General features: G+C 42.2%; 1 protein-coding gene across 1 annotated transcript; it reads left to right on the top strand.

Moving 5' to 3' along the window:
* Positions 1–12,662: 12,662 nt before the first annotated feature.
* sall3a (spalt-like transcription factor 3a) lies at positions 12,663–23,675 on the top strand. The gene is made up of 4 exons (XM_061820297.1): positions 12,663–12,744; positions 19,321–22,452; positions 22,685–23,025; positions 23,244–23,675. The coding sequence occupies exons 1-4, from the start codon at positions 12,663–12,665 to the stop codon at positions 23,673–23,675; spliced, it is 3,987 nt and encodes a 1,328-aa protein (XP_061676281.1).
* Positions 23,676–72,089: the final 48,414 nt, after the last annotated feature.

Below are 72,089 nucleotides of genomic sequence, written 5' to 3'. Positions count from 1 at the left end.
ATAAACTTAAGGCAAGTTTCACCACCGCACCCACCCTCATTATCCCGGATCCGGAGCGCCAGTTCATGGTGGAGGTGGACGCGTACGACTCGGGAATTGGAGCCACCTTGTCGCAGCGGAGTCCCAAAGACGGAAGGATCCACCCGTGTGTGTTCCTGTCTAGGAAGCTAACCCCAGCAGAGAGAAACTACAACGTTGGGGATCACGAACTGCTGGCGGTCAAGACGGCTATGGAGGAGTGGCGGCACTGGCTGGAGGGCTCACAAGTACCGTTCGTGGTCCTCACTGACCACAAAAATCTAGAGTACCTGAGGACCGCGAAGCTGTTGAATGCCCGCCAGGCCAGGTGGGCTCTCTTCTTCACCCGCTTCCGCTTCACTCTGTCCTTCCACTCAGGTTCCAAGAACGGCAAGCCGGACGCCCTCTCACAGATCCATGAGGGGGAGCGCACGGAGTCAGTAGCAACTCCTATCCTGCCAGAGGCGGGCTTTGTGTCCGGCTTCACCTGGGCGGTCGAGTCACGGGTGAAGGAGGCCTTGGAAGAGACGCCGCCGCCCGCAGATTATCCATCTGATAGCCTGTTCGTCGTTCCATCACTTCGGGGAGATGTCGTCAACTGGGCCTATTCGAACAAGACGGTCTGCCACCCGGGTATGGCAAAAACTTGTTCTGTGGTCCAACAGAGATTCTGGTGGCCCAACCTCAGCAATGACGTGAAGGAATTCGTCAATGCCTGCCCGGTGTGTGAGGCTAATAAGACGTCCCGTTCACGACAATGGGTGAGTTGCGGCCTCTGTCCATCCCTTTTCGCCCGTGGTCGCACATCGCATTGGACTTCATCACCGGCCTTCCGCCCTCTCAGGGAAACACAGTTGTGCTGTCTGTAGTGGACCTATTCTCCAAGATGGTTCACTTCGTGCCACTTCCCGTCGGCTAAGCAGACAGCCCAGCTGGTGTTGGACGAGGTTGTCCGCTACCACAGGTTACCCCGGGACAACGTCTCGGACAGAGGTCTGCAATTCAGCGCCCGCTTCTGGAAGCAATTCTGCACCCTCATCGGCGCTTCGGCTAGTCTAATTTCGGGCCATCATCCGGAGTCTAACGGCCAAACAGAGAGGGTGAATCAGGAATTAGAGACAGGACTTCGATGCTTAGCTACTAGGGACCAGAGCACCTGGAGCCAGAACCTCAAATGGGTTGAGTATGCCCACAACTCCCTACCCTCCACCTCAACAGGTATGGCTCCACTCCACGTTGTGCACAGCTATCCTCCCTCTCTGTTTCCCTCCTTGGTCACAGACTCCGCGGTGCCGTCAACTCTGGCAGTGGTATGGCGCTGCAAATGGACCTGGGAGGCAGCCCGGAGGACACTGCTGCACATGGGCAACATCTACAAGTCCGCAGCGGACCGCAAGAGGAGAGCCGCACCACAACTCAGGGTGGGGCAGCGAGTGTGGCTCTACACCAAGGATCTCCCGCTGCGGATGGAATCCCGCAAACTTGCTCCCAGGTTCGTTGGTCCGTTCCCAATCACCAAAATCATTAACCCGGTCGCCGTATCACTCAGATCACTCAGACTGCCCAGGTCCATGAGGGTGCACCCTACTTTCCATGTCAGCAGACTACGCCCGGATCGTCCTTCGCCCCCCCCCCCCCCCGCATGGTGAATGGCGGGCCGGTGTACACAGTGGTCCAGTTGCGAACTTCCCGCCGCAGATGAAGGGGGTTCCAGTACCTGGTGGATTGGGAGGGATACGGACCGGAGGAGCACTCTTGGATCCCCTCGCGCTTCATTCAGGACCCCTCACTCATCAAGGACTTCTACGCGGCCCATCCAGATGCTCCTGGGTCGTCGGGAGCCAGCCGTTGAAAGGGGGGGGGTACTGTCATGCTCCTGGCATCCTCCCCAGGCTGGGTGTGCTCAGCCAATTAGTCGACACACACCTGCACCCTGTTTCGGCTGATTACACCCAATACTTAAAGGACATGGGGGACAAATAGTCCTCCACCAGATCGTTGATTCCCATGCCTCGTTCCCGCAATCCCGTATACCTGACCTACCGTGTACCGACCATCGCCTGTTCCCTGACCATCCTAGTAACCCTGCCTCTTCTTATACTGCTGCTTTTCCTGACTGACTCACTGATCATTGACCACGGACCGAAAAAAGGCTTTCTGTACACTACCTGCTTGCCGCTGGAGTCGTGCATTTGGGTCCGCCCTCGAGCCTCGTTCGTGACAATTCTTTCTATTGTGTTTCACTGAAAATAAAGAGAGTTCTCGTGACTAAATCCACAAATATTTAAAGAGTTCCTAGCACAACATGAGAATTTTATTTTGGGCACAATGTAGTTGTGACATGCACGAAAAATGCAAACATTTGGCCTTAAAAATCAATGTAATTTTAATTCATTTTAATCCATTGTAATTCATACAGACTGACATCTCTCCATTTTGACTGTTTGACACATTTAAAGGAAATGAAAGGAGCCGCTTTGATTGCCAGAAAATGAACCGTCTATGAAATTACCAGCACTGGTCTAACCCAACCCCTCGGGTGCAGTTGTGCTGCCTGCTACTTTGGATTTTTGGTCACGTAACTAAGACCCTAATTATTATGTTGAACCAAGATCTTAGCCTTTGTGAGGCTTACCTTCATATAGTTTCCGTAAGAGTTCATGTCATTCTAACGGAAAAGTTAGAAATGGTTAATTTTAGTACCTCAAAATCTCATACACGTTTGCATGCAGCAAAATGATACAATGATACAAATATAAAGTGGAATACATTTTTTACTGACTCTCATTAGATTCTACAGGATTTTATTGTTCAAAAAGGGGAGTTGAGATCAAACCCCAAATATTTAGCTATGTGAATACAGTACATGTGAAGCATCTTTACAAATTAAGTTATTCAGTATCATCATGGCCCCCAAATCCATCACATCACACTCGTGCAAACATGCATCTTGCAAGCAACTGCTCATACTCTTACACAAATACGACAGGCTATGCAATAATAGCAACTGATTAAATATTACATTTCCAAGATGCATCGTACAGATCATACATATATTGCATCCCTGACATTCTCACAATTACAGAAATAGAGTTCAACACTGTCACTGAGCTCTGCACTTACTGGGATTAAGAAAGGAAAAGAGTGCCAAAAACAATGACAGTATAGAGTAACTGATGCTGTTTAAAAATGCAAAGGCTTCTATTGAGCAGACAGTGTGGTACACATATGAGAGGGCCACAGAACCCAGCAGTCCACTGTTGTCACTGGTTTCAAGAGCATGCACAAAGCACATGGACGCTAGTATGTATGTATACATTTTGTATGAACGCAAAGTTTCATCTGTGGTGTTTTTGCTACACACACATACAGTACAGTAGATTAACCCCATCATGTAATTGCCAGTAGACAGGTACAGTAGGAACTCCTCCCCTGACACACACAATTAGCGACACACACGTAGTCACTGTCTAGTGGCGAATACAGTATCTTTCCAAGGTCAAAACTGACAAGGAATTCTAATGAGATTGAGTGTCATCAGTGCGGCTTTAGTCTTTTTCTTCTCATTGCTCTTGGAAATGGCATTAAAAGTGCAGACGACCAAGACTTTGGAGTAGTAAAATACTTTCCTTTCCTGTACGGGTCAGGTTGCAAAAATTATTAATGCACAACATCCAATTCACACGTCAAACTTGAATCAAAAGCACATTTGTTCTATTCAATTAGAAAACAAAATGTGCTAATGATCAATTGAAGATATGGGTCATTTCTGTATAATTCAATCAATAACAGTATAAATACCTGATTCGCTGAATAAGATTTTGAAATGGAATTAATTTTCAAAATCTGTTTATTCTCAGCTGTCCGAATGAAGTTTCATCATTTGCAACAATGTTTTCTGAAGATGCGAATCAAATTTTGGGATAGATGGGATTTTTCTCCTTTTGCTTATTATGCATTTTCCATTAAAACCAAGACAAATGGAGCGTAGAGTCTTCAGTTCTTTTTTTTTTTTTTGGTTGGGGGGGTCTAAGATGTGGTTACGACTGGATAAAGGAAAAAGTGTGATGGGTTTAATGAATATTTATGCAACTGTACTCGCAGAGTTTTCGAGGAATGGGCAACTTAGACAGTTTCTATTTTCAAGCAGATAGTTATTTGTCCAAACGTTTAAAGAATATCCAGTGACAACAAAATTATTCAAAGCGCTGTTTGTTTTTACCATTAGCCACTTTTGTCTTTCGCTGAAAAAAGAAGCGTATTCAAATGAGCCAGCACCATTCGCTCTATCAATAAAAATTGCCATTACTACAGATGCCTGCATTTTTAAATCACAAGATTTTGACAGCAGGACTTAAATGAGGCTGTTATCAGCATGGGAGACAGTTACTCATATAAAACAAAAGTAATGTATGAGTATGTATGTATGTATGTGTTTATTTATTTATTTATTACAAGTGTCTTTAACATTACTGATGACAATATATGAAAATGACCAAATTCTTTTAATTTATTTTTTTAAGTATTGTAACTCTATAACTTTTACGGGGTCAGCCCACTGGTTGAGTCTCTGACTATTTCCTCTCAGTTTCTTTTTAATATTAAGATTAGCCTGTTCATTGAGAACTTCCTACGGAGGACTTTTTTGCCACTAAGTATAAACAAAAAGATACATGTTCCTTTGAGATGGCAATGCCTGAAGCTGACAGCTTATATCGCCATCATTACAGTATTTGAGATGCTATTTCAGTCCAGATGATCACAGTATTGCTAAGTACTAGGCTTGTCAGTGTGTCAGGCAGCATTTTGGTCCATTGTATTTCACACTAAATCTGACACTTGGGCCTTTGGTGGCAACAATGAGGATTTTGCCATCGCCTCTCAAGTGCCAACTCGATGTCCAATTACACTTCAGCTTCTGATTTAATTACAGTAGGAGAAGAAATAGGTTGATTCAATTCATTTCAATTAGTTCTGATTGGACCAGTCAGATCAAATTTTGCTCATCTCAAGGTGGACGCAATCTGTCACTTTTTATTTCCACTGAAATAATTAATGTGTCCGAAATCTTGTTGTTCACAACGGACACACAAGCAGATGATATTACACCTACACATTGTTCAACCGTCTTTTGCATCTTTAAAGACCGGAACCCAGTGGACATTCTCACAGGCAATGGGCACAACTCTTTAAGTAGCACTAATTCATCGTGTAATTATAGTAATGTCTGTGCTTTCTGTTGCTATGTGCCACAAAACAAACGGTCCGCCACAATTTTTATAAAGACAAGAACCCCAAGGTCTTGTCTATTCTGCTGGTGGAAAAGGTTGGACACCAACCATTGAAAAACGGTAGATTACATAAGTAGGAAAACTACAGAAAACTGTTATACTGTCTAATATGCTTGTTTCCAATTTCTCCACTGCATTGCTACAGGTCCCATCCATCCATCCATTTTCTTAGCCGCTTATCCTCACGAAGGGGAGTGCTGGAGCCTATCCCAGCTGTCAATGGGCAGAAGGCGGGGTACACCCTGAACTCGTTGTCAGCCAATCACAGGGCACATTGAGACAAACAGCCGCACTCATAATCACACACAGGGGCAATTTAGAGTTTCCAATCACTGTTGTATATTTTTGGGTTGTGGGAGGAAACCGGAGTGCGCGGAGAAAACCCACGCCGGCACGGGGAGAACATGCAAACACAACACAGGTGGGTCCTGGATTGCACCCAGGACCTCAGAACTGTGAGACCAACGCTTTCTAGCTGCTCCACCGTGCCGCCTCAATATATTTAACAAACTAATAATTTTACTCCTGTTAATAATTCCAGATAACTTTTTACACAAATATTGTGAATGCTCTTCCCTATAGTTTCTTGTGAACTGTATTCTTTTGTATTTTTCTGTATGCTTTCCAGCTGAGCCACCATGGTGCTGCTATAAATCCCACATGTGCGATTATTATGATTATTATTATTATCCATTTTCTATACTTCTACCTTGGACTTGTCACCAGCCAATCACAGACCATTCATTTAACTTCATACATTCAAATGTATTCCATTTATATTTAATATGTTTACAATCCTTAAGATGTTAAAAAAAAATACAGAACAAATAAGCTAGTAGCAATATTGATATAGAATAACAGAACTGTACTTTGTTGAGTTCATGAAGCTCAGTCTTTATTGCCCCTCTGACCAATTGAAGCCAAATTTAGCCAGCTTTTTGAACGGCAAACAGTGCTGTGCAAAGATATTACTCTTAAACAACACCTAAAGGACAATGAAACATGTTTACCTAATTGCACAGTTTTCTAATGAAATCACTCTCTTGTATTAAATATAAAGGATGGAAAGAAGTGAAAAATGGTGTTATCTGGTGGGGCACTGCTCACCCTGCCCACACAGCAGTAGATGGCTGTAACAAACTAAATCATTTTTGCCATATTCACTATGACTTGACAATAGAACATGATAAAGATGATCTCCATCCGGGAGAAAATCTTGTGCTCTAATTTGATATACAAAAAAAACCACAGGGCCCGAGGAAAAACATCCAATCAGAGACAGAAGATGTGACTTATAAGCTTCAGGGCACACTACCGCAACCTTGCATAAAATAAAATGTCAAACTGATTACAAATAGCATTACAGAAACACTTTATTAAAAAATATGGTGCTTTTGTGGGGTAGCAAGGGAACAGATCAGCACAAGGCCATAGGGCTGCGTCCCCAATCTGTATGTTCAACAGATAATCAACACCTCATAAGTGAAGCCTTTTGTCCCTGGTTGAGTTGGGTTGTTTTTTGTCAGTAACAAGATGAGGCCAGAGATTAATTTTATTTTAGATTTAGATTCTTTGTCAAAGATCATATTTATCATCGTCAAAGGGGTTTTGGAGGACAAGTACAAAAATTTGATCTTTCCCTTGCGCGGACGAGGTCATCCCTCTGGAGCCAGGCCTGGAAGTGGGGGTCAAAGGTGAGCGCCTGGTGGCCGGGCCTGCACCCGTGGGGCTCGGCTGGGCACAGCCCGAAAGGGTAACATGGGTCCCCCTTCCCATGGGCTTACCACCTGTGAGAGGGGACATCGAGGTCTGGTGCGATGTGAGGTGGGAGATAGCCAAAGGCGGGGACCTTGGCGATCAGATCCCCACCTACAGAAAGTAGCTCTAGGGTCATGGAATGTCACCTCTTTGGCAGGAAAAGAGCCCGAGTTGGTGTGTGAAGTTGAGAAGTTCTGACTAGATATAGTCAGACTCCCCTCTATGCACCATTTGGGCTCTGGCACCACTCCTCTTGAGAGGGTTGGACTGGTCTGGAGTTGCCCACGGTGAGAGACATCAAGCAGGTGTGGGTATACTTATTGCCCTCTGGCTCAGGGCCTGTACGTTGGGGTTTACCCCAGTGGATGAGAGGGTTGTCACCCTCTGCCTTCAGGTAGGGGGACAGGTCCTGACTGCTGTTTGTGATTATGCACCAAAAAGCAGTTCAGAGTACCCACCCTTTTTGAAGTCTTTAGAGGGAGTGCTGGAGAGCACCCTCTCTGGGGACTCCATCATTGTGCTGGGGGACTTCAATGCCCATGTGGGCAATGACAGTGAGACCTGAAAGGGCGTGATTGGGAAGAATGCACCCCCTGATCAAAACACGAGTGGTGTTCTGTTACTCGACTTCTCTGCTCATCACGGATTGTCCATAACGAACACGTTGGTGGACATCAACAGTGAGGGATGCTGTCAAGCTGAAGAAGGAGTCCTATCAGGCATTTTTGGCCTGTCGGAATCCCGAGGCAGCTCATAGGTACCAGCTGGCCAAGCAGAATGCAGCTTTGGTGGTCACTGAGGCAAAAAAAAACGAGTGCGGGAGGAGTACGGTGAGGTCATGCAGAGCGCCTTAAAGATGGCGTTGAGGAAATTCTGGTCCACCGTCCGATGTCTCAGGAGGGGGACATAGTGCACCATCAACACTGTGTATAATGGGGATGGGGCACTGCAATGCTGTTTTTGTCCTGGCCATGGAACAGTGGACCAGCTCTACATCCTCAACAGGATCCTTGAGGGTGCATGGGAGTTTGCCCAACCAGTCTAAATGTGTTTTGTGGACTTGGAGAAGGTGTTCAACCCTGTCCCTCGGGAACTCCTGTGGGAGGGTCTTCGGGAGTATAAGGTACCGAACCCTGTGATATGAGCTGTTAGGTCCCTGTACAACTTGTCAGAGTTTGGTCTGCATTGCCGGCAATAATTTAGACTCGTTTCCAGTGAGAGTTGGACACCGCCAAGGCTGCACTTTGTCACCGATTTTGTTCATAACTTTTATGGACAGAATTTCTAGGCGCAGCCGAGGCATAGAGGGTGTCCGGTTTGGTGGCCTCAGCATTGCATCTCTGCTCTTTGCAGATGATGTGGTTCTGTCGGCTTCATCAAGATGTGATCTTCAACTCTCAATGGAGCGGTTCACAGCCGAATCTGAAGCAACTGGGATTAGAATCAGCACCTCCAAATCTGAGACCATGGTCCTCAGTCAGAAAAGGGTGTCTTGCCCTCTCCGGGTTGGGGATGACATCCTGCCCCAAGTGGAGGAGTTCAAATATCTTGGGGTCTTGTTCACGAGTGAGGGAAGAATGGAGCAGGAGATCGACAGATGGATCGGTGCAGCGTCTGCAGTGATGTGGACAATGTATCGGTCCGTTGCGGTAAAGAGGAAGCGAAGTCGAAAGGCGAAGCTCTCAATTCACCAGTTGATCTACAGTCCTACCCTCACCTTTGGGCACGAGCTGTGGGTTGTGACCAAAAGAACAAGATCCCGGATACAAGCAGCCAAAATGCGTTTCCTCTGCAGGGGTCCGGGCTCTCGCTGAGAGATAGGATGTGAAGCTTGGTCATCCTGTTGGGGCTCAGTGTCGAGCCGCTGCTCCTCCGCATTGAGAGGAACCAGATGAGGTGGCTGGGGCATCTGATTTGGATGCCTCCTGGACGCCTCCCTGGTGGGGTGTTCCGGGCTTGACTCACCAGAAAGATGATGAAGGACACACTAGAGAGACAATGTCTCTCGGCTGGCTTGGGAATGCCTCGAGATCCCTTCGGAAGAGCTGGAAGAAGTAGCTGGGGAAAGGGAAGTCTGGGTATCCTTGCTGAAGCTACTTCACCCGTGACCCGACCCGGAAAAGCTATAGAAAACGGATGGATGGATGGATGGATGGATGGATATTTATCATTTTCTTTGCTGTCAAGTCATAATGTTTTAGTAAAACGAGGTATTTTTAATGCAGTTACCACTGGATGGATATACAATACACCAGTGAGACCCAGATTATTGCATAAATTGTATTTTCATTTTTAGTAAAATGTGATCCTAATGTTTTACAATTCAACTAATGATTTTTAAAAAGGGATTATGTAACGGAGCATATATATGTGTGTCCAAACTTTGAAATAATATCCAGTGACAACACAAATTATTCAAAGCTCTGTGATGATCATGCCAAAAATCTCTCCTCTCTGATTGGTGAGAATTGACGTAGTACAATCTGGAGCTGCCATAGCCTGATGCAGCTGCTGTACGCATGCGTCATGGCATTGGTTGGGCAAATGACTCTCATATCCCTCCATGTAGTCATCAAACGTTTATGTTCACTGCCTCACCATTGTCTGACAATGGTATTAAAAAAAGACAATCTATGATTTACCTTTGGTGTCTTCTTCACTGTCCTGGCCTCCCACCTCGGGATATATCCTCAGTGGAGGAGAGACAAGCTGACGCAAGCTGCTGCATCGGTCAGAGAGAGAGAGAAAGGGGGGGGGGGGAAGAGAGAGAGATAAAGAGAGAGAGAGAGAGAGAGAGAGAGAGAGAGAGACAGAGAGAGAGAGAGAACGCAAGTAACAAAAGTCCGCCGGTCCATGCTGGGGTGCAGATAGAAGATCTGTACAACCAAAGTAGACCGTTTCACCAACCACTATGCTTCAAAGATGGTGAAAATGGGTAAAATGTTTGTTTGGGTGAATACACGTCTTCCTCTGCTCTCTCTCTCTCTCTTTTTTTAAACTCCTCCACTCCTACTTTCTCACCCGCACCTCACCGGAGTGCAACCTCGGTGATGGGGCTCCGATTATGCTGCATGCAGTCTGCTTAAATGTTTGGAGTTGGAATGCAAAAGATCCGTTTTGTGTGTGTTTTTTTTTTTGGGGGGGGGGGTGTTTATTTTCTTCCAACACAACATGCACGCATACATTTTATATCTATGATTATGCCAAATAAAATCACTTATATCCAGCAGTGTGTCTGCACTCATACATTGTGTCCAAAATGGTGTGCATCCCACGTACACCCTGCCCTGCAGACCTCCTCTCACGCTCCTTCTACACGCGTCCACGTGTGGGTGAGCGTTGGCCACCCCGAAATTAAACGGCTCCTCGTCTTGAATGGCAACGTAGATGTTTCCCCTCTCCTCGATTAGGGCCGCGAAGAAGATTGTAAAAGGCGTAAGAAAAAGGGGAAAAAAGAGAGGAAAAGGATCTTCATTCCTCCCGCCTTTGTGATGATATTGATGATGATGATGGCCAAGTGGACAGTTTGATTTTTGTGTGGCGAGCTAGTTATAAAGAATCAATATTATATCAAGGGGGTAACTTTGGTGATAAAGGACTTCAGCCACTGCGGCTATTCATCATAAGTCTGTAGCAAGCTGATAGGTCAAAAGAAATTATATTGCTCTAAAGAGTGTGTCTCCTTATCTCTCGGTAGCAGGGGAGAAGAGGACAAGCCGATCGATACAGTAGCCGCCGTGGACTCTTTGCAATTATCAATAGCTGATTTTGTCTTCCTGGGGCTGCATCTATTAATACCAGATAATAACGGGCTTTTGGAAATAACTTCCACCGGAATGATCGAACGAGTGGGCGAGGAAAAGTTTGCGGACGACCTTGTTGCCAACAGATTTGTCTCTCTATGAGGTGGAGAAAGACAGAGGAAGTCAGAAAAAAGCAAGGGGATGCAACTGAGCACCTCCAAATGAAAACGCTCGTTGTTTAAGATTTTTTAGAAGTGCTATAATATGCTTCAGCGTTTAATACCAATGATAATAATATCAGTATGATTATGGTAACAGTATATTCAATTAAAATTAATTTTAGCAATGATAAATACTTTAAAATAGCACGTATTTACTGTTAATTACATGAATGTTGGCCTTTGAATGATATTATACGTGCAGTCATTTACATTTCATAATTGTATAATTCATATTATATACCAATTCCATTCATTAACTTCTCCGTTTTCTTGCAGTAATCATTTTAAAACAACGTGCTTCACATCATTCAAATGTGACAACGGTCTGCCTCTGTGCAAAGGCCTATAAGCAAGCCATCAAAATGTCCTTAAAAAATTCAAATACAATCTGGTATTGATATGGCAAATCCGAGCAGGCGCTGCCTGGTCGTCTGTGGCGTCGTGGGAATTGGAGGTCAGATCAAAATGTGGGTGTTGACACGGACGCCAGCGTGAGGACTCTCCATTCAGCAGCAACGTGGTGGTACATCCTAGCGGCGGCGAGGAGCAATGGGCTGAGCCTGCTGCTGGAGGGGGTTAAACACTCACTGTCGCCGCTGCAGTCCCCACTCACGCGCGCGAGCCTCGCCGGGCCGCTCCGAGACAACTTTCAAGAGCGGGCCTCCGCGCGGAAGTGTCCCATCACGACGCTGTGATTTTTTTTCTTTTTTTTTTCATTTTTTTTTTGGGGGGGGGAGGGTGAAGCAGACATGAACGAGATTATATTTTTTTTTTTCTTTTTGAGAAAGGAGAAGGAGGAGGGCGATCTCTTCAGCTGGAACGTCCTCCTCTTTTTGCTGGGACGAAAGCTTTTTGCTCACTGACTGGAGAGCATCGCAGGACCTTTTGTTGGAAACTTTGCAGAACTCTGGTAACAACTTTACTCTCTTACAGGCTTGCGCCCCAATATCACCTCGCCTGAAATGAAAAGGTCCAGTCCCGCAACAACAAAAAAAAACTACTTCAGAGGCAAGGCAAGCCAAAAACAAGTCTGAAGAACCGATGATGTCAAAGTGATGAAGATGAGGAAAACACCGTGAAGTAGCACTTGTGAGTCTGTGAACTTCGAGGAAAGAAGGCGACGAAGACTGAAGACTCCCCTCCCTCAGTTCCAAAGTGCTTGACATAACAGGAGATGTGTGTTGCGTTGCTGAGGGGAGGTAAAGGGAAAAGAATCCGCGAGTGAGGCGGCTAATTGCTCAGTCGCTCCCTCATTAGTTTATCCAATGCGCGTCCCCTGGACTGCAGCCAATCGTCCCCACCTTCACACCGTGCCACTCATCTCCAAGCATTATTCACCATCATAATTATTAAAGCGACATGCGCGATCCCACGCACAGCCGCGACAGCGAGAGCTGCTAATTCCTCTGTGCTTGCCACACTTTTATTTATTTATTTTTTTTTTTTTGAAGGGGTGTGTGGGTGGGGGTGGGAAGAAGAACTTTGGTGAGTCGACCCTTGCGCACTGCGCTGATGTGCCTGCGCCGTCTGCGCGCACAGGCACAGCCCAGGAGCCCCCGAGCGGAAGCGGCGGCGGAACCGACGCCGGTACGGACACCCGTGCCAGCAGCACAAGCAGAACCGGCACCAGCATGTCCCGGCGCAAACAAGCCAAGCCGCAGCACCTCAAGTCGGAAGAGGACGGGCCAATGAGCGGGATCATTTCTCAGCATAGTGAGTCCAAACTCTACCTCCAATACAAGTGTTTTATATACATATATATTTAGTTTTTTACTGGTACTTTATTTTTTTCAGAGCTTTTTTTCCCCTCAGGTATTTATTGAAGCCATTCGGAAAGGTCCATTATTCTAATGTTGCTTATAAGTTGAAACCAATTTCTCCAAGCTGACGTGACAGCGGTTGCGTCGGTGCTTCGTACTTCATTAAATTTTCTTATTCAGACTCATTTTTTCTGATGTTTTGAGATTGTCGAATAAAACAGGTTGCACACAGCGTGCATTACTTAGACGGGCCTTTTGTGAAGGCCTGTATGGGAAATACAGTAGAACTAAAACAATTTTCTGAGATATCACCAAACCATTGTGTGTAAGTATTGTAGTATTATTTCAGTCAGCAATTGTAATATTTTTAAAGTGTCGACATGGCTCATAGATGACAACATATCTGTCACATTCTTTTGCACTTCAATTTTGATAAGCTCAAATAAAACGGACATAAAATTGACATTCTTAGAACATTGTACTGTGTCGCGTCAGAGAGCGTGTTGTCCGTCTGCGGTCCTCAAAGGACAAAAAAAAAAAGAAAAAAAAAAAGAAAAAAAGGCTAATTCCGGTGTAGGTCAAAGCCTGGTTTTGTCATGTAAATCTTTTGTGTTTACCCCCTCTTACAAATTTAACACACTTGATTTGTTGCCTTTTCTCTTACTACGTCGCCATTACAGCTTGACACTGCTTGCCATGTGGAGGAAATTGATTGATCATGTTTTAAATGAACAGTAAAAACGTCTGTAAAGGATTTTTAAAAAAAATCCTTTTTAAATTATTGCAGTATAAAAATTATCCACATTTGCATTTCAAGTCGTTTAAAATATAACATGTAATAGGTGATGCATATTCTATGTAGTAAATTTGTATGATATGTAGAACATCTAATAATATATACCTACACCTAGTTTTTTACATCATATAACTATCAGAATATGCGTTTATCTAATGAACCTAAAAATACTCTTAAAATGTAATTGAATACTACATTCCAATAGACAAGTTTTCATTTTATAATTATAATATTTCTCACCATTTTAAAATGTTGCACCCCCTCACACTGGATCTGCAGGCGTTTTTGTTGTTGTTGTATAATCATATGATACGAAGTGTTCTTTTTTCCTTGCATGTGTGTGTGTGTTTTAGTGTGTTTCATACTTTTGATTTCCGAATATTTCGTAAATAGAAACATTGCTTCTCTTTGATTATTGCAACAATGGCCCTTGGAAGTCTCGGAGGCTCAAGGACTGAAAAGTTAACATAAAGTCAGATCATTTTATAGAGCGTTTGAATACATTCTTTTTAGGTATTAGATATCAATTTCATCTAACTTATAGTGAAAATAAGACTGCAGTGAAAAATTTTCTTTCACTGATGTGTTCTTCGTCTTAACACGCTGGTGCAACATTGAAGGATATCTGCAGTTGTAAAAGGACACACACACAAACATATACACATGCAAGCACGCAGACACACACATAGACACATACACACGGACAAACGCACACAGATACACTCCACACTTATAGTTTCCGCCATTGTTTTTAAGATTGGAAGTGGTAGTGGACTCTTCCTGACCTTCCTTATTTTAGTACAATACTGAAACTTTTGTTGAACGCAGGAAATACATCTGAGATGAATGATCCTAAACTCCCCCCCCCCCCGAATGGAAATCAAAGTTCTATCCATAAAGCTTAAAAGAAAATCCAAAGCTGCTTTGCGTGCGACAGTTCCCCGTTTGACGACATGATCCCACTCAAGTGGTCCGTTCATGCAACATTGAGAATATAACGTTGAGGTACTTTTAATTATACAACTTGAAAGAAGAAATGAGTGAAAAATCTAATTTGGTGTTTTTGTTTGTTTGTTTGTTTTGTTGTTGTTGTTGTTCTGCCTATCAAAACAATGACACAAAATCATTTTTAAAGTTAGAGAGTGCAGCTGCATGCTTCCTTTATTTACTCAGTTTTATTTGAACTGTCCTGTCTGATCGCACCTTAATTATGTTTGAGTGGGACAAAAATAACCATCAAGTGTCATCTAGCCCATGTGTGGCATATCATCTGCCCCTTGGGCCTTCTGGACATTTGCCCCGCCCCAGGGGTTTTGGGGGTTGTGTGTCTGTTAGGAGTGGTGGGGGCAGGGGGCCTTGGGTGCTCAGGAGTGCTTTTTAAAAAGCTTGCTGATTTAACCTTTGTCCAGCCCAGCCGAGCAGGTCCTGCAGGCTCGGTGTCAAGATCCTTAAACAATTAGAACATAGATGCAGTTGACCTTGGCTGCACAGCCTGCTGCCGTCCAAGAAAGTGCGAACGGTGACAAGCTCTTCATCTTCTCGCCACTTCCTGTGCAGACAGCTGATTTGAAAATGCGCATGTGCAGGCTACGTGTGAGGGCCCAGGACAGGCACGTTACCCTCAGACACAATTTTGATCATTCTTGTTCTAAAACTTCTGAACGTTGATCTCTTCCATGAAGTTAAACACAGCTAAAACCGTGAATGCTATTGCGCTTCAACGCCCATCAAAAATTGTACTGTGCTCACCATTGAGTGAGCGACACATTCCATTGCATGCTTTCCACATTCAGTGTTGAAAATGTCCAAATAAGTCATTTAAAACAATGGAAAATCTTTTTGCAGTGTGTGAAATATTTAAGAAGTGGTCATTTGCAATCACTATAATGTAGTGAGAAGACCCCTGCGTCAGTATTAAGATGCATTTTGTCCCCCCACCCCTGCAGTGAGGCTTTGTTTGGCTTTTGTTTTAATCCCCTCTCACCAATGGGTGCAGGCTGGTGGACCACCCACACTGAGTGCCTTAATATCTTCAAGAAGGCACTTAAATATGACTCACTTTAATACAGCTCTGTTTTGATTACTTTGCTGTACTGAGAACACATCCAGTATTAACACATCAAATATCGGGCAGAGGCACATGTTCTCATTTGCATTGTTTTTTTTTTTCCCTCTTTTTATTTACATTTTGCTTGTTAATGACAGTGGCGATTGGATATGGAACGCTGACATCATAAAAGGCCTCATCAAAATCATCTTCAATGTTTTTGGGCCTGTAGAGGAGGATCAATAATAATTGCGTCTTCCATATTTGCAACCATTTTTTTTTGAGAGACAGACAGACAAATGTTTTGGCTACTAAGCATTTGCAGACTACAACAAAGGCCTCTCTGTTAGTGTAGATATGACTGTACCACTCTGCAGTACAGCTAACCAGGCAAATGAGACACACACGCGTACACACTTGAGGCTCTGCACGTGTGAGGATGCACCAACTCACTCGACGAGATGCTGTGTGTGCATTGATATTGCCAGAGATCACTGGACTAGAAGTGCATAAGAATAGAAATATATAGAATAAATTAGTAGTAGGAAATTTGTATTGATACCTTATACTGAAAAAAGTGCATTTTCACAAATACAGTATATGTTCAATATGATTATAGGTGTATAAAATGAGACAAATATCTATTATTCATAAATACTATTATTTAAATAACAAATTATATATATATATATATATAATCTATGAATCTTTAATGCAATGAATCAAACCTTAGGTGGCTGAGAGAAATGCATTTCGATTGGTAGAAGGGATGAGTACTGCACTCTTATGAAGAATTAAAAATCAATTCTAAGGCCTTATTAAACATGTTGAGATGCAATTAAGTTGAATGAAAAACATTGAGAATACATGTTTAATGAAGTATGAGTTTTACTTCAATAGGAAGCAAATCTTACCAGTATATTCTTTCTATATTCATTAAGGGAATCTGGGAATGGTTAAGAATGGCAGCATTTGTAATTGTTCAATGTGCCAATGCTCCATTCAGTGCACAGCCCAGTGGTTTTCACAGAATCAGTGGAAAATATGAATACCTCATCTGATATGTCAGATTAGTGGTTTCACTTAGCATGTCAAAGATTGTTGGGCACGATAGCAACCATACACACACATTCAATGTCCACAATCGTCCTATTGACCACGTTCAGCTTAATATTTGCATTGGAGTCAATGAAGAATCTTAAAGCTCAAATGAAAAAAGGAATGGCAGCCTTCCCCCCCCCAGCTCTTTCTTTTTCATGCTACAGGAAAATCAATACTTTAACACATAAATGTGCACACGCAGTCTTATACGCTCAGCCACAAAATGTTGCCTTCACACTGTTAACCAAGATGGCAATTTAAAATTTCTTTTTCAGAGAGCTTTAACATTTCCAGTTGTAGCACAAACCTGATGTCTTAAGTTCTAAACCACAGTGAAATGCAGAATGCATGCACAATACAGCACAGAGCACACTTACATTAAACATCACATGCCTAGTTTTTTGGATTTATTTTTACCCTTTTTTTTAGAGTCTACAGCACTAGTGTAATCTTGGTAATTTGCATGTTTGTGTGCTGTGTGAGACTAAATACAAGGATTGCATATGTGAAGGTGTGTACAAGTGTGTGTGTGCCTGTGTGAGAGAGGCTACAGGCATACGAAGGTTTCCACTTGTAATTATATGAAAGAGTAAAAGAGATTGACAGTAATACCATTCTACTAGCTAATCATCTAAACATGATGCCTACTCATTTGTGTTGACCTTTAAGCCCTCAATTATGGAAATGGATTCTGTTGTCCACTGCTAGGCTAAGGAGATTTTTCACCCTGCTACTATGTCGCCCACTTGTCCCTTTTACTTGTTGATTTTTTTTAGTTAAAAAAAAAAAAAATATATATATATATATATATATATATATATATACACATATATATATATATATATATATACATACATTTTCAGAAAATTCAGAAAACCTTGCTACAATAAAACTATACTAAACAATAAAAATTTGGGGTGTGATGTTTGAAATGTGCACATTTGATCAAATGTGTTTTATTTTTATATAAGCATTTGATTTTGGTTATTAAGAGCGTATTACTACTACAAATTTATATACATATCAGTTTAATGAGAATATCAATGTGGCAACTCTCATCATACTATTCTGTTATTAATCTGAAGTACATTCCCATAGAGCAGAAATTGCAGGATGTGTTAAGTATTTTCTGAATAAGTGTTTTTAATCAAGTGCTTCATGTTGGCCTTACCATGTCTCACTCCAAAATAAATGGTGCACAGAGTCCAGCATAGTAATTCATTTTTTTCTGACTAAAAGGATGAAATGCGTAATGAGTAGATTATATACCTCTCAACATCTCTGCGTAGCCCTTAAATTCACTCATTTATATGTTCTATCTTTTGAGCAGTTTTATGAACAATGATGACAGTAGCTTTAATGAAAAGCCATCTTAATAATTAATCAACATACCTAAACTAAACTCAACTTAATTTTATCTACAGCACACTTAAAAAATCAACCTCAGTAGAAACAAAGTGCTGAAAATAGAATAAGATTATAAAACACACAACTCTTGAACATGACATAATTGGAAAACATTAAAAAAGTAAAAAACACAAAAACAAAAATGGAAAAACAAAGGGAAACTCATGCTGTGTTGAAAACCAATGAATAAAAATAGATTATTAAGGAGGATCTTCAAAATGGACAATTAAGGAATTTAGAACACAGAAATTATGTATGCAGTTAATGAAAAAAAACATTCCTACACCGATGCTGGATTAACTCCCAAATACAAACACAATACTAAATACAGTATTACACGGAAGCCACAGTTTTGATCAGGTGTTAAATGGGTCAGTGTTTAAAGCAGGAATTATTTTTTTGGACTCCGCTAGTCGCATGTAGAGGAAGAAGTGGCTTCCTGTAACTGTGATGAAACATGTGTAACCAATCACAGACTTTTGGTACATTCACACTGGCATGTAATTTGTTGAGTCTGGTTTAGAGCGCACGGGAGAGGGAGAAAGGGTGACAAAATGTCCGACAATGTCTTACATAAAAGCAAATGTATAGTTTTCTTTAATTAAATTTCTACGAGGTTCACTTTATTTAATTAGTCTCAGACTACTATGTATTTTGATGTACTTATGACAATACTTGGCTCTGCAATACACAATGAAAAGGACTGGGTATTTGAAATTCAGATAGAAATTCAGAAAGCTGATATCAGAGGGGAATCCTAATAAGGCCATCAAAGTCCTGATTTGTACCCAACAGATGAGGCAGCTGTGAATTGTATGAAATATTGGAAATCGATGGGCTCTATGGAATTTCATTAAGCGGCAGTATCCACAACTGATAGGCCCTCATAATTTGATGGATTGCACAAAAGAAAATTATTAGCTGTCTGTAGAGACAGGGTGTGAATGCACAAACCTGGGCCTTGACAATTGGTGAACTGGGGCAATTTGTGGGGAGTAAAAAAGATATACATGTATGTATTGATTTTTTTATGTTTAAAGAGAGAAAATCTAAGGTTAAATCTTTTCAGCACTGCACCGCAAACTATATGTGGTTTCTTTATTGATTTATTATTCATGAATTCTTTTTTCTTTCCCCTTCTTCTGTATCCCCTCAAACCCCTGACCTCCTCCCTTCAGCTCGAGGTGATGCGCTGGATGATGCTGACAGCGGGAATGAAAGCCGCAGTGGCAGCGAAGAGACACATGTGTGTGAAAAGTGTTGTGCTGAGTTCTTCAAGTGGGCAGATTTCTGTGAACATTTAACAAGCTGCACCAAGAATCCACTTGTGCTGATTGTAAATGATGATGAGGAAACACCTATTTCCTCCCAGGAGTATCCAGAACCCTCCCCTGTGCCCAGTTGCCCGAGTGAGCAAGCTGACAGTGATGATGCCAGAGACGAAAACCACACACCTGCTAGTGAGGGCGATGATGTCCCAGAGATAACCACATCAAATGGGGTCCGAATCCTAGAAAAGGAGGATGAGGAGATGGAGGTGGAACTCTCTTCTGAAAAAAACATGGATCTTGAGGAAAGAGATGTGGGATCACCTGAAGCAGATGGATCCCTACCTCAGCTCGATGATGTTAGCCCCCCAAGTCTCATGAGCTATACAATGCCAAGCACTAATGTTACCTTGGAAACTCTGCATGGTACCCGGGTGGCAGTTGCTCAGTTTTCTCAAACCATAAGGGCAGCAGCAGGCAGCAGCATTTCCACTATGGCTATCCCTATGATCTTGGACCAGCTAATGGCCCTTCAGCAGCAGCAAATACACCAGCTGCAGTTGATAGAACAAATACGAAGTCAAGTGGCTCTGATGAACAGACAGTCTGCCTCACAGCCTGCACTTAACCACCGTAGCACAATAACTGGAAACCCTGGGCCGGTTTCAACGTGTGTCCCCCCAGTTACAAATCAACTTCAGCTCAACAACTTCATCACTCCTCCAGTACATCAGCTGCCCATTAGATTGCCGGCCTCTCTCAACAGCCAAGGTTCTTCGCCTCTCACCTCTGCAATGGAAGGTCCACACTCCCAAACATCTAGTAGAAGTCAGCACTCTAACTCTTCAGTGACCAATACATCCTCCAACAGTTCAATGTTTCCCCCTCCTAGTGCCTCTGGATTGTCAGCTTTACTTCCCTCCTGCTCATCATCAGTCACCAACATAAGCATGAGCAATAGTGTGACAGCAAGCAGTGGAATCAGTAGCAGTTCCGCTCATCCCAGGAACTCCAGCACTCCACCATCACTCAGTCACAACAGCCTCCTGAGCTCAACTTCCAATCTACCACTGATACCTCACAGCTCATCAAGTAGCGTTATCTTTCCAAACCCGTTGGCCAGCATAGCAGCAACGGCTAATGCACTTGACCCCCTATCTGCTCTGATGAAACATCGCAAGGGCAAGCCCCCAAATGTGTCTGTTTTTGACACAAAGCCAAGTTCTGAAGACCCTTTTTTCAAGCACAAGTGTCGGTTCTGTGCCAAAGTGTTTGGCAGTGACAGTGCACTACAAATCCACCTGCGTTCCCACACTGGAGAGAGGCCCTATAAATGCAACATATGTGGTAACCGCTTCTCTACTAAGGGAAATCTCAAAGTCCACTTCCAGAGGCACAAAGAAAAATACCCTCATATCCAAATGAACCCCTATCCAGTTCCTGAGTACTTAGACAATGTTCCTACAAGCTCAGGCATCCCATATGGTATGTCCTTGCCCCCAGAAAAGCCTGTTACAACATGGCTTGATAGTAAACCTGTCCTCCCTACTGTTCCTACATCAGTTGGGCTCCAATTACCCCCCACATTACCAAGTATGATAGGGGGGTTTGGTGATTCTGCGAGCCTCACTCCACTGAATAGGTCCCCTCAAAGGCCATCACCCCCATCAAGCGAATGTGCATCATTGTCTCCTAATATTGTTATTGACTCTGGAGTTACCACCAGTTCAACTTCTCCAAAAGCCACACCAGGGAGCGATCTACCTCCACTCTTGAAACCTGAAGGCATTCTTCTACCCCCAACCTGCCCTACTCGGCCTGGGGAAAACAACACTACCACAACAACAGTATCTCATGTGGTTCTCTCCCCTGCCATCACTCCCAAAACGTCAAGTAGTTCCCTGGTTGCCGAACCCAATAAGAGCCAAAACACTTTTTCAAATCCAGTGTCCCATCCTGTTCTCCCCATGCTCTCTGATCAATTTAAAGCTAAATTTCCCTTTGGAGGCCTCCTAGACTCTATGCAAACCTCAGAGACATCAAAGTTGCAACAGCTCGTTGAAAACATTGACAAGAAAATGACCGACCCCAACCAGTGCGTCATTTGCCACCGTGTTCTGAGTTGTCAGAGTGCTCTCAAGATGCACTACCGAATCCACACAGGTGAGCGACCTTTTAAATGCAAGATATGTGGGCGAGCATTCACCACCAAAGGTAATCTGAAAACACATTTTGGTGTTCATCGATCGAAACCCCCATTACGAGTCCAGCACTCATGTCCAATATGTCAGAAAAAGTTTACCAATGCTGTTGTTCTCCAACAACATATCCGTATGCACATGGGTGGCCAGATTCCAAACACTCCTGTCACTGACAACCTTCAGGAAATGGACACAGACCTGTCATTTGATGAAAAGAGCATAGATGCAATGAGCAGTTATGATGATGACCTTCTGGATGAAATGGAGCAGGCTATAGATGATGAAGTTGAGTTAAAAGAGGGTGAAATGGACCTATCAAAACCTTATTCACCTGGAAGCTCTCCGCCAACTTCTATTATGTCTAGCATTGCTGTTATGGATAACCAGATGAAGATAATTGACTCCACTGCAAAAATAACCAGTTCGTTTATTCAAAAGCCTAATCAAAATTTCTGTAACTATGGAAATGAGAATGAATGTTTTCCTACAGATTCCCTGTCTGCAGTAGGGGATGCAGAATCTCAAAGCTTGGGGAGCCCTACTCTGTCAGAGTCCTCTGGCTCTTTGCATCAGTTCTCCCCGGCTCACAGCCACTGTGAGAACCAGAGATCCAAATCTCCAGCTACACTCAATAGTCACAACAGTGCCATGACAGTAGAGGAGACCCAGGAGAAGAATGCTGCTGGCTTGGCAACTGTGAAGTCTGAAAAATCAGAAACCCCATCTCCACTTCCAGCAACAGAAAGCAATGGGGCCCTGGACCTGACTGCCATTCAACCAAGTAGACACTTTATAAAGGAGGAGAGCCCCTTCAGTATGCTGTTTCTAAATAGAGATCGAGGTGCGTATGAGCAAAATGTAAAAATGGATTCTCTAAATGAATACAATTACAATATACAATATATATGGATGGCTGAGTTTAATCTGCAGTAATTCCTGATTCCTGAATCGCAAATCCCCTAAGTGTACTTTAGAGTTCCAAATAAGAATGGACAAAGTGATTCACAGTTACATTTAAAAAAATATTTCTTGAACTCTTTTTCTATTATTATTGTGAGTTATTTTTCTTTTAGGTCTAAACACTCCAAACCTGGCCAGCACTGCATCAAATATGATCAAAATGGAAATGAATGGACACAACAAGTCATTATCTTTGAGCGAAACTTCCCACCTACCTGTTAGCATTCAGGTTCCCACTGCTGCAGCTCCCCAGAACACCCTGAGTCCCAGTACCAACCCCATGTTGGCTCCCCCACCCCCTCGACGCACCCCAAAGCAGCACAACTGCCACTCTTGTGGGAAGAATTTCTCTTCTGCCAGTGCTCTGCAAATCCATGAGCGCACACATACTGGAGAAAAACCTTTCGCCTGCTCCATCTGTGGACGGGCCTTCACCACTAAAGGCAATCTAAAGGTATGTGACATGTAGTTGTTCTCAAACACAATGGGAATGTTTGTGTGTCCTACATTTTTCACAACTCGAAGTACTAATGTATTAATAAATCATAATAACCATTGCCAGCTGTTTTGTCAATTGTTTATCATGCCTATGTGTATAGAATGGTTATGGTCCTTATCATGGTCATACCATGATACTTATTTGTACACTGGTGATGTGTTTGCCAATTTTAGGTCCACATGGGAACACACATGTGGAACAATGCACCAGCACGCAGAGGGCGACGACTATCTGTGGAAAATCCCATGGCTCTACTGGGTGGGGATGCAATGAAATTCAGCGAAATGTTCCAAAAGGACCTTGCGGCTCGGGCCATGAACGTTGATCCCGGTTTTTGGAACCAGTATGCAGCTGCTATCACCAATGGTTTGGCCATGAAGAACAATGAGATCTCTGTGATCCAAAATGGAGGTATCACCCAGCTACCTGTGAGCCTTGGTGGTGCAGGACTAACTTCACTGCGAGCCATGCCTGGTGCAATGGACCGTCTGCACACAGGCAGCAGCCCTCCTATGACAGCAATTGAGAAAGCCACACTTGAGGTCGGGGCCAGCCGCCCCTTCTCCAGGTATATGGAGGAAAACAAAGAAATTGGGATCAATTAAAGAAAGACAACTGCCTTGAAGCAAAGACTGAAAGTCAAACAGGGAAAGAAACTGCTGATCCAGTCTAAAGCCCATGTTAGTACATTATGTACAGATGAAATATGTTTTGCTTTTGGGAATATTGTATTTAGTGTCGATTAGAGGTTTTTGCATTCCACCCATTCCTTGTTCACTTGATATTGAGAAAGATGCTTTGTCTCTTGTTTGGGAATACAGTATGTTGTCTTGCAAGATTTGCATGATACCTACAGTTTTGAGCTGTATGTTTGACTGCGTTTATGAATTCCTTTGAAAACTGGTATTTTGCCTTATTTACAAGGGGCAAAAACCTTGGACAGGAAGAAACCGAAAATAATGAGTTTGTTCGTAGACATTCAGTCAACCTTCTTTGAGTGCTCTTTTAGACTGAAAAAGGGCCATGGATAGACTGCAGTATAGTGTTTCTGTGCTCGCCTGATATTTAGTTTCTCATGAACTAGAAAACTTGAAAAAAATAATGTTTTAACTATTTTAATCTTTACACTTAGTCTCAAAGCAATGTCTTATATTGTCCTGTGTCTTTGGTATTTATGATGTTGAAAAAAGAAAGCGGGTATACAAAAATATATTTAATGACCCAAGCATTTTATTGATTCCATCATTTTTATTTTCCAGTGTACAGGCTTCACTGATGAATATCTCTTTCAATGAAAAAAAAATCTGTCATTTTAGTTTCATATGGGAGAATATGTCGAGGTTTTTATTTGGATATCTCCTAAGACTTTCTCAATACATAGAGGTGATGTTACATGAGGCTGGAGAAGTCCAAAGCTGCTATGACCACAACCCTGCTTTTAATCTTTGTAAAAGAAAAAAAAATAGTGCTCCTTTTGAAGAATTATCTATGTATAGAAATACAAACAAATCTAAAACAGGTATGCATATTTTGTATCACATAAAGCTAGACATCACATGAGTTGAAAGTATTTGTCATGTTTGTGAATGCACTTTTTAAAAACAAGACGTTCTGTCTGTGATACTGTTAACCTTTTGACTGAGCTATCTATCCGTGCTGTTTTCATTGTTTTCGGCTTACCACTCCTGCAATTTGCATTTGGTTATTGCATTAGTGCTACTCTTTAGCGTGCAAACCCACAAGTCAATCAAAAACCTCTTTAATAAAATAATGACCACAATGGTGACTTTTGGCTCATTTTCCTCCTCTGCATTATAGCACCACATTTAAAAGTGAACTTTTTCAAATAAAAAGGCCTATTCTATGGCCTTAAAATGTAATTGTATTGTAATTTGTTCACTGGCTGAATTACAGTACTTATTTAACAGCTCCATGTGTGTTCACAAAATACTTTATTTTCATTTTTCTTTGTCTGAGAAATTTTTCTTTGTCTTTGTCTTGGTTTTTTTTTTGTGGTGGGGGACAACTAAAGGTAAGGACAACAAAACAAAACAAGTGATTGCATAAAATCTGTGCTATACCTGACTCGACAGAGTCAAGCATTATCATGCTGTTCATACCACAAATATACAAATACAAACTACTGTATAAAGGGTGTCCCAAAAAAAATATATACAGACTTTAAATTATTGTAAAGTTGATGTTTATTATAATTCAAATACTTTTTAGCATGTAAAATAATTTACATATATCATTATTTAAAGTGCATATACATTTTTGTGGGACTCCCTGTATATAAATATACAAATTTGTACAATAAGTATTAACAAGGCGGCACGGTGGGGCAACCAACTAGACCGTTGCCTCACAATTCTGATCCAGACCCCACCTGCGTGGAATTTGCATGTTCTCCCCGTGCCTGTGTGGGTTTCCTCCGGGCACTCCAGTTTCCTCCCACATCCCAAAAACATGCATTAATTGGGGACTCTAAATCGCCCCTTGGTCTGATTGTGAGTGTAACCGTTGTCTGTCTGTGTGTTCCATGCGATTGGGTGGCAAGTGGTTTAGGGTGTACCCCGCCTCCTGCCCGATGATAGCTGGGACAGGCTCCAGCAGTCTTACAACCCTTGTGAGGATAAGCGGCTCAGAAAATGGATGGATGGAAGTATTACCCATTACAGAAAGATGGAAATATGCATTCTCACATGTTTTATACGAGTACTAATATGTACTATACGTTTTTCACTGAACACTTGAACAGGTATTCAAAAAATATGACATTGTTGGCAATGTTGCTCATGCATATTATTTCCTTAGTTGATAATATTATGTCAGAATAATACACATTGGGATCATGCCAGTCATTGTTCGGTTGTTAGTGTACGTGTGTGCGTGTGTGCGGGTGGGTGTGCGTGTGTGTGTGTGTGTGTGTGCTTTTCTGTGGTAGATGATGGTGGCTTCCTCCCAGCTATGCATGACATTTGGTCCAGGTGTCAGCACATAGACTGTCCGTGTGGCTCTCACACATAAAGTGTAACCACTTTCACACTTTCTCTAATACAACAAACTCAGTAAAGTGTATTTCATTGATGAGTCTGCTGTGGAAAGCAGGGAGCCATATCAGCTTAGAAGAAAGTCAGGGTTTGCTGTAATCACAACAAAAACTTCTAGGAATCTACACTGAGACTTACATCTATGAGTGGATGATTCGCCATTGCCGTAATGATACATTCCATGCAATAAAATGTAATATTCTGTTTGATTAGCATTGATTGTGTTTCAGTGTAAATGTCTGCTTTGTGTAGGAAACATTGACATTGAACTTTTTTTGAATTACAAATATACAGTTCAATTGTCTTTTGACATATTTAAGAAATACTTTAAATGCATGCCTGATGACAAAAGTTACCTGCGATCTGTCTGATCTCTGATTACATAATAGAAATAAAGTTGAGATAACATTTATCATTTTACCTTCAACCTTCTCTGAGTTTCTACACTTCAAATTTTTTTTTACATTTATGAAATGACCTGGTTTGAACTCAAAATAATAAAAATACATAAAGGATATCCTCTGAAAAAGACTTTCCCCCTTTGTAATTAGAATATCTCTGCAAGTTCACCATTATATGACGATTATGTTTGTGGCCAATTATCTTAGTACTGAACATTATATAAATTTCAGTTGTCGCTTTTTCATTATGACAGGGATGAGAATGACCAATTTGGAAAAACACTGAAAATCTCTGTTGATGGGTGGGGGGGTTGAGTTTCCTCCTGGATATTTTTTGCTCCTCGGAACACAGAGTGCAAAGCACTTTGCTGGGAATGTCCACTTTTTATATGTGTTCGGTGAAACATGTTGATACCGTTTTCGGTATCTGCACGGTTACACTTTTTTCAAGCCATGCCCGTCTGAAACAATTTTTGATTCCAGCATCCATCCTTGTCAATTGCCCTCGCTCGATCTTCATCCTTTTTTTCTGACACTTTCGCCATCGTAAAACTTTGAACACACCATCGCTCAGTTCGCGGTATCTAAGTCCCACGCACCATTACTTGGCTAACTAACAAGTTACACTGCAATTTCTGAGAAACAAGAACACATGTACATGGCAATGGTGAAACTCGGTTTACCACTAACACGATTGGATCGTTATACTGTATAACTCTGTTGTCCAATCAAGTAATCAGCCACAAACAACTTTTAATGTTTATGTCGCAAAATGCAAATATTTACACTACCGAGCAAGTTAGAACGGCATATGATAGTCGCGTTTGTGCTAGCACTTAGCTGAACTTGCAGCTTGGAGCCCACTACAGAGAGGCAGGAGCATGATAACCTACCCCACCCCTGAAATTTTCTCAACAGATTTGCACTTATCTCGAGAATGGTCATTTTAGTCTGAAAAAGTCGGAAATCCGCCGATTGGCGGAAAATTCTCATCCCTGTTACGATTATTTGAAATTATATTTTAATCAATTTCATCAGTCATACTATCCCCGCTATAACCATGGAAAATCCTGCTGATGACTATGATTGTGTGGTCCAAACGAAGAAATGGTAATATGTGGTTGCATTTAAAGCCCGATTGTTTGACACTGCCCTGTCAGCTAATGGCACAACCTTAGTCAACAGGATTGTCAATGAATGAAGAAATTTCATAGGGACTGTTTTCCTCCATGCAGGCATTATTGAGCTCATATTTGAGAGGAAACCAAATACATTCCACCCATTCTTCAACTCGTGATTGCATTTAGTGAATGGAGATTGTCAGTATGCATTTGTGTACAGACGTTTGTCTGACAATTTAAGTGGTAATTCTCCTCAAATTTATTTTATAATTTAATAGACTGGAGATGCACAGGGATACTTCATAAAGGAGTGCTGTTGGGGCTAAGGGATTTCAGTTTTGAGGTATTCCATGTCACATGGGTTTGAATAGGAACTCTTTATGACCCTAATAGTTTAGTATTTCAATTTTATGTCATGTCACAAAGGAAATTGAACCCAAGAGCAGGCGGAGGTTGAGAGGTTGTGATGAATCATTTGTAGAAATAGGGAAATGTAGATGAGGTCCGCTGGCAGATAGTGGAGGATAGAATGTGTGGCAGGCAGTAACGAGGGCGGCTGACTTGATGGTGTGCTGGTAAGAATTCATGTGATGATGAACACAGATGAAAGCAGACGAAACACAGAGGTAACACTGAGGACAAGGAAAGACAGAGAGGTCAGAAATGAGAGGAGAAATAACATAGCTTAAGTGGATGCTTGGGATCCGTTGTACCGCTGGAGAAGGTTTTCAGGCTCTGTCAAGAGTTTCTGGGATCTGACAAGTTTTTATGGAGGTCCTAACTAGGGATTGGTGACAGGTGAGGAAGGTGCTAGAAAGAGAGAGAAACAATGGGAGAGAGCGGAGCAAGATGGTGCAAGGTGCCAACCAGGCTCCCATCACGGTACACCAACCATGGTACGGAAGGGTGGCTCATGAGAGTACCTCCTCTCAACAGATGCCTCTTGGCATCCTGCCAGGCTTCCCAAAGATGAGCATAAAAATTCGAAAGTAGGGAGTCGTTAAGGATAAGATTACGGGAACTCAAGGATCGCTCCTCCAGACCACACCCCTCCCATTCCACCAGGTACCGGAAACCATTTTGCTTAGGTCTTTCATCAAGGATGCCCGAAACCGTGAAAGCCGGATAGTTGTTGATAACATGGGGGGTGTATATGACCGGAGGGCAAAGGGCACAGGTGGAGCCAGGTTTGAGCAATGGCACATAAAAGGTGATTTAATTTTTAGAGACTGCGGGAACTGGAGTTGGATGGATGTGGGATTGACTCTTTTAGTTATGGGAAGCAAACCGATAAAGGAGTGAGTTTTCAGGACACCTTTTTGAGAGGGAAGCCATGGGAGGAAATCCAAACGCTCTGACCTACCCTGTACTCTGGCGCAGTGGAATGATGAAGGTCCTTGAGCCTTTTATATTTTTCCCCTGATATGACCAAGGCCACCCTGAAGTTCTTCCATAGAGACCGTACCCTTCTCAAGTGATCCGTCACCGCGGGAACTGCCACCACAAGCTCCTGCTCCCTGAATAATGGGGGTTGGAAACTGTACCAGGCCATGAATGGAGACATACCGGTGTCTGACCTGGTGAAGGACTTGTGGGAATACTCAATCTGAGGAGGGAATGATTTACATGAGGTGGGGTTGCATGCAACAAAGGAGTGAAGGTCTGATTCCACGATTGATTTCCCTGCTCCGTCTGGCCATTGGTCTGTAATAGTATTCAGAAGACGAGCTGGTGGAATTTGAAGAAATTGAGAACAATGCATGTCACAGTTTGAAATGCAGAGGGCAACTTGGCATATGTAATAGACATACTGTATTTAGAAAATCGATCAACATTTGTAAAAATGATTGTGTTGCCTTCAGAGGTGGGCAGGCTGGTAATAAAGTCCAGAGTTATGTTGGACCAAAGTTGGCTTAGGATAGGTAAGGGGTGCAAGCAGACCGTCTGGAGGCAGGTGTGAAACCTTCCCTGAGTCACAGTCAAAGCAGGGGTGGAAGAATTGTCCAGGTTAGGACACCAAAAATGTTGCTGTATGAAGTGAATAGCTCTGGAACGATATGTAATGGCCCCGTCACACCATGACGTTCTGGTCAGCGTCCGGTAGCGTTTTAGAAAACGTTGGTAGTCGCCCATGGTCGCCGGGATAGCTCCAGAGTAGCGTTGCACGCGTTTGCCTATCGTTAGTCAGTCGTAACTCTAGCTTTACTTGGTTGTTACTTAATCGTTTGCTTTGCAGTGAACGACTCACTGGCGACCTGTCAACACCCACTGAACAATCCCCTAGCGCACACAGTGTGTAACCAAAGTGAAACGAACATCGTTTGGTGTCCATTGAGCATCATTTGAGCGTTTCTCGAAATTCCATGCATATGGGTATATAAACCGATGCTTTGTAAAAGCAAGGTCCATTTAATATTAAGCTACAGTAGAGAGCACTTACTATGGAAGATCCAGAAAGACTAAGGAGGGTATATATTCTTGCTATAGCCCAGCATGAAGTAGATGTACTGAACTTGAACATAGCTGAACACATCGAGGGACCTCGAACGCAGAGAAGACCCCAACGTAGACGACAGTGCTGGATTAAATCATGGACATTAAGGCGTCAAGATTTTGGTCTGTTCGACCAACTTATGGTTGAGATTCGCCGGGAAGATATCAGTACTTTCACGAACTTCATGCGCATACCACCTGATATGTTTGATGAAATTCTTGGACGTGTCAGAGGCAAATTGACGAAGCAGCACACCTTTTACCAAAAGCCCCTCGATCCTGGCCTGAAACTGGTGGTAACACTGCAACATTTGGCCTCTGGATCTAAGTATGCTGACATGAAGTTCCATCGTACACAATCTCTGTCCTTGTCCGTGAAGTGTGCCGGGCGATCATTGACGAGTATCTGGATGAGATGATGACCCCCCCAAGCACTCCTGAAGCCTGGCGTGAGATTGCCAACCAGTTCATGACAAGGTGGAACTTTCATTGTTGTGGTGCCCTTAACGGGAAACATGTTGCCAGCAGATGCCCTCAGTCTTCCGGCTCAACCTACTACAACTACAAGGGATTCTATTCTGTGGTGATTCTGGCCCTAGTTCATCTGGGCAGACGTTGGTGGTAAGTGTTCCTTCACATAATGTCTTTAGTGGAGATTGAATTAGATTATTCTTGATGTTACTATTTATACTGTATGTTTGGGTTGATGTAATTTGTGTCATTCAGTGAAAGGAGCAGCGTCCGATGCACAAATCTATAACGGGTTCGAGCTGAAAGAATGCATCGATGCTGGCTCCATTGGCTTCCCACCAGCTGAACCTCTGCCCAACGACAACGAGGATGTGCCGTACTACCTAATCGGTGACGACGTGTTTGCCTTGAGGTCTACCATGATGAAGTCGTATTCGCACCGTGGTATGATCGACGACGAGAGGGTTTTCAACTACAGGCTGTTAAGGGCACGTTGTGTGGTCGAGAATGCCTTTGGCGTCCTTGCCAATAGGTTCCTGGTTCTCCTGACCTCTATGAGCCATTCTCCACCTACCGTAAAGCTCATCGTTACTATGTGCCCGTGTTTGCACAATCTCTTGAGTATTAGATATCCACGTCAGCAGAACATTCGCATGGACCGGGAGGACGATAATCATCAAGTAATTCGTTGACAATGGAGAGAACAGCGCAATCTGGAGGACACCATCAATGTCAGAGTGCCTAACGTCAACAACAGGGAGGGGAAGCGTCAGAGGAACCTTCTGAAACACTGGTGCAACTCGGAGGCTGGTGCTGTTCCATGGCAATTGGATATGATACGAAAAATGTAGTGACATTAACGATGTGTGTTGATGTGTGTATGTTCTCTAATGAAAAGTACGAAAATAAACAAACATTCAGTGTCAGTTTTAGATAATTTATTCAAAGAACATACCCCCCCCCCGAAAAAGAATCACCTGTATAACACCGGTTATTTCGTAAATCACTGAAATAATAACATCAAATAAACCAGACATAAAACAATTCAAGGAAATGATAATCATACTTGCACTTTATTACAAATGCTCGGCCTCATCCAGCACCCCTGAGTTTTAACCTAGATCACCTTCAACTGCATTTAAACAATAATAATAGGAAATTAACAATTGCCTTTCACTTGGGATTCAAAAATTCTTAGTATAGTCAGTATTTTCGATGCTTTGGCTCACAGCTCTTGAATTATAGACATGTAGGCAGAGTCCGTGGAGTTGAGCAGTGAAATTGCTTGGGGGGTTGGTGTTCCCCACTCACTGGGAGGTGGCTGCCAACCTCCTTGCTGTGACTGGCACCCGTCCTGACACTGAAAGGGCTTCTTGCTCGAGGTGGGTAGCGACGAGGGTGTGTCACCAGTGAAACTGAACATACATTAAAAATCAAAATGGTCAGATGGCTTCCTAGAGTGGGGATGAGTGATTTTCATCTAAGTTTGAACAGATCTAACTCTTTTGATTAACTTTCGTGTCAGCTATTGGCCAATTTTAGTAATGATGCAAGTCTGGATATACGAGGGTTTGCCTAATGCACCAATAGTAGTTATAATTAACAGTAATAGCAAATAATAAAGTAATAGTAAATGACTGAATCGAGTCCTGTCTGGAGGGGGGTCTAGTGGACCGGTTCTGACTGTCTTCGTCACTTGACTCCGACTCGCAGAATGGCTTCAGGGCCTTGTTGATGGCTTTTCGGGCCTGGTGAAAGTCCTTTAAACTCAGCCCCAGCAGCACACTCTTGACCTAGGCTGCGTAGGTGGTCCTTTCGGTGACTGGCTCGGGAGGCGGGAGTTGTTCACGCAGCATCGTCAGAATGTCGCCAGTCTCCTTGGACCTCCTCTGGAGGGTCACAATGTCGGAGGAAACAGACCAGGCTTGGGTGCGTTGACGTTCTGTGACCTTGTCATCAAACTCGTCAACTTCAACCCTCTCCTCCGCCGCGGCCCGCTCAGCCTTATTCAGGTCGCCCTGACTTTTGGCTATTATTGCCTTCAACTAGAAATACATGAATTGACAGGTAAACACAGCGAGTTTGAAAATTGACAATTAACAATTCTACAGACATTCATCTTTTACTTATTAATCAATATTGAAGTATAATTATAGATATAGGATTAGTTCAATATCTGTGTGAGCACTTACACTCTTGACGGGCTTCGACCGGTGGTTGATAGCTTAGTGGAAAAATGCAAATTTCTCTTTTGTCCATGTCTCCCTTTCCGTCATTTTTTTCTGGCCATCCCCACTCTTCTTCTCGTCCATCCTTGGTAGATATTACAAGCATACGGTCAGAATATACTAAGTACATACGTATATGGTAGGTATATGTTAAGTATATAAATTCCATTATTATTACATTCAGGGCAATTACTTGAAGAATTTTCCCAAATTTAAACGAAAATACTAACTTTGTGAACATGTCCCTGAGGGACTTGAACCTGGTCCACAAGTGGTCCACGCTGATCTGTAGTTCTGTGGCTTTGGTATCGAGTATCATTTGCTTCTTCGCCTTGTTCCTGTAATCAGTCTGCAGTGAGTTCCACAGCAGTTCGTTTTCGGGGAAGAACTCCACCAGACTATCCTCAACAGCCCGGTCCAGGATCCTGCAATCCTTTCTCTGCTTCATTTGTCCCTTTGTTGGACCGTCCTCACTGGGGTTTGCAATATGTTTCGGGTCCCCAGGGGGTGACACATTGTGCGTGACTCCGCGGACGTGCTCTTCCTCCTGCTGTTGTTTTTCCTCCAAACACATTGCTCGTGATGAAAGAGGCTTAGCTTTCTTACTAGCAGCGCAAGTGCCTGAAGTCCGCGCCCTAACTTTTCTTCTTCTCTGCGGCATGATGCTCACTGTTCTAACTCACGACAACAACTGAAGTGACAATGAACTTTCCAACGTTTTAGTTCCGGTTCCAACGTGAAAAAATACACGCCAGCAAAATGCTTTTCTGTCGTTATTCACCCATTGGTCACACGCTCAACACGCCCATCTTATGTTGACGAATCGCTCGTCGCGCCCCAATGACACGTTTGCACACGCTAATGGTTTTGAGTGGTATCTTATTTGGTCGCTGTTACACGCTTTTCGTGCGTTAGACACGCTTTTCGTGTGTTAGACACACGTTAAGTCATGCGTTAGACACATTTTAATCACATGCCAGATGTGTCATCCGCGTTTGAGAACGCTGGAAAATGGAACAATTGAAATGTTCAGAGGACATTGACCAGAACATCATGGTGTGACGGAGCCTCAAGATTGGAGTTGTGGGCCCACTGAACGATGTCGGAGTGTGTGGAATAAAGTCCAAATAGATGATTCAGAGGTCTAGTCTTGAGGTTAACAGGAATCTTTTGAGCGTGTTTGACTATCTGTTCAATATTCCATGTTGCAGAACATACAAAGCACGAGGGAGGGAGGATAGGTTGGTGTTTGGCAAGGCTGGAGTGGGATGAGTAAGTGGTACCTCGGTTTTTGAACGTCTCTGTTTTCGTAGAAATCGGTTTTCGAATGGAAAATTTGAGATTTTTGATTTGATTTTTGAATGAAAATCGGTATTCGAACGCCCCGACCAGTTGACCCACAATGATTTGTTATTGTGCTTTTGAACGCACCCTCAAAAGAACCGGAAACGACATAATGCGCGCTACGGAGCAACGCAACCAGTTGACCCACACAGTCCTCTGCACGTGGACGTGTCCTTGTAGTGACTTGTTTTTCTTCCAATTGAGCAATATTAACCCCCTATCATGCCCCCAAAGCAGGCAAGTGGAACTGCTGGTGCTGAAAAAAGGAAAGTGGTGCGTAAAACTGTCGACTTCAAGAAGGATTTGGTAGCTGAATACAAATCTGGTGTGCATGTTTCTGAGCTATCAAAGAAGTATGGCATGGCGAAATCGACGATCAGCATCATTCTGAAACTCAAGGATGCCCTCAAAGCAAGTGATGTTGCCAAAGGAGCAACAGTGTTGACCAAGCAGAGGCCACAGATCTTGGAGGAAGTCGAAAAGTTGCTTCTTATTCTGATGAGGCTGAAGGCAGGAAAGATGTCTCAAGTGAAGATATAAAAAGCTATCAGCGCTCAATGGAACGACATGCATAATATTGTAGAACTCCATCACCCTAACAAAGCAGAATGTTGCAGAGTACTGCAAAATTTCAATGAGTTGTTATGAGCCACTTCAGTAAGGTGCTCAAATAACTATCTATTTATCTACAATAAATTCTTTGTTAAAAAAAGGGGCGAGTCACCCCCACTGAAGACATTTGAAACAGTTGTTTTGCATTGCTTTTTTCTTTTGTTCCATTAACCCTACCTCTAGTTGCAAGTTAATTTTTTTGTACGTCGATCATTTCACTTTTCAACCGGCCTTCTGGAATGGATTGTTGTTGAGAACCGACGCACCACTGTATAGGCAGGATAGGGGTTGAGTTTGCTCTTACGGGATCCAGGTCAGGAGGAGAGGCCGAAATTAAATTGGCCCTGAAAAAGACCCTGGAAACTTGTTGGGGGTTAAGGAATTTGGCAGAACGGATGTAGCAAAGGTTCTTGTGATCACTCCAGATGAGAAAGAGTACTTCAGTCCCCTCCCAGCCACTGCCTCCATTCCGTGAATAAGCAAGTATATATAGTCATGCACAAGGTAACTCAATATGCTTTACAAAATGAAAAAAACTTTTAATACAAATAAATAAAACATTTAAAACTAGGAAAAAACAACAAACATAAAGAGAAAAATGTAAACAAAATATATACTGCATACATATAAATAAAAATAAAAATACAATTAAAAACACTGTACAGTGCAAGAAATATAATTAAAAAATGGAAATACTCTAAAAAGCATGAGAAAAAAGAAGAGTTTCGGGATTTAAAAACATTCACATCTCTGTTGATAACTTGTTCTATTTGTGTGCAGCATAATAGCTAAATTTCACTTCACCATGTTTGCCTTGGACTGCACTCCACTATTTGTCCAAAATCTGTTGATCTCAGAGCTCTACTAGGTGTGTATTAAATGAGCATTTCTTTCATCTATTCAGGATTTAAACCATGTGGTGATTTATAGACCAGTAGCAGAACTTTAAAATTTATTCTAAAGCTCACTGGAAGCCCGTGTATGGACTTTAGAATTTGAGTTTATGCTCTGACCTCTTTGTTCTGGTCAGAACCCGAGCTGCAGCATTCTGAATGAGCTGTTTTATGATCTTTTTAGGGAGTGCAGTCAAAGGACAATTACAATAATCAAGTCCATCCATCCATCCATCCATCCGACCATTTTCTGAGCTGCAATCCTCACGAGGGTCACGGGAGTGCTGGAGCCAATGGACCATTCCGATGGCAATCTTTAGCTCCGTCCCCTTAGCCATGTCCCACAAGCTTCCAAAATGGTGATTAAACAGAACATGTTTGAAGTCGATTCTCTATTGTTTATTCCAGATAATATTGGGGTATGTTTTTTGCCAAATGTGTCAGACTTGTCCAAGAGTGTTCTACAGAGAGGTCTCAAATATTTCACGCAAGGATATGTACATGGAATTAAGATTTTGGATGGAGCAGGATGCAATGTCAGAGTTACAGTGAAACGTTGGCGATTGATACAAAAAGTGTTGACGCCTCACAAACTTCATATGAAATTCCAGCAGGATAAAATAGTGGAATCGTACTGCACATGTAAAGTCGAGTGAGTACTTTTTACTTGGAAAGATCACGAGTAATATCATTGTAGTCTATATAAGTGAGTGGGTGTATTCATTTGACTTGGCTCGTAATCAAACCCAGTGCTCTGTCCTAAAAGTCTGATGTGATACAAATAGGCAAATAGATTTTTCTCTTGCATGACATCACGCATTTACGTATCACTGACCCGACTCTTTGGCATCAAAGATTACACACTTCATTCAGTAGGTCAGTGATAGACTAACAAAGTGAAAGTTGTTCTCCTGCAATGTATAAAGCACTGATAATAATGAAATTAAACTCAGAGAAGATACTTCTCCCTCACTTACCTTCGAATACACAGCCTTGTGTTTGTTGATATTGTTCACATTGAGTTGTATGTGTGGTCTTCTGCAAGCCTTAATCCCTCGTAGACACTTCGTCAACTGTGTTTTAGGCTTTGGAAAATAAATCAACCGGGCCCCTTGTAAGCTCGCAGGATATCTTTCATCAGAACTGCACGTTCCCCAAGCGCATCTGAGGACCATTTTCTTCGTAACATTAACTTTTCCAAACGCACGCTACTGACAACCAACATTGCTTGTGGGACAATATGGCGAGAGGGGCGTGTCAAGCCAGGGGTTAAGAGAATGTGGCTATCTGATTGGCTATTGTACGAGTGATTGACAGGTCATATTCCAGCTGTCATCGGGCAGGAGGTGGGGTAAACCCTGAAGTGGTTTCCAGCCAATCGCAGGGCGCATGGAGACAGACAACAGTCGCACTCACAATCATACCTAGGAGTAATAAAGAGTCTCCAATTAACACATGTTTTTGGGATTTGGGAGGAAACCAGAGTGCCCTGAGAAAACCCACACAGGCACGGGGAGAACATGCAAACTCCACATAGGCAGGGCTGGGATAGAACCCTACACCTCAGAACTGTGAGGCCAATGCCTTACAGCTGTACCACCATGTAAGAGGTCAACCGCAATGGTGGCTCTACTGTATATAATTTTTATACCGGAACAGCTTTATGGTGCCACATTGGAGGTTTTAAGGTTCACTGTGGTTTCTTAATTTTGTAATTGATGTTTATTAATTATCAGAATTGAAGTTTCTAGAGGGGAGAGAGAAACAAAGACAAAAGACAGCACTGATCGTAAACAGGATGAGAAAAGTAAATCATTACATATCCACAGCATTGAAACATTAGACATTGGTGTTGCATGCGGTTGTGGTGCAGGACAAGATAGGACAGGACAAGGACAGGACAAGAAGCATACAGGACAAGGGTCATGAATCCACCTGTACAACTGAAGTGTGGTGGGACTGACTATATGCACCTTCCCCCCAGCCACAGGAAGAGGAAGAGCCGACTAAATCAATAGATGAAGAACTGAGAGAAGAGGAAGAAGATGGCCTGATAAGTGATAGGGGGGGCCCATGTCACCCACCATCAGCCAGTTGGGGGGACCCAGGTAAGGGAACACCCTGAACTGGTCACCATCCACTTGCAGGGCACATCGAGACAAACAACAATTCATACTCACATTTACACCTACAGGCAATTTATAGTCTTCCATCAATCTACTATCCCTGTTTTGGGGATATGGGAGGAAACTGGAGTACCTGAAGAAAACAGACGCAGCCACGGGGAGAATTTGGAAACTCCACACAGGCGGGGCTGAATTTCAAAGTCGGGTCCTCAGAACTGTGAGTCAGGTGTGCGAACCAGTCATCCACCTTTCCGTGGATCCTTTAATTAATTTTTCAAAAGACATGGCAAATTGTCTTCAGGTGGGGTGTGTGAATGGGAAAGAGAACTGTCTGTTTTAAGGGAATCTCTATTGCATTTGTGCATGGCACAGTGTGAGCAGACGGGCATGGGCTGAGACAGGGCTTTCGGCTGTCCAGGCTGTTTGTTTAATGCCTTCCCGACTGAGAAAGTCTCTCTGAAACAGGTGCAGTAAATATCCCCATTGATCCAGAGGCAGGGGGCCCTATGATGATGTAGTGGCAAAGAGCCACAGGAGTAAATCTACCCGACAGTAATCCAATCCCATTCTCGAGCCTCTGGGATCTGAGATAGGTGCTTTAAATCCAAAAGTGTGTCTTTTTGCAGATTTTTCCTTCATGTTGGTGCTGCTTCTCCTGTGTTGTACCTCATGCCTCAGCTCTGGAGTCAATAGCTTGCTGATGCACTTCAGGAGGTATTCTTTACCCTGGTCTTAATTTGCAAGTCTATGATAGGGATACAATTCAGTCTCAGAAAATCTGTCTCTTGTTAATCGTTGTGTCCAACTCTACCCCAAATTAAAACCTGCTCATCAAAAACAATGTACTGAAATTGTCATAAAATTACTATAACTTGCCATGTGCTTTTATTAATTTTTTATTGTGAATATTGACAGCATATTAAAAAACACAATGCTTATACTTTGTCTTTTGAAAAAGGCCAGTCTTGTAAATAAATGTAACATTGGTTCTCAAAAAGTAACTGCCACAATTTTAGATCATTCTTCAAAATTTCAGTCCTCAATAGAATAGCTGCGATGCCGTTTTTAACATTCATGAATCCGAGCAAGGTCCAGAAATGCAAAGCTGGGTTGATTTGTTCGAGAAAAATATGAGAATTCTTAGCTCTGTCAAAACTTTAGGGGATTCATTTGTTTAGAAATTATTAATAAGGGTAATGACTCTTGATTTCAGAAATGTACAATATATTTTGGAAGAATGAACACAATTCCCATAGATGTGATCGGAAAGTCTCCCAAGAAGAGTGAGAGCTCGTACAGTATATCTTGGACTGTAATAATGGAAATAGTATGATTCCATTCTAGGGTGAAACAGTTACTATCATGAAACTCATTTTGCGTGACACTGTTCATATTTGACCTTCCATGCAAGTTAACCAATTTTAAAATAAAACGTGAACAGACAATGAATAATCTTCTGCCTGAGAGATGGGAAACATAAATGCAAATTTGTTTCTTCTCACACTTTTACCTATAAATCAGATGTAAACAGAAATGAACTGTTTTACATTATATTGTGGCTGCACGGTGGTGCAGCTGGAAAGTACTGGCCTCACAGTTCTGAGGTCATGGTTCAACCCTAGACCCGCCTGTATGGAGTTTGCATGTTTTCTCCGTACCTGCGTGGGTTTTCTCCAGGGACTCCAGTTTCCGGGAGAACATGCAAACTCCACGCAGGTGGGACTGGGATTGAACCCTGGTACTCAGAACTGTGAGGCCAACGCTTTCCACCTGAGCCACCATTGCGCTATTTACCTGTCACTTATATATAAATATAATTGATGAACAGATGGAACACCCAAAAAAAAAAAACCTCGTATGGCATTTTTAAAAGCTGATGATTACATGTTTAGGCCCACATACAGTGCATTTAATTTTTTACCTATGTTGCATAAATTGGTAGCCGTAAATATAGATGAAAATATTAGAAGAAAAATACCTTATTATTTTTTTTGATCAGTGTAGAACTTGATTACAAAAAATAAATCCAATTCAGTAATTGTCAGCCAAGCTCTGACATGTGCGTCAGTGTAATCCCGGGTGCCCAGACTTTTTTACTTACTTTTCAAGCAGCCTCCCTCTTGTGATCAATGATTGGGGGGGCGACATCGTTCATGATGAGGTGGCATGGTGGAGCAGCTGGTAAAGCGATATGAATGAAAATGCACACCTGGGTTATGTCACTCGCGTCTGTGGATTCCTCCAACTGCAGTAAGAAATACAATTGCCGATGTCCTTCCACACATCAGCCATGGCTCCACAGCGCCGTGTAACTGTACTCCTTTACAGCTGCAAAGATTTTATTGAAGATAATATCCCTCCATCCGTTTTTTTTATCCTCCCAGAACCTCAGAACTGTGAGGCCTATGCTTTAGCAGCTGAGACACCGTGCCGCGAAGATAATATTTCCTCATTATTTTTAAACAATCGGAACAATGAGTCAACTATGCCTCTTTTACCATCGCTCCGTCTTTGAAAGACTTCTTGTTATTAACAATGATGCTTCGGAACGATGCTTCGGCGGCAGCTATCTCTGTTGAAGTACATTGTGTGAAAACTGACTGCCATGTAGCAAATTGGGATTTTAGTTCGTTCACATTTCTTATTCTCAGCTTGCTTTTCAGCGGAATACCGGTGTCATATTTTCCATAAACAGTTCAACAATGCCGCTACACATTTCACTCCACTGGTAGATGAGGCAAATGCACTTTGAAAATGACATCGTGAAAAATAAGTCCTCTTCCCATTCTTTATGAAAGTGATATGTTTTTGTTTTCTTCTTTACGTCAGCATCCATACTCATGTTTGATAATATTTCTTAAGCGAGGGATTAAAATAAGGGGGAACTCACTGCCTAGCATGTTTTCCTGTACAAAGTCTTGGTGTTTGCACATGCGTGGTGAGCTAAAGGTGAGAAAAATACGGCTGTCTTTTTTTTCCGATACACCGTTGCGATCGACCCAAACTGGTCAATCGATGCATTGAGCAACCCTGGTGTAATCAGTGTACTAGGAAATCATGCTCTGTCAAAGGTTCCACCTTTTGCATAGGCTTTGGGATTGACAGGCATGGGGTTACAATGAATGAACCAGCATTAAATTCTCACTTCAATATATGTTGTGACTGAGCAAGTTTGCATGACTTGACTTATGACTTACTCAGACAAAGTCACGACTTCACGGAACTTACTTGAAATCCAGTCAGGACCTGACTTGCTAGATTTTTATTCACAGTAATTAGACTTTAAATTTTAAGGTCAAGACTTGACCTTCTAGCGACTTGCACATAATCAATACCAACTCTGAAAGAAAACTGTCATTACTGGGTTCTCTGCTAATTTTGTTTTTGCTGTTTCAGTTTCCTGTTACCTGGATGACTGCTGGTGGGCGGGATCTCAAGTTGCAAACCTGATAGCAATGATGATCAGTTGGTCATTTACAAAGTCTGACCTCTTGGTTTTTGTTTTACCTTGTAGGTGTACTTTCCCTCTGAAATATGCATGAATAACCATCTCAGGGTTATTGAACTGTAAAATTCCATTTTATTTTCTCAATCTTCGTGGTTAGGTCTTTTCATTTTTTTTTTTTTTTACATTTGTATTTATTTATTTTAATTCATTAAAACTCTCAACACAACTGATTTACAGGTGCAGTATCTGACTTGGGTTGGCACGGTAGCACAGTTGGTAAAGTGTTGGCCTCACAGTTCTGAGGGCCCGGTTCAATCTCATGTTCTCCCCGTGCCTGTGTGGGTTCCCTCCGGGCACTCCGGTTTCCTCCCACATTCCAAAAACATGAGACATTAATACATGAGACATTAATACTACGTTACATACTCTAAATTGCCCCTAGGTGTGATTGTGAGTGCGTCTGTTTGTCTCAATGGGCCCTGTGATTGGCTGGCAGCCAGTTCAGGGTGTACCCCGCCTCCTGCCTGTTGATAGCTGGCATAGGCTCCAGCACTCCCGCGACCCTTGTGAGGATAAGCAGCGAAGAAAATGGATGGATACCTGACTTCGTAAATTTGTTGTCATTTTTTTTTTTCCTGTCCAAGTTTCATCATTTGGTAGGACATAATCAAAGTGACCACATTCCTGCCAACACGTTTACTCTTTTAGTCTTACGTTGTGGGCACTGACCTTTTCTGAAAGTTTACTGGCTCATGAAGGACACATTGTCAGTATTGTTATTGAGGCCTAATAGCATGGGTGAGTTATCATGGGTCCAATAAAATGAGAGAAAGGTTATCCAAGGAAAGTGGGGGTGTTCTGGTAAATCAATAAATGCATGGAAGATAGCAGTGATCTACCTGAAGAAGAACAAGTCATCAATTAAACAAACTTGGCAAACAGGGCCAATTCATCAGAGTGCGGCATGGATCAGCTATTGGGTTCAGCTCGACGTGACAAATGCTGGACCTCCTCTGTGTGCCCAAGGTTGCAAATCGATAGAGATCATCATTGTGATGTGGCCTTTTATCTCACAACCTGCTCTTTCAAGTACTATATCATTCCCAGCAGAGATCTCTAAGTATATGGGAGAGCTTGAACGTTATTTTACACCCTCATATCATATGAGCATTATTTGTTTAAACTGTTATCTTGTATAGTCGTGATTATGTTTTTTTTTTCATACCAAAGCAGGGTATTTTGAGCGTTTTATAGGGCACTCCATCTGTTATGAGCCACCTATGCTAAAACTCTTGTTGACCTGTTATTGCCAGCTGTGGATTTGAATCATCTTAACTCATACTTGCTCCTCCTCCGAGGTACTAAATCAAATGTGTCATATCTCTAGGACAAAAGCCTCCTGGCTGGCTGGTATTGATCTGTCATTATGAACTTCCATGGTAATAAGGAGTCATGACTTACAGTAACAGTCCAGTGATTAGGAGCCACTTGACTCACATGGAGAGCTTCCTTGTTACCACGGGCCATTAGACAAAAATCAAGTTTGCCAAATGAATCATACAAACATAAATATTGTTTTATTTTACTCTGATGGACAATGTCAAAATATGCAACAAACCTTTTCAGTCACTCATGTGAATGCTTACCATATGTCTATGTACAATTAAACATGTACATAAATACAAAAAAAATCATCAACCATCATATTTAAAGAAAAGCAAAGTCAAGTAAGTTTTGTACATATTTTTTTGGCATTGCTCTCTACATTTCGCATATAAATTGTTCAAATCTGTTTACTTCATGTGTATGTTGAAATTTTAGACTTGAACAAAACTATAAAATATGCATGTGGAAAGTCCACTGATCACTTACCTGCTTTTGACCTACTCGAGTTTCCATAAATTAATGGTAACACAACTGCTCCGGGTTTTAAAAATCTGGTATGACACTTAACAGTCTTTATTGTCTGTTCATTTTCATCAAAAGCATTGTTTTAGTATCAAACCGCATGACTCTCAAAGACCTGTAGCACTGACTGTAACTAATTCTCTGTCATGGTCCTAACGGGTCCAGCCCTGGTCCCCTGCACAGCTGCGTTGATTAGGAGGCGCACACCTGCGCCTCATTGCTGATAATTAACCCCAGCATATATAGGACCCAGCGGACAGTCTGGCTTTGCCAGATCGTTGCCATCCATGCCTCGTTCCCGCACTTCCACATTCCTGATCCTGAACCCCTGTGTTCCGACCTTCGTCTGTCCTCCGACCAACCCCGTAAGCTTGACGCTCCTGATACTTCTGTTCGCTCTGACAGACTCTCCGGCATTCGACATTGGAATAAATAAAGACCTTCCTCGAACCGCCTTCCTGTTTATTGAGTCGTGCATTTGGGTCCGCCCTAGCATTCTGGTTATGACAGAACAATCTGGCCACAACATGGACCCAGCTGACTCAGAAGCCTTCCTCCGCTCATTGCAGATCCATGGCAGACGCTTGGCTGAGGAGGAGACTGCTCTTCAGGTGACTAACCAATGGCTTCATGAAATCTGTGCTCAATTGGAAGGGTTAGCTAGCTTCCCAGGCTAGCGCCGCTAATGCCACGCCGACAGCGGCTGCCACGGTTCCTACCACCGTTCAGGTCACCTTGTCTATCCCCGCCAGCCTCGGAGCTTCACCGGCTTGGAGCAACATCTCTCTCCCGGCCAAAACACTTTTCCGGCGACTCAGAGAACGTCAAGCCCTTTCTCGCCCAGTGCGATCTTCACTTCGAGCTACAGGCCTCCACCTGCCTGACGGACTGTGCACAAATCGCCTTCGTCATATCCCACAAGACTGGAAGAGAAGAGGCGTGGGCCACGGCGGAGTGGAGTCGCAACTCCGGAACATGCACTCCTGGACATCCTTTGTATGCGCGATGATGCAGGTATTTCAGTATGCCTCTCCGGAACATGAAGCAGCAGTGACATTGATCACGTTACGACAGGGACAGCGTCGCGTGGCCGATTACGCGATTGAGTTTCGCATCAGAGCAGCCAAAAGCCAATGGAATGAGGATGCGCTTCTCGACACCTTCTTCCAAGGGCTCTCACCGCGAATCCACAGCCCCCTCATCGATGTGGACCGACCTACCTCCCTGGATTCCCTCATCGCCCTAGCTCTCAAGATCGACCAGAAGCTAGCGATCCAGGGACAAGTGGATTTGTGGTTCGAAGGAGAGCAGAGCACATCCGCCTCGCCGGTTTCCCTGCTGTCGACGCCCATACCCGCGACAGAACTGATGCAGGTTGAGGGACTCGATGGTCTGGCTGGGGAACGACTGCGACGTCGGCGAGACAGCCTATGTTTCTACTGTGGACGCCTGGGTCACTTAGTAGCCCACTGTCCGGTCAGGCCCAAGCACTCCACCCTCAAGATCACAACTCCGGTGAGTGTGAGTTATACTGCGTCTTGATCAAGTCGAGCTCTGCTTCGAGTCACCTTGAACACTGGGGCCATACTTATTCCGCCCCAGCCTTTATTGACTCGGGATCGGATGGGCGCTGTGACTTTTCAGACGCTGTGGTTCCGCAATTCGTTTGCGGCCAATGATAAATTCCTTTGCCGAGTAACTCACTGTATGCAATCCCTGAGGATGACATTTCCGGACGCTAGCACCGAGAGAATAAGTTTCCATGTATTCAACTCAATGTCATCTTGGGTGGCCCCTGGCTTAAAAGACACAACTCACAAATTGACTGAACCACTGGTCAAATCAGAGCATGGGGCAAAGAATGTAGTAAAGGATGTTTTGGGACTTTAGAAGAGAGGAGTTTCCAGATCGCACCCGTTGACTTACACAAATCGAAGTCCGTACTGGAGTTACCAGCAGTGCCGTTCTGTTATCAGGACTCCAATTAAGTGTTCTCAGAGGCAAAAGCCAAATCCCTTCCGCTGCACCGCCCGTATGATTGTGCTATCGAATTGTTGCCCAGAACCTCACCTCCTCGAGGGAGGCTCTTCTCATTAACAGGACCGGAACATCAAGTCGTGAAGGAGTACGTGGAGGAGTCTCTAGCGGCAGGACTCATCCGACCATCATCATCACCGGCTGGAGCAAGATTCTTCTTTGTTCAAAAGAAGGACACCTCGTTACGGCCTTGTATTGATGACAGGGGACTCAATGACATCACTACGAAGAACAGGTACCCTCTTCCCCTAATTGTTACCACATTCGAACTGCTTCAAGGGGCCGGATCTTCACCAAGTTGAATTTACGAAATGCGTACCATCTGGTACGCGTCAGAGAAGAGGACGAGTGGAAGACGGCCTTTAACATACCAACAGGCCACTACGAGTACCTAGTGATGCCGTGTGGCCTGACGAATGCACCAGCGGTGTTCCAGAATTTTATTAATGTGCTATGGGAGAGACTGAACAAGAACATGTTTGTTCACCTCAATGACATTCTGATCTTTTCCCCGGACGAAGCTTCTCACATCGAGCATGAGCATCGAGCAGGAATGGTGACACAGGCTGGAGGGATCAAATGTGCCATTTCTGGTTCTCACGAACCACAAGAACTCAGTGTACCTGAGGACCGCCAAAAGACTGAATGCTCGACCGGCCAGGTGGGCACTCTTTTTCACCCGCTTTCGGTTCACTCTGTCCTTCCGTCCATGCTCAAAGAATGGCAAACCAGACGCACTATCTCGGATCCATGAAGGGGAGCGAATGGAGCCCGTGAGTGTTCCGATACTTTTGGAGGGCTGCTTCGTGTCCGGGTTCACCTGGGAGATTGAGACACGGGTAAATGAGGATCTAAGGGACTCTACGGGCCCAACCAAATGTCCTTCCGGCCATCTGTTTGTGGTACCCTCGCTACGAGGAGACGTCATCGATTGGGCCCACATGAACAAGGCCGTCTGTCACCCTCCATCGCTCCATTCCACATCATTCATGGTTACCCTCCCTCTCTGTTTCCATCTGTGGCCACCGACTCCGCGGTGCCATCCACATTGGCAGTGGTGAGATGCTGCAAGCGGACCTGGGAAATAGTCCGAAAGACACTAGTACAGATGGGGAGCTCATACAAGTCCGCAGCGGACCTCAAGAGGAGAAGGGTACCGACGTTCAAGGTGGGACAACACGTATGGTTGTCCACAAAGGACCTTCCGCTGCGGACGAAGTCATGCAAGCTAGCTCCCAGGTTCCTGGGTCTCTTTCCTATCACTAATATCATTAACCCTGTCACTGTTTCTTTGAAACTCCCCAGATCGATGAGGGTACATCACACGTTTCATGCTCCGACCAACTCGTCCATCGCCATTAGTCCCCCATTAGGTTGTTACTACATATGTAAAATGTGTTTTTTATATGTGTTTTATTTATTCATTTTAGGGAACACAGTACTGTAATGAGACAATTACAATTATACATATATCTTGGTAGATAATTTGTTGTAAAAAAGATTCTTGGTATGAAATCTTATAATGTTGTAAAGCCTGTTTCCCCATTTAAATAATGCCACACTGGTAACGAACATGCATTGATGGGTTGACCAGCAGACGTGAGTATGTGGGTTGCACCCATGAAAAAATTGATGACAATGTTCAGATCCCACAGAGCTGGATCTTTCAGAGATTCCTTCCAGAACTTGGGAGTGCAGAGGATTTAGTGGTCAATTGAACGCTTGTGGGATCAGCGTGAGCATGGTGTTCACTATCCAACCCAGGTCCCACTTGGGACAAATGCTTATGAAATGCCATTCCACAACATTGTTTGACCATGTTGATGACCAGGATGATGAGGAGGTGCCAGGTCCTGTGCATGATTCGTTTACAGGCTAAATAATAAGTATACAAACAAATTGTTGAATTTCCAATACATCTTGTCAATGGCTACAGCAGAACAAGTTCTTTGGCATTGACAGAGAAGCTTTGCCAAATTTGCCAACAACAACTACAACAAATAATTAACTTACTAAATGTTCTTATATTTTGTCCAATGTTTAGATATGAGCGACACAGCAAACATGGGTAAAATAACTGGGATGATTTTTTTTCTTTTTTGAGGCATAAGGAAATGAGGACCAAGCAGAATACTTGATATGCAGCACAACTGAAGTGCATCATCAAAATTTATACCACTAAAATAAGAAAAGGCAGGAACTGTGTCTCTTGAGTCATTAAATATTTTGATGCAGGCTAAGTGTAAGCAATTCATGCTGATGTATGGAATTTGAAGATTTCGATTGTCACAGTAAGTGATTGACATGATGAGAGGATCAATGAAAAAGCCTCCTGCCAAGCAATAATCCATCCAAACTAATTACGCTTAAAATTACCTAAGATATTGATCACCCACGCAGAACCAAAAAAGATTGCAAGCAGTTTTGCAAGAACCAAATCGTCGTTGGCATATTGTCTATTTATTCCATTCAAGCTTTGCCTTTAATGAATTCATAGTCTGTACAAAGAAAAGAAAGAACAGAAAATGTTCTACTACAGGCCCACTATATGGACAGAAGTATCTAGATGAAAAATCTGGACGTCTTAGCTCACACTGAAAGATCTTCACTCAAAGATATTTGGGACTATTCTATATTTGCAATTTTGTTAGAACAGCTGGGCAATGGACCGTTTCTGTTTCACCATTACTTTTACCAGAGCATAAAGCAAGATCTTGAAATGCAAGCCTGGGTGATTTTTGTGTGGAAGAACTTGCATAGAAGCCTGGCATCAACGGAAGCAAACACTTTGATGAACTACAATAGTGGTGTAAATGTCCTATGTCAATGACCTCTGACCTCATTGATGGTCTTCTGCATTAATGGATGAAAAATACCAGAGACACACTACAAAATCCCATAGAAAGTCTTACCAGAAAAGCATACGCTGTTGTAGTTGCAGGTGCAGTGTGTGGCCTAATACTTCTGCCGATACAAAGTAAAAGTGTGCATGGAATCATGGTTAGAGCGATGATCTGCCAGTGTGGTTGTTATGGTTTTCTTTGCTCAACTGGACCCGAATTGCCACGTACCTATAAGTACAGTAGCCATTGTGTGATATGAAAACCCAAAAACATGGTGTTGAAAAGACCATAAGCGTGAGGTATAAGATACACAGTTGTAAAGTCTATATGAACTTGGGCTTTGATTGTCAGTGATAGACCTAATTAAGATAGACTGCTATTTTTTTTTTTAATTTGAAGATGTCTCTGTGTTTCTTTCGGAAGTGTCAGCTAAAACATTCTAAGCGCAGTATTATACCTGAACGTGTTCAATAAACAGAAGTTCATAAAGTAGTTCATATTTTGGGCAAATGTGAACTCAACTTAGTTCATTTCTGTCTGATGATCATAACAGAATACATTAATTCTGGTGTCTTGAACAGTTTTTGATGGAAAGTTCATTTCATTCAAGAGTTTCAGGGTTTCTGGTGTCAACCATGACAAAACAATGCTGGACACACTGTATAAGAACTTTCATATATTGAGGGATGAACACCACATTTGTGAAGCCATTTATGTTTAATTCGCAGCTGTGCAAGTGTGTGTGGCCGTGATCGCATATAATCTGAATATGCCTCGAAACAATAGTGTAATATTGCCCCGGTAACTTCTCTCGGTTGTGTTGTGTTCTCCTTTTCGAAAAGAGCTTCCGTGTCAGAAGGGGCGTGTTCGTCTCCCATAGTTAGGGTGCACCACGTGTTTTCATTGGCGAACATCCAGGTGATGTCACAGACAGAAGATGAGGCCAATATGACGACCACTTGGTTATTGTAGAATGACACTTCTGCAACTTTGGGCATGGATGATGCACTCTCCGCTCACATTTATTTTTTCATATAGACATTGAAGTGAATAATGTTATATGTATTTTTCATTACTATATCTATTTTAGAATGTTTATAGGGATGACATTTGACCTTTAAGTATTGTACTGTGTAATACATTTATGGGAAAAAATTATGTTCAAAAGAGTCCATTAATAGTGAAAAGAATATTCATGTCCAAACCCATAGAAGTTTCACACATTTAGATTCATTACTGGCTCGTTGAGTAGGTTTTGGAGGGAGGGTGCGGTCGTGAGCAGATAACTGTATGCCACTTAGTTCACTTCCCAAAGCTGTAAGAGACTCATGAATAATGCACCAGTGATCTCCGAGTCAGAAGAACCCAATGAAAGAGCCACCCACTGTGGTATTCTCCCTTTTTTAAAAACAAACTTTAAAGAAACTGGTGATACCTGACTCAATCTTAAAATGCCCATTATATTTCTTTGTATTTATATGTTTTTCATCATGTAAAGAACATTGAGTTATCTTGTGTATGAAATGCACGACACAAATACATTTGCTTTGCTTTCCATAGCTCGTGTTTGGGGACTTCCCATTCAGCGGTCTGATGAGCAAACCTGTCCACTTTCAGTCCCACAAATCACGTCGCAACGAGTTTGTCTGACTGAAAATATAATGTTAAAGGTTTTCTCTCAATAAATCTGTGTTTCTTCTCCATTAGGTGAGTAAAGTCCATTCTGTCTCCTACACTGACACTGAATTATTAAATACAGGTTGTTGCTCAACAGCGAGCATGTTCCTAAAGGTCACAAAGTTAATTAATGATAAACTAAAACTAGAAGTGTCCATTCTCATTTATTAGATTGGAATTAAAATGTAAATTTGCATGGTAAATAATTAAAAAATATTGTAGCGTCACTGGGCATGCTCCGAGCATGCTTTGCAGCACTAAGGATGTTATTGTTTAAAGTGGATGTTTTGTGTCAATTATTCTTCAGTCATTGTTTTAATTCTTTTATTATTTGCTTATCATGGTATTTTGTTTGGTGTGGGTGATCATTTTAGTTCTGATAGGACACCATGTGTGACATAGAATAATCACTTCCATACATCTGTCAATGTGAGGAAGATTCGATTGTTGTAATGTTGACAAAATAAAGGTGCAATTATTCCTTATAGCTTCAAGAGCGCCACAATATATTACTCATCACATTTACTTTCTCCAAAAGATAAAGTAAAAGTAAAACACATACTATGACTGCTTTTCTAGCTCTGCGAGCAAATATAGCAAACACCACATAAAGCTCTCCACACTTCTACTCTCTCCCAGCTGTTCTTTAGCCGAAAAAATCCATCATGACTAAGAAAGCCACAGTATCTTTTTCACAACAATCTGCTCATGTCAATCTGCATGATGTTGATAAGCATCTGTATTTTAATTAAATGTGTGCAAACTGCCCTTACTTCACACAAATGGCTTTGATGTGTAACCATTGGAAATCATATCAGATGCTGTACAGCGCAGAAACAGCCAATCAACAGATGATTTCATAAAGAGGGCTCTTGGGTTACAGCGTCAAATATAAGTCGCAGTGATCCCATATTTTTGGACTTCGCTCATCTGAGCTGAGGCTAGAAAGAGCACAGTTTGTGACAAACATCATTACCGTGGCTGACAAGCCATTCTTGCTTAGCTTTTTGTGTCTTGGCAGCTTTCCTTCTGCTGTCCAAGTAATCATGATTTATGTCCCAGGTTGTCCGTTTATTCACCTTGGACTTCGTTCTCATATGCTGAATCAGAAAAAGTGCCCAGTGTCCGTGCTTTTCCCTCTGCACACATTGGGTCATCCACTTAACTCCCTCACGCGCATGTCTTCTGGCCATATGCGCAAGTTGGGTAGCGTAACACTAAAATGTGGGGGTTCCATTTTATATTTGGCCTTTCTCCTATTCTGCCCAAGACTTCGGCAGGTTTCCTTTTGCATGCTCCAGGCGCCGCAGTAGGTTGAGTGCTCCAGGAAGGTTAAACATCATATTGGACGTTTTGATTAGAATCTCCAATGGCTGCGACTTGTGCCCTGGCAGCTGTCTCAGCACACTGATGGACACCAGGCCCATCCCTGTCTGCTCAGGAACCGTAATGTGTCATGACCGTAATACGCCAATCAACGGCAGAACGTCAACAAAGGATGCCATATTAATTAATTTAAATGCAACTGCTGCAAGCAGCATTGTTGTTTCAAATATCCTTCACCCCGACTTGTAAGTTTATCTGAAACGTCACTTATTACAACTGCAGTCATCTTGATGGTGCTATGTGTGTTCGATATAGAATCATTCTGTTTATTTTAAATCTATCTCATCTTCATTTCAATGACATACCCCCATGTGACGCGAATGTGATTACTGGGCAAAGCTGATCAACAGTTGCCTCACCCGCGTTTTTATTAATGCCCTTACAAATGCCTTCCCTACTAAGCACAGTAGTAAGAATCAATTATGTATACTGCACAATAGATAATATAAAGATGAGAACACAAAAACACATGCCCCTGAGCCTGGTAGACGAACGGCGCTGACGTCTTACAGGTGACCGTTAACCTGTTTCCTGTGTGACATATTCTTTGAGTGGATTTCAAAGGCTTTTACATGTCTTGGAAAAAAAAAAAAAGATCCACGTTCTGGGAATTCTACCAACCTGCAGAATTCATTGACTCCCACCGAAGAAGCTATTATGTGCAAACTGGCTTGGTATGTGTGGACAGACTGTCAGGAGTTATTATTGCAGAATCTACAAAACTTGAAAACATGTGAGGCAAGCTTATAAAATAGTGACTTATGCAATGGGAGAATATGACCCTTAATGTCCGGTCTAAATTCTAAATTGCCCCAGGTGTAATTGTGAGTGAATGTTGTCTGTCTCCATGTGCCCTGTGACTGACTGGAAACCAGTTCAGTGTGTACCCTGCCTCCTGCCCATTAATATATATAAACATATAAATAAAAAAAAAAAAAATATATATATATATATATATATATATATATATATTATTTTTACAGTGCCAACCTCTCACCAAGAAGTAATTATGCTGAAGTTTTCAATGTCACTCCTTCCATTTCATAAGCAAAAAAAATTGTTTGGTTTTTGCAGAATTCGATATGTAACCTTAGCATGTACATTTATCATATCCACTGCACAGCATAATTCTGCGTGACCCCTTTCAAACTTCATTTTTTTTTTCTTTTCCATTTTCACATATATTAACCTGTAATTGTCATGTGACATTTGATGGAAGTAAGGAATGTATTTTTGCAAGATAAAAGTACACGTGTACAATAACCCGTTTGTTACTATTACTAGGACCTATTATTGCATGCTTTTCTTCATCATATGTTATTTGTAGGTGATCGATGAATACATTTGAAATAGCAAATGGGAAACATTTCCATGAATAACTATTCCATATTAAATGCCCTAGTACCCTAACAGCATGCAGGCTTGAGTTTCAAAACAACGCAATTCAATCCAGGCAACAGAAACTCTCATCAGTCGTGTCATTTTGTCTCTCTTGCAACAGGTTTCCAAAAGAAGCTAAGACTCTTATCAGCAAGGTTCCTGTTCCTACACGACCACAGAGCTTATGGTCATCTAAAGAATCCCATACTGGATCGGGCGTGGCAACGCCCGCCCTCGGCACTGCTAACCTGCAGGGCGTCGGTGGAAATTCAGCTACTGTGGGTCGAAGAGAAAGAAGAGGAGGAAACCGGATCCGTCGTCAGAAGAAAAAGAGGAATGCACAGATCGTACAACTGAGTGTAGGGACTTTGAATGTTGGGACTATGACAGGAAAAGCCCAGGAGTTGGTTGACATGATGATTAGGAGAAAGGTTGATGTACTGTGCATCCAAGAGAGCAGGTGGAAAGGTAGTAGGGCTAGAAGTTTAGGAGCAGGGTTTAAATTATTCTACCACGGAGAAGATGGGAAGATAAATGGAGTAGGGGTTATTTTAAAAGAAGAGCTGGCTGAGAATTTCTTGGAGGTGAAAAGAGTATCAGATCAAGTGATGAGACTAAAATTTGAAATTGAGGGTGTTATGTATAATGTAGTTAGCAGCTATGCCCCACAGGTAGGATGTGACCTAGAGTTGAAAGAGAAATTCTGGAAGGAACTCGATGAAGTAGTTCTGAGCATCCCAGACAGCGAGAGAGTTCTGATTGGTGCAGATTGTAATGGACATATTGGTAAAGGAAACAGGGGCAATGAAGAAGTGATGGGTAAGTATGGCATCCAGGAAAGGAACTTTGAGGGACAGATGGTGGTGGACTTTGCAAAAAAGATGAAGATGGCTGTACTGAACACTTATTTCCAGAAGAGGGAGGAACATATAGTGACCTACAAGAGTGGAGGTAGAAGCACGCAGGTGGATTTTATTTTGTTCAGACGATGTAATCTGAAGGAGATTACTGACTGTAAAGTAGTGGTAGGGGAGAGTGTAACTCGACAGCATAGGATGGTGGTGTGTAGGATGACTCGGGTGGTGGGTAGGAAGATTAAGAAGACAAAGGTAGAGCAGAGAACCATGTGGTGGAAGTTGAGAAAGGAAGAATGTTGTGTGGCCTTTCGGAAAGAGATGAGACAGGCTCTCGATGGACAGCAGAAGCTCCCGGAAGACTGGACTACAACAGCCAAGGTAATCAGTGAGACAGGCAGGAGAGTACTTGGTGTGTCTTCTAGTAGGAAAGGGGAGACCCCAAAATACAGGGAGTCATACAAGGAAAGAGATTCGCAAAGCAGAAGTGGGACACTGAGAGGACTGAGGAGAGGCGAAAGGAGTACATCGAGATGCTACGTAGGGCAAAGGTAGAGGTGGCAAAGGCTAAACAAGAGACATATGAAGACATGTACACCAGGTTGGATACGAAAGAAGGAGAAAAGGATCTCTACAGGTTGGCCAGACAGAGGGATAGAGATGGGAAGGATGTGCAGCAGGTAAGGGTGATTAAGGATAGAGATAGAAATGTGTTGACTGGTGCCAGTAGCGTGCTAAATAGATGGAAAGAATACTTTGAGAAGTTGATGAATGAAGAAAATGAGAGAGAAGGAAGAGTTGAAGAGGCAACTGTGAAGGACCAGGAAGTGGCAATGATTAGTAAAGGGGAAGTCAGAAAGGCACTACAAAGGATGAAAAATGGAAAGGCAGTTGGTCCTGATGACATACTGTTAGAGGTATGGAAGCAATTTGGAGAGATTGACCCACTTATTCAACAGAATACTTGCGGGCGAAGAGATGCCTGAAGAATGGAGGAAAAGTGTTGTAGTTCCCGTTTTTAAGAACAAAGGCAATGTTCAGAGCTGTGGGAATTATAGAGGAATAAAGTTGATGAGCCACACAATGAAGTTATGGGAAAGAGTAGTGGAGGCAAGACTCAGGACAGAAGTAAGTATCTCCGAGCAACAGTATGGTTTCATGCCTAGAAAGAGTACCACAGATGCCTTATTTGCCTTGAGGATGCTAGTGGAAAAGTACAGAGAAGGTCAGAAGGAGCTACATTGTGTCTTTGTGGATCTAGAGAAAGCCTATGACAGAGTACCAAGAGAGGAACTGTGGTACTGCATGCGTAAGTCTGGTGTGGCAGAGAAGTATCTTAAAATAGTACAGGACATGTATGATGGCAGCAGAACAATTGTGAGGTGTGCCTTAGGTGTGATAGAAGAATTTAAGGTAGAGGTGGGACTGCATCAGGGATCAGCTCTGAGCCCCTTCCTGTTTGCAGTGGTAATCGATAGGCTGACAGATGAGGTTAGACTGGATTCCCCTTGGACCATGATGTTCGCAGATGATATTGTGATATGCAGTGAAAGCAGGGAGCATGCAGAGGAACAATTAGAAAGATGGAGACATGCACTGGAAAGGAGAGGAATGAAGATTAGCCAAAGTAAAACAGAATGTATGTGCGTGGATGAGAGAGGTGGAGGGGGAAGAGTGAGGCTACAGGGAGAAGAGATAGCGAGGGTGGACAACTTCAAATATTTAGGGTCAACAATCCAGAGCAATGGTGAATGTGGTAAGGAAGTAAAGAAACGGGTCCAAGCAGGTTGGAACAGGTGACGAAAGGTGTCTGGTGTGTTATGTGACAAAAGAGTCTCTGCTAGGACAAAGGGCAAAGTTTACAAAACATTGGTGAGGCCGGCCATGATGTACGGCTTAGAGACGGGGGCACTGAAGAAACAACAGGAAGCAGAACTGGAGGTAGCAAAAATTAAGATGTTGAGGTTCTTGCTCGGAGTGAGCAGGTTGGCTAGGATTAGAAATGAGCTCATTAGAGGGACAGGCAAAGTTGGATGTTTTGGAGATAAGATTCGAGAGAGCAGACTTCGATGATTTTGACATGTTCGGCGAGAGAGTGAGTATATTGGTGGAAGGGTGCTGAGGATGGAGCTGCCAGGCAAAAGAGTGAGAGGAAGACCAAAGAGAACGTTTATGGATGTGGTGAGGGAAGACATGAGGGCAGTTGGGGATGCAGAAGATAGGCTAAGATGGTAAAAGATGACACGCTTGGCGACCCCGAAAAGGACAAGCCAAAAGGAAAAGAAGCAGAGAACTCAGTTTCGAAGGCAGACGTAATAGACCAGTGGTGTCAAACATACGGCCCACGGGCCGGATCCGGCCCGTCTGGTGGTTTGGTACGGCCTGGGGAAGAAAGCTGCATTGTATAAAAAATATGAATTTTCTTTAAAATTTGTAGTTCTTGTATTATCCGCTAAGAGGCGCAGTGTTTTAGTACGTGCAGACAACATGAAAGCAACACTGCGGCGGAACTAGGACCACCTTGACCTGGTCCAATTGAACGTCTGTACAGCGTCTACTGGCGACAATTGCATTATCTACTTTTCCGTTTGCCTCGCCTTGTCAAAAAGGAGAAAAGTGGACACAGAGTGTCGGACTTTTTAAGAAAAATGGACATGTTCTTATTTGTTCACGGAGGTGAATGGGAAACCCGTGTGCCTGGTGTGCCAGCAGCAAGTTTCGGTGCTTAAAGAATACAATATTCGGCGCCATTACGAAACTCAGCATGGTGAAAAATACAACAGTTTGCATGGAGAATTGAGAAAACAGAAGGTAAATGAAATGATGGCGCGTCTGAAGAAACAGCAATTTGTTTTCACCCGGAGCCGAGAAGCCAGTGATGCTGCGGTGAAAGCCAGCTACCTAATTGCGAGCCAAATAGCAATGGCATCAAAGCCGTACAGTGATGGAGAGTTCATCAGAAACTGCTGACGGCTGCTGAAATTGTGTGTCCTGAGAAGCGACATGCTTTCGCCAATATAAGCTTGACAAGAAATACCGTGCAAGACAGGATTTCGGAACTCTCTTCAGATTTGGACCACCAACTAAAACGCAAAGTGGGGTCATTTGTGGCATTTTCTGTTGCGATTGATGAGAGTACTGATATCACGGACGTCGCTCAACTGGCCATATTCATTCGTGGAGTTGACAAGACTTTAAATGTCACAGAGGAGTTTCTCGAGCTGGTGCCGATGATCGTCACCACAACAGCTGAGGACATTTTCAGCTCCGTCGTTGGAGCGCTGGACAGAGTTGGAACGGACTGGTCACGCGCCGTAAGCCTGGCTACTGATGGTGCGCCGTCAATGATCGGTAAAAAGGCAGGTGTTTTGACAAAGTTCAAAGATAAAGTACAAGCCGCAAATGGGGGAGGTAATTTTTGGACATTTCATTGCATTTTGCATCAGGAGGCATTATGCAGCAAATCGCTAAGAATGGATCACGTCATGGAGGTGGTTGTCCGAACTGTTAATTTCATCCGAGCCAGAGGTCTCAATCATCGTCAATTTGACAGCTTTCTCAGTGACTGTAACATTATCCATGGTGTGCCTTATCACACGAACGTACGATGGTTAAGCAGAGGTGCTGTGCTAAAGCGCTTCTTTGATTTACGTGATGAAATCGGACAATTGATGGAGAAAAAAGGTAAACCTGTTAAGGAATTACAGTGCCGTCTGTGGCTGCAGGACCTTGCGTTTATGGTTGACATCACTGAGCACTTGAATATTCTTAACAAAATGTTGCAGGGACGCAAAAAAATCGTAACACAGTATTATGACAGCATACGCGCATTCAAGTTAAAGCTCGGGTTATGGGAGACGCAGGTGGCAAGCGGTGACCCTGGTCATTTTCCCTGTTTAAAAGATATGTGCACAGCAAGCGTTAATTCTGACGTGAAACGGTACAAAGAGAAGATTTCAGGGCTGTTGATGGAGTTTGAGAAAAAATTTCAGGTTTTTAGTGAACTCGAAACAGATTTTGCAGTTTTTTGCTCACCATTCACAGTCAAAGCTTCTGATTTGCCCGTTGCCATGCAACTTGAAATCATTGATTTGCAGTGTGATGTAGAACTGAAGGACAGATTTGCCTCTGTAAGCTTACAAGTACCTCCTACCAGGCTATCCCGCATTGACAGCACTAGCTGCTAAAACATTGTCCAAGTTTGGGACAACCTACCTTTGTGAGCAAGTTTTCTCACTAATGAACATTAATAAAACAAAGCTGCACTCAAAGCTCACACATAAGCATTTGAATGAGATTCTGAAATTGGCTGCTTCTCAGGACATGATGCCTCATATTGATGCACTTGTGCAGGTTAAACGATGTCAAGTTTCAAGGGCAAATTCCAAGCAAGACGAATAATTGCTGTGAAAGTTATTCATTTGTTCAAATTGCTTTCCAGATGTTGAAAACAGTGTTTTTAAGTTCCACAAGGCTGGTACTAAATGTTTTTGGAACATTGTTACTATTTCTGTGATCAGTTTTATGTACAACACACTTAAATATATGTTTAACTGTGTAAAACTGTTGTTAAAATTGCACATACTTTATTTATGTTCTTATGTTATTCTCTTGTTCATAATATATTGTTCATAATGTAAAAGGAAAATTCTGTTAATAAACATTTTGATAATTTACTCATTCTTTCCACTAATTATTAGTATTAGTGATGATAACAAAGGAAAAAAGTGGGCTTATTGTTAGTTCTATGTAATTTTGCAATGAGTTTACTGGTCCGGCCCGCTTGATCTCAAATTAAGCTGTATTCGGCCCGCAGACCAAAGGGAGTTTGACACCCCTGTAATAGACAAATCCTTAGTAGCATGATATGCCATAATTATGTTTTCAGTGAGATTAATATCTTATGTAGCCACCCCACATGCTCTTGTAGAAAGCTAATTTTGAATAAAAAGTACAAGAAATTAGAAGGAAATATGATGGCAACATATGCTGCCCCTTCATGAGGGACATGGTCAGATGATCAGGTGGTTTGTTATATGATCTCTGTTTAGTATTCTCAAAATCTGCGCCAGAATTATTAAAATCCCGTCTTCTTAATGCATTCACAGTATCACCTTGCACTCAGAGATGTTTTCCTCACAGGACTACATTTTTTTTCAAAGTATATCAACATCAGATGAACAAGTCCAGCGGGAGTCACCGTGAGTGGGGATGTAGAGTGAACCCTCTCTTTGCAGTCAGATGCAGTTAATACTCTTCTCGATCTGTCAAAGTTAGACATGAGTATTATGTATATGAGCCCTAATTCCATGTCATTCAAAGTGATGCTAATTACATTATGGTGGTCATCAGTTGCAAAAATGAGCTCAAAGTGGAGGTATTTTTGATACTAAGTGGATTTTGCCTCTTTGTGCAAAGGAGTAAGTCCCTTCAAGCCTGTACTAATTACGTCTATAATGAAATGCATTTTGTGCCCCCTTGTTAATGACATTGATCTTTTGGAATATCCAAGCCTACATTCTGTGAGATTATTGGATAAAGTGCAGGGCGAAGTCCGTGTGACCCCAGTAGGAAGACGTCGTTTCAGACATAAGTAGGTATTAAATGGATATAATTGACAGTGACCCTCCCTGGCAGCCAGCAGAGCCGAGGCCTCCGGTTCATGGATCATACAGCAGTGATGCCAAATTTGCATGAGTTAGAAATGGCAAAATTAAAATTAAGAAAAGTGAGATGAGTAGGGAGATGGATCAATGTTGAGCCAGTGGGCTTACATCTAATGGGGGTCACAGGAGGAATGGTCAGAGATGCACTGGCGAAATAAAAATCACGATCACGAGGCAGAATTTGGAAACTTCTGTTCACTTTGAGTAGTCATCCTTATAAATGGATTAATGTTGATATTCTCTGTTTACTTTAATCATTGGATGAGCACCCATGTATGAATTCTGATAGGCCATTGGCTATCTTTACTCATTGATTGTTCAAAAAGGTCATGAACTTTACAACCCTCATCAATATGATAATGTTTACAGATGATGTGGACTAAGGTGAGGCCAACCTTTCAACATATGGTTTCAATTCTCTCTACTGCAATATTAAAACAATTGTTGTGCCAAGCCATGGGCTATATTTGTAATTGCATCTAAATCTATAGTTACATTATGTTGACACATCTATTTGGTGATTGCTCCACCCGTGCACTGCACCAGTGGGTTTCATTGTGGCGTATAGCCTGTTTGGATTTGTGCTTTACTCTTGGCATGATGACGGTAATTGGAGTGTTGGCCTAGTGAATCACTGCCAGGCAGAGTGGGTCGACTGCATATGATGATCATGTTTGACCAGATGGCAACACCGCACCAGAGCTTGGATTGGATTGGTGTGTTACATATGTTTAAATGCACATTTGTGAACCCTTGTATGCATATGTGTGTATCTACTGGGGGGTGGTAAAATACCTCCGAAGAAGTGAATAAAATGCGAGTCAAAATAGTAAAGTTCTCTTAAATAACATATTTAATTTACTATTGGGGACCCTCAGAGTGGTCAAGACATATACAATCAAAATTAGACTACACATTATTTGTGGTATTACATTTAAAATTAAGTTTTAACTGCCAACATGAGTGAACAGTTGAGTGAACACAATATATGGAACAAAATTTTGTGCATATGAACAATCTTACATTATTTGTAGCATATATGATTTCTTAATTTTGATTCTGTTTTCTTGTGACAAATTACACATTCATTCGCATAGTGTTAAAAGATGATGGCCATCTTTTTGTGCCACTGCTTCTTTTTTTCCTTAACCGCAAAATGTTATACACTTCACAATCAGTCAACCTGTATTGCAAGAACGGAACATATAGCACACTGTGTTCTGCATAGATCACACAAAAGAAAGGTTAAAGATGTCACTAAAAAGCTATGCTTTGTTTACAGAACCAATGAGAATCTAAGATAATCATTGCATGCGGTGCTTAAGGGAATTGAAATGAATAAATAATAGAAAGCATTCAAATTGTGTATCTTGAGCCAGAAAATATCCTTGCATAATAATATCACCATCATCAAAATTAACAATAAGAACAACCTTAAACCCTGTACAGCATTTGAACTTATTACAACAGTAAAAGAGTAGTTGAGCATTGTTTATCAAAGCAGTGACCCAGCAGAAGGACACCCTGGAGTGTTCCAACTTCTGTTCTTGTCCAAAATACAAGCCCCTTGTAAATGCATCACGTTCAAAGATGATAAATGACCCCAGCAAAGTTTTGCACATGAAGTTTATCTTTAGGGCATGTGCAGCTGCCAGGAGTGCTTGCATAAAACTTTAATCTTTCCTTTCAGTTCCTCACTTCCTATTGCTGTACTGGGGGCTTGATGGGAGGCAGACCAGAGGTTTTTTGACACCCGTCTGGGGAAAAAGTCACAGTGAATGAATGGTTCTTTTGCCACGATGCCTGTCTGCAGTGTTTCCTGTTGAGAGTTTTTTCAGCCTAGACTACCCAATTATAGGACAACACCTATGTGAACGAAGAGCTCTCCTAGTTCAGTAGCCAAATGACTACAGTCTGAGGTGACCCTACCATTAGGCAAAAACTGGCAATTTTCTTGGGGCTTGAAAGTTCAAGGGTCTCCAATCATCTCATAAAAGCTTAGTGACTTTTCTTTGTTTCAAGCAATTACTGTGAGAAAATGAAAAATGAGTGAAATTAAATGAACAGGAAAAAAATAAACAAGTTAAGAAAAGCAAACTCAGCTAGTTTTCAATTAGTACATGAGTACATGAGGTTATGCACTAAGCCACAGCTGACAGCTAACCAGGCGTAAACAAACATCACTAACAGGTAATATGTGTAGGCCTGTTACAGCAACAGAACATATTCTGCAAAACTGAATAATTCTCATGAGTTAGAAGAGAAAAAAGAGAAAAGTCAGACTGTTTTCTTTTGTTTTTATCAAGGGATTGGTTAACTGTGGGAGAATGTTCACTGTCACTGACAGAGTTAAGTGTACAGTAATTCATGGCTGGTTGGAGCAGTGGGTTACACACAATGCTTCGCATCCATTGAATTAACAATTGGTTGCTCACCACCCAAACAGCTGTTTGTAAATCATGGATGTCATGTCCTCCAGGGTAAAGAGGAAAAAGGGCCATCTGGATTGTTATCAGCACAAAGTTAAAATAACAGCATGTGTGAGGGTATGAGGGTGTGTTCGTGCCTGTGGCATTGGTAATGTGCATTTTCCAGTGGGACACTGAGGTGCCACAATGAAAGAGAAACTGCCAACCACTTGATAACACCTTTCCCCCATGTTGGCCTGCTGTGAGACGGCCACTAGGAGAATGCCTCGAGTACAAAAGTGGACCTTAACCTAATTATCAACATCCTGTCATGTTTTGATTCCTGGCTTCAAAAGTATCCTTCCCGGACAAAAATTTGAGGGAGGACCCCCCCCCCCACCTCCACCAAAAAAAGACTACTTGTTTAATATTCAAACATGGATATTGGAGTTTTTAAATTGCTCTTAGGTGTGATTGTGAGTGTGAATGTTTGTTTGTCTCTATATGGCCTGTGATTGGATGGAAACCCCGCCTCCTGCCGAAAGGCTCCAACACTCCCGTGATCCTTGTGAGGATAAGCAGCTCAGATAATGGATGGATGGATGCAAGGTGCTACCCAATGGAACCTGTGGATTGTCCTTTGAGATTTGTTTGACTGAAGATAAAATATCCATTTTGATCTTATGAACTCTTATAATATAATAATAATATTCCCAATGTGTGCCTTGGTGCCTGTGTCGATATTGTGCCAGTTTACAGATCACCTGCACGATTTTAAGATCTGTTACTTGTGACTTGAAATCAAACAGTACAAAAAGTTGTTTTGAAAAATCACTAACTGAACTGCAACTGTCACGACCGAGGCTCGAGGGCGGACCCAAATGCACAACTCCAGAGGCGAGCAGGTAGAGTACAGAAAGCCTTTATTCGGTCCGTGGTCAATGATCAGCGAGTCAGTCAGGAAAAGTAGCAGTATCAGAAGTGGCAGGCTTACTAGGATGGATCAGGGAACAGGCGAGGGTCGGTACACGGTAGGTCAGGTATACGGGAGTGCGGGAACGAGGCATGGGAATCAACGATCTGGTGGAGGACTACTTGTCCCCCGTGTCCTATAACTACTGGGTATAATCAGCCGAAACAGGATGCAGGGGTGTGTCGACTAATTGGCTGACCACACCCAGCCTGGGGAGGATGCCAGGAGCATGACAGCAACGACCAATTTTGAAACAATGATTCTATGAGTGTTGAATATTCCACACTAAATCCAAGCTGATGGATGTGGTCTCCCTCCAGTTTCTCTGTCCCCTTTTAAACTCAGGCCCGATTTGTCTTTACCTCTGGTTTTCTGGGCTCTCACTCTTTTTGGTCTTCAGGTTCTTCGTTTCTGCTGGTATCAATCCAGTTGGAGTGGTTGTCCTCAGCCAATCTCCTCCCCCTCCTTTTTTTTTGTCCTTGGGCACCACCAGCGCCATCACATGCACAAACTTCTGTCGTAACCCAACCGGCAGTGTTTTCAATCGAAAAAACTGGCCATGCGGCTCCAATTGCTTTTCCTAGCCACGATCGGTCGGCAAAGCCTCAGCGAGCATCTACCAGCATCTGGTACCGGTCCCACACGTACCTGAGGGTAAAAGCTCAGCTCGCCACCAGTTGAACCTGCAGGAAGGTCAAGAGTGGATCCATATGGGAGAAAAATTTCCGTTTCTTTTTCTCTTTGTTTTTATTTTTGTGCATCTTTTTCCTTCAACCAAAGCTGCTTCGTATCCCCCCTGAGATCTAGAGGAAGACCACTCTGCGGTCACGAGTCACACTGCAATTATTACTATGATAAAGAACATCAATGCCTAATAATTTGGTGGAAATTACTAGCTTCACTCAAAATCCAATCTTTGCTTTCACTTGCTCTAACTCAACCATTAAATGCTCACACCCTAATTTATTTTAGCCCAGCAACCACATACATGAGTTCCTCTTTTCAATAATGGTACACCTAATTTTCTTTCTTTCTTTTACCATTAGTGTTATTTTATTTTTTTAGTTTCTAGTTTTAATTGTGTTGAGATGTAGATTACAATAAATTTCCCATCATATTTCTCTGCCTCTCATATTTTGTGTGTCCTGAGTTTGAGAGTACAACTGCCGTATGTTGAGCACTTGTCTATCAGAAATGTAGCAGCCTTTATGATTCTGAGACTGATAAAACGTTTCTCATCACTTTGTCTAAAAGTTATACGTATAAAAAAAAGTGATGTAGTGCAAGATAAATTCAGTTTGATTTTAATGTTAACATCGATCACATGAACCCAGAAATTGAACATAAAATTTGCTGAATATGTTTAATGTTTGAAGTAAATTACGTTTTGTTCAATGCTAATACATGCTACACATATCTGTGAAGCATCATTAATGCTGAAAAGTACATACAGGTTTTATAGAACCATATGTGCCATCCATTGAACATATTTTTCCATGATGTCCCTGCTTGTACCAGCAACATAATACCAAGCCACGTTCTGCATGTGTACCACGGCGTCATAGGAAAAGAGTACATGTGGAAGACTGGCCTGCCAGCTGTTCAGATATGATGTGTGGGCAGTATGAAGCACAAAATAGTTCCACGGGGACCCTGGACTCTTGATTAACTTGAATTATACATTAAGCAAGAATTCCAGCAACTAAGCCTCAACAAATAATTTCCTCAGTTCGCCAAAAAAAATAAAAATAATAATAGCGCGGTTAAAAGTTGATGTAACAGTGGCAGTGAATATTGTCCCTGCCCAAAAAACGTTTATCAGTTTCAACATTAAATATCTAGTCTTTGTTCTGTCATAAATTTATATAATTTGAAAAGGATTTGCAAATAATGTATTCTATTTTGATTTATGTTTTACCTCATATGCCAATTAGAATTGGGGTTTTGCAGACACTGATACACCAAACTACTACACGGGCACTTCAGCTGCCCCCTGGTCCAATTTATTCAATGTGATGGGTAAAATGCAGAGAACAAATTTCATGTGCATGCGTGTACATGACAGTAGAGATGACTTTGTCTTCTTCTTCTTCTTAAATGACATACATCCATTATCTGAGCCACTTATCCTCACAAGGGTCATAGGCGTGCTAGAGGCCATTCCAGCTATCTATGGGCAGGCGGCAGGGAAAACCCCGAACTAATTGCCATCCAATCGCAGGGCACACAGAAAGAAACAACCAGTCACACTCACAATGACACCTAGGGGCAATTTAGAGTCTCCAATGAATTCATGTTTTTGGGATGTGGAAGTAAACCAGAGTGCCCGGAGAAAACTCATGCAGGCAGGGGGAGAACATGTGAAGAGTTTGTTTTCAAAACGAGACAGGCATTTTTTTCAGATTTACGAAACTCACGCCAAAATTATCCATTCGGAGCTGGATAATTTATCCATTCGGAGCTGGATAATTTTGGCGCGAGTTTCGTAAATCTGAAAAAAATGCCTATGTCTCGTTTTGAAAACAAACTCTTCATGTACACTCCACACAAGTGGGGCTGGGATTTGAAGCTCAGTTGTCTGAACTGTGAAGCAGATACTCTAATCAGTCGTTCCACCACACCACCTCTTAAATGACATCTGAAGACATAATCCTCACAGTCATCACTATGATCCTCCTCACATGGCAGTCAAGGGTAAACATTACTGACAGTGCTGTGGTGAACACCATACAACTAAATGGAAAAAGCATGGAGCAAAGCAAACTGGCAACAGTAAAATACTATTCATATGGCCTGGAGATTTTATCCCAACACAGCTCTTCTTCTTCCTTTCCTTTCGGAGTGTCCAAACCATTGAAGTCTGCTCTCTCTAACCTAGTCTAAAACATACAACTTTGGGTGTTCCTCTAATGAAGATATTTCATCCTATCCAACCTGTTAACTCCAAGTTTTATAAACTTTGCCCCTCATCCTAGCGGAGACTCTTCTGTCATATAGAACACAAGACACCTTCCGCCAACTGTTCCACCACACTTGGACCCATTTATTCACTTCCTTACCACACTCTCGATTGCTCTGTTTCGTTGACCCCAAGTATTTGAAGTCGTCCACCTTCGCTATCTCTTCTCCCTGGAGATTCACTCTTCCTCCTCCACCCCTCTCGTTCATACACATATATTCTGTTTTACTTCGGCTAATCTTCATTCCTCTCCTTTCCAGTGTGTGCCTCCATCTTTCTAAATGTTCCTCTGCCTGGTCCCTGCTTTGACTCCAGTTCACAATATCATCTGCGAACATCATAGTCCAAGGGGATTCCAGTCTAACCTCATCTATCAGCCTATCATTTACTGTAGCAAACGGAAGGGGCTCAGTGTGGATCCCTGATGCAGTCCCACTTCCACCTTAAATTCTTCTGACACATCTACGGCACATCTCATCGCTGTTCTGCTGCCCTCATCCATGTCCTCTACTATTCTAACATATTTCTCTGCCGCACCACTCTTGCGCATGCAGTACTACAGTTCCTCTCTTGGTACTCTGTCATAGGCTTTCTCCAGGTCTACAAAGACACAATGCAGCTCCTTCTATGTACTTTTCCACAAGGATCCTCAAGGAAAATAATGCATCTATGGTACTATTTGTAGGCATGAAACCATACTGTTGCTCACAGATGCTTACTTCTGTCCTGAGTCTAGCCTCCATTACTATTTCCTATAACTTCATTGTGTGGCTCATCATCTTTATTCCTCTATTGTTTCCACAGATCTGAAAATCAGCTTTGTTCTAAAAAATTCGGACGAGCACACTTTTACTCCATTCTTCAGGCATCTTCTTTCCCACTAGTATTGTTTTGAATAAGTTGGTGAAAAACTCCACAGCCACTTCTCCAAATTGCTTCCATACCTCCACTGGTATGTCATCAGCACCAACTGCCTTTCCATTTTTCATTCTGTTCAGTGCCTTTCTAATGCCCCCTTTCCTCATCATTGCCACTTCCTGGTCATTCATGCTTGCCTCTTCTCCTCTACCTTCTCTCTCATTTTCTTGCAATATATTTTTTGGTTTGTTGACATTTTCATTGCAAGTTTGCAAAAAGAGAAATAAAAATTGTTTTTAAAATTTTCTGATGGTAATGTAAATCATGTAATCTGAATATTTTAATGAGGCATGTAACTTCATTGTTGAACACTGATCTGACAACAGTTCATACACCTGATGTTGCTCACAGTGGTCAAAGGGAGCACTTACGGGCTTAGCGTGTTGGCTCAAACACGTCAAAAATTGGAGGGAATTCTGCATACTACCTGTGTGAAAATATAAAGGACATGGTAATTTAAAGGATATGTGGATTCCAACACAACTCTATTTCTTCTTATGAAAAACTTCAACAAAATGTGAGACAAACTGAGGGAGACAGTGAAAGAGCAAGAGAGAGAGGGAGAGATGGAGACAGTGTGAGAGAGAGAAAGAGAGAGGTGGGGTGGAAGACAGCATCAGACCAGGAGTGGAGAGTCCGTTCTGGTCGTTGCTGTCAGTAGGACTCTCAGGCCAAGTGGGAAAACGTCAGCACTGTCAAATGGAAGGAGGGTCTAATGTTGCAATGATTGGCCTCTTTAATCAGTACTGTAGAGGAACAGGGCCGCACTGTCTCTGAGTCCTATACCCTGAAACTTTGCAACTGTAGAGAACAATTTGTAGTTTGTAGAAATTCAGATTCAGCATGTGGCAACACTGAATGAAATCCAAGAACATACTTGTTCATTTACGTGTAAACTGATATTCCTTTTCTCATAATCATCGGGTAAGAAGCTCATCATGAAATGCCACATTATAGTTCATTCACAAAATGGTAAACTCCCTCCTCGATGGTTCTATTCTCACTAGTCACAATGTATTAGGTACATCTCCATACTCCAAACCAGTGTTTGAGCTGTGTCAAAATGGTATTTTTGTACACATTCAGGGTGGGGCTCAGGTTGTATGGTGTGATTGGTTGTGGGAGGTTAATGTGAACAATAATTTTACAATATGGTGATGATTGTTGCTGCAGTTTGCAGTGCTGTAATATACTGAAATTACAGGTGTTTCCAACATTTTTATTGGATTATTGAGATACGTAACACAATCCAGTTGTCTACCAATGCAAACAATAGTGCTCAAGCATGGCTTTCTGACAGAAATTTGGCTCTCACCTCTGAAAAGGCAGAATTCCCATTCTGCTGTTATGCTTGCTGTCATATTTGATCTATTCATTCACTGGCAATCCCAATAGCTATACTGTTTACTTTGTGATGTCTATGAACCCGGCCCTATTTGGTTTTAATTCTGTATACTTTAGCATGATTTTCATACACAGTCATTGATTAAATTAGCGAGGCATGGCATCATACACCTGACATCAGCAAAGCACAAGATAGAGGTTAGCAATTATTAAAAAACGAAAAAAAGATTGTTTCTTCCTCCTATGTTTGGCCACAACAAAAGATAGGATCAATCTCACCAGCTCATCCATATTTTCTCCAATCTGTCAAAAAATGTATCAGATACGGTATATTTAATAAGTGTGGTAATTCCAAAATATGTGCAGGGGATTTGTAGTGTCAGTGGAATGAGGGTTGGTGGGTACATGGTCGTATCACATCGACTCCTATGTATTAATACTCAGTGTCCTGTTATGCAATCAGCTGATTGTTTGCAATGTAAATGATGGTGCTGATGGCTCTGGTGACTGATGGCTTGAATTCCAATTAATCAATTGCTTCATCAGTTTCCCTAATTCAGATCAAATATCTCCTGAGTGCACACTCTTCATCCAGTGGTTTTAGAGGAAATAAATGCTCTTGAAGTAATTTTCATCAATCTCATGTACATGCCAATATTCCTCACGGGTCAGGTCCACGAAGTGGACTTAATGTCTTAAGTGTGTGTTTGTGGGACTGTGGAACTTGGGGAAGGATTTGTATATTCAGGACCAATATGAGGACGTGGAATCAAGTGCTCTATAAAAGAAAAAAAAAAGGTTGTTAACCTACTCCATCCACTGTCAACATCCTCTGGATGCAAGACACATGATACCCAAAATTACCCTCTGCTCCATATCATGTGTTTGCTGTGATAAAATGCAGATGATATATTTTGAGTGCACATGTGCAAGACAAATAAAGAAGTTACTTTTTCGCAGGCATTTATGGCCATAGTAAAGGTTGGATGGTAACACAGGGCAGATGTTTCAAGATTTGTGCCATGTCATTTTCTGGTTTCTCTATACAAAATCAGAATCAGCTTTATTGGTCGAGTATGTAAAAAACACATGAAATTTGTCTCCGGTAGTTAGACCTGCCCAAGTACAACATACATGTTGAGTACGAAAAACAGTTGACAGATAATTGACAATTACCTGTCAATTGACAGGGAACATTTTTTTTTTAGCTCAGAGTTGTGCAAAGGATGCAGTCTTCTATCTTTTAGAGTAGTGGTTAGAATGCCCATTAGATAGATAGTCCAGTGCAATGACCATTGAGCAAATAGTATCAAGACTTGAAGTAGTGTATGCAGTTTAAAGTGACTGGTTGTGTGGTAGTTTATCATTTAAAATAATAATTGGCCCAGCACGTTGACACCACAAACAACCAGGCAGAATTCACAGCATGTAGCAGTGTTATTGTAAGTTTGTAAGGGAAGAAGCTATTTGGAATGCCTTCTAGTTTTTGGTTTGGATTCTTCGGAAGCCGCTACCTGAGAGACGGAGCTGGAAGAGCTGGTGGCCGACAATCCGTTCATTAGTTTTGATTGTCTGTTGCAGTTGAAGTTAATCCATTGCATACATTTTCTGAGTCGTTTATCCTCACAGGGGTCACAGGAGAACCAGAGCCTATCCCAGCTAGCTTTGGGTGAAAGGCGAACCCTAAACTGCCTGTCAGTCGCAGGGCAGATATTAACACCATCAGTGAGCAGGAATCGATCCCACACTGTGACTAGCAAAGTCAGGTGTGTGTAGCACTCCACCATGAGTGACTTCATTATTAATATAATAATATTAATATGCTTTTGAAATGTTACCAACTCCTGTTTGCACGTCAGTGTTGTTTCAGCAGCAAAATGCCCTTGATGTGAAACTTGATGTGAGCAGACGCTAAGCCTTGTCAATTGTGCAAAATCAAATCAACTTGTCTTACAGAAGCTGTAATAGGAAATGAGCTGACAGATTTAATCATTCAGTTTTATTGAGATTTAACTAGTATTAGTTTGTAGGTAATGGTCAACTATATAGCAAGGACAATAAAGGAGTGAGAAGATACACATAATCATGCCTCCTTCATTTACTTTAGGAACCCCCCACGATTTAAAAGAGACTTCAAATAATTGATCAGCTAAGTGTACAAAGGCAAAGGGCACTGTAATTTGATTTATGAATTTGATCCCACCCTCTAATTTAATTCATCAATATTTCAGCAGGAGCAATTATGCATTGTGCTACAGCTCTTCAGTGCGCCATTATTCAGCTTGAATATCTTTGTCAGATGGTGTGAAATGGCATTGCTAAATATTCCATAATGGCTAGACAAGGCCTTGTCCCTCACACTCATTATTGGTTGTGCAGGTTAAACCCTTTTTTTTCTTTTTTTTTGACTAATCATTGCTGACAACGGCAGAGCGCAAGGGCAATGAAAGCATAGGGTCTATTGACCTTTGCTTTTTTCCCATTGCGTTGAATGTGTATCATTAGTATGACTGAAAATAAGAAACCTTTAATGCGCTGGCATCACAGTTCTGAGGACCAGTATTCAAATCCCAGGCCCACATGTGTGGAGTTTGCAAGTTCTCCTCGTACCTGTGTGGGTTCTCTCCAGGCACTCGATTTCCTCCCACATTCCAAGCACAAAAAATTAATTGGAGACTCTAAATTTCCCCTAGGTGTTATTGTGAGTGTGAGTGTTGTTTGTTTCTGTGTCCTGCGATTGGCTGGCAACCAATTTAGGGTTTACCCCGCCTCCACCCCGATGACAGCTGGGATAGGTGCCAGCACTCCTATGACCCTTGTGAGGATAAGAGGCTCAGAAAATGGATGGACAGATGGATGGATGGATGGATGGATGGATGGATGGATGGACGAAATCAAAGGCATGTGTTCCTGTTTTCTAAGCATGGGCTGTGTTTTTTCATGATGTTATTCATTTCATTTCGGGTTTTAATCTTTATCTATTATTCAAATAAATGTCATCATGGGAACATAAAATATTTTGTTTATGTGTATATGTGCATTGTTTCTTCAGTCTCATAAAATGATGAAATTGTACAAATTAGACTTTAAGGCCAATAGTAATAGTATGTAAGCAGATATCAACGAAGAAAAGCAGCACAGTTCCTCTCAACCACTTTTTCTGTTCCTCAACAAATGCTCACCAGTCATGAATTATATTGATCTGGGATATAATTCTCTATGTAATTGATGGATGAGGGCAGCCATTGACAGAAAGGGTAAGGAGCACTTTGAGATGTCCCCTGTGAATAAGTATGTTGGAAAATAGATTGTTGAAGAAGATTTATGTATGTTTCATACTGCCACAAAAGAAAGACCCCATCACACTCTGATCTTCTGTTAAACTTTACTTCTGACCAATCAAATGTCAGAGTTCTCATTATTTCCATTTCACATGGCAACTTTCTGAGGATGAAATATTTCATATAATCTGTGTTTTTCTCATGATATGGTTTGGGATTTCCTCTCCAGAATAGATAATTTCGGTTTTTGTTTTAGTTTGGGTTTGCTGTCTGGAGTTTTCTCTTCCTGACTCTTCTATTTGGGCCTATCTGCTCATCATGTTTTTGTCTCCAAATGGTCTTGGCAGTTCTGCTCCCCTTGTTTCAAAACTTGATTAAAAAAACTACAATTTGAATCATCACTTAGTGACCAAACATGAGGAAAAAGAACAGAAAATCAGACTTTGACTATTTTTCTTTGGCGTTGGATGAGAGCTGCCATGTATGTGACATTGTCCAGCTGCTCATCTTCTTAAATAGGATCAATTCAGACTTTCAAATCACGGAGCCAGCATCCAATGGAATCAATGAAAGGGACAACCACTGACTTGTTCACTGAGGTGACTACCTGTTTTTAACAGGTTAGGACTGAAATGGGTCAGGCTGGCAGGTGTGACAATGAATGGTTGTCCAAATCTGAAGAGAATGCAGGATAAGATGACAGAAATGGCATTCCCAGTGATGAAGTGCAATAAATCCAAACACAGATCCTTTATCACTGATGACCACTTCTAAGCTGTCCCTCGAATAGCCACCTCCAACATTCAGCCAGATTTCAACACCAAAGTCAGACTGGATTTTTCTCACTGAAGAGGTAAAATGAAGTGAAAACAAGTTTCAGTGTTTATGCATGTTAACAAGTTAAAATAAATAGCACTGATGTGATGATTGTTTTTGTTTATTACTTATACACATGTACAAGACAACATATAAAACTCTTAAAGTATTTGACATACACCACAATTTTAAAAAGCGTGTTTAAATAGATATTTACACAATATTTTAATTTCAATTACCTGTATGAGCAATTCAAAATATAGAATTTAATGCATTTTACAATGGGACAAAGTTGAGAATTAAATTCAAGGCATTAATGATGCAATTCCGGTTTCTCATGTGGCCCCTAGTAAAAAAAAAAATAATTGCACAACCCTAG

Source organism: Syngnathoides biaculeatus, chromosome 5, assembly GCF_019802595.1.
Source record: "Syngnathoides biaculeatus isolate LvHL_M chromosome 5, ASM1980259v1, whole genome shotgun sequence".
NCBI lineage: Eukaryota > Metazoa > Chordata > Actinopteri > Syngnathiformes > Syngnathidae > Syngnathoides > Syngnathoides biaculeatus.
The sequence above is the reverse complement of the archived record's forward strand: the minus strand, read 5'-3'. Positions and strand labels throughout refer to the sequence as shown.

What these genes read in the sequence shown, in the direction of transcription:
- sall3a (XM_061820297.1), top strand. Translation starts at nt 12,663, where the DNA reads ATGTCCCGGCGCAAACAAGCCAAGCCGCAGCACCTCAAGTCGGAAGAG. An exon ending in CGGGATCATTTCTCAGCATA is followed by an intron (nt 12,745 to 19,320) that starts GTGAGTCCAAAC and finishes TCCTCCCTTCAG; the next exon opens with CTCGAGGTGATGCGCTGGAT. An exon ending in GTTTCTAAATAGAGATCGAG is followed by an intron (nt 22,453 to 22,684) that starts GTGCGTATGAGC and finishes TTTTTCTTTTAG; the next exon opens with GTCTAAACACTCCAAACCTG.